Source organism: Hyperoodon ampullatus, assembly GCF_949752795.1.
Source record: "Hyperoodon ampullatus genome assembly, chromosome: 1".
Lineage (NCBI taxonomy): Eukaryota > Metazoa > Chordata > Mammalia > Artiodactyla > Ziphiidae > Hyperoodon > Hyperoodon ampullatus.
The window spans coordinates 183,244,579-183,311,782 of NC_136914.1; the positions used below are offsets into that span (position 1 = coordinate 183,244,579).

The following is a 67,204-nucleotide window of genomic DNA, read 5'->3' on the forward strand; positions in this document are numbered from 1 at the left end:
AGGGGCCTTCAGGGAAGTGTGAGGTGGAATAGGTAGATCACTGAGCGCTCGTGGGAAGGTGGGAAAGTTGAGGATGGATTCACATGCAGGGATGAGATTATAAATGGCTTTTGCCTGTCATATGAGAAGTTTGGACTTGAGTCTGAGAGCAATGCGGAGGAAGTAAAGGATGTTTAAGGAGGCCCTACACAGTGAGCTGAAACCGAGCATGTCGTTAAAGTACGGTGACAGCCAGATACATCAATCTCCAGAAAATCTGGGCTGACCCCCAGACAGGCAGAGGAGACTCAGCAAGGAAGAGGAGCAGCGGCGAGCTCTTCCTCCCTCCACATCGCCGGTTGTTTAAAGCCCCTCGGCTTGTTCTCCCACACCTCCTTTTGGCTCCTCTCTCTAAACACACCTGGCTGCCTGCGTGCTTCCGAGGCTAACCACGCGCCTCCACCTGCGACCTCCAGCTGAAGCGCAACCCGGCCGACCCACCCCTTCAGCGCCCCCTGGCGTCTGCACCCTTGCTCTCTTTTTTTTAGTGAAATAATTTTTTAAAAAATTTATTTTATTGAAGTATAGTTGATTTACAACGTTGTTTTAATTTCTTCTGTATGGCAAAGTGACTCAGTTATACATATATAAACTTTTTTCATATTCTTTTCCATTACGACTTACCACAGGATATTGAATATAGTTCCCTGTACTATACAGTAGGACCTTATTCATCCCAATCCATCCCTCCTCCACCCTCCCTTCCCCTTGGCAACCACAAGTCTGTTCTCTGTATCTGTTAGTCTGTTTCACAGGTAGTTCATTTGTGTCATATTTTAGATTCCAAATATGTGATATCATATGATATTTGCCTTTCTCTTTCTGACTTACTTCACTTAGTATGATAATCCGTAAGTCCACCCATGAGACTGCGGGGCTCTTCTAACTCGCGTACCTCAGAGAGCAGCCCGGCCTCCTTCCGCAGCGCCCCGCATCCGGTCACATGAGGCGCAGATCACCTGCTCTCTGGTCACGTGAGGCCGGTCACGTGCCAGGGCCGCACCGCTAGCTTCCGGAGACTTCGGGGCTCAGCGGGCGCGGTCTTGTGGCTCCCTGAGCCCACCGAACTGCACAGCCAGGATGGTGAGGGCGGGGGTTCGGGTGAGGGTTTGGCCCTGACCGCCGCCTCCCCGGAGCTCAACCCCTCTTCTCGTCCTTCCCGCTGCAGATGAACGGGACCACACCCGACCAGGAGCGGCCGCCGGGGTCCGAGCCCGTGTGGGAGCGGCCCTGGTCGGTGGAGGAGATCCGCAGGAGCAGCCAGAGCTGGTCGCTGGCAGCCGACGCCGGCGTGAGAGGCGGGCCCCAGGGACCGGAGGGGAGGGCGGGCCTTCTGGGGTGATGCGCGGCCTGCGAGCGGGACGACGGGAGCCCCCAGTCCCCCTCCACCCAGTCGATCCTGTTGCCTCTCATTGACTTGATAACGTCCCTTCTCGCCCTCGAAAACTCCCGGGTGGTAGTCCCCAGGCACTGGGGCGGAGGCGGGCTGGTTGACCTTAGCCCTCTCAGTGCTCCCACTCGGACTGCGGCCCTTCCTTGTTCGGGTTTTCTAGCCAGGCCCCCAACTCCACCCTGAGCGGGGATCGTCTTCGGCCACCCCTCAGGCTTACATGGCACTAGTTAGGCTATTCCATGTTGGGACCTGGACTGAGTGGAGCGGTAGACAAACCAGTATATGGATATCCTTGAGTGGGACCCTTTAGGCAGGGGGCCCAATAAGCTCAGAACTGTGATTCCAAAGTTCCATTTGAATAGGATTTTTGGTAAGAGTAGTGGTTTGTTATTTTTCCCTTTGTCTCTGATGCCTGTAGAATGACAACCAAACAGGGCTTTTAAATTCCTCCAAAAACGATATAGCAAATATCCATTGACTCATTGCCACTGTTCTGATGATCTTTCTTAATGTTTTTCGATGCTACTTAGTCTTGGTACTGTCAAAAGCAGCATCCCTTTTACATTCCAGCACACGGGTGCACACACACACAGGTGAAAGGAAATGGGTTCTTTTCTGTTTTGACACGCAGAATAGGTGCATATAATATTGATACTACTGTATGTTTTTTTTTAAATAGTTACTACAGTTTCTACAGGAATTCTCACAACAGACTATCTCTAGGACCCATGAAATCAAGAAACAAGTGGATGGACTAATTCGGGAAACTAAAGCCACAGATTGTCGACTACATAATGTCTTCAATGACTTCCTTATGCTGTCTAATACCCAGTTCATTGAGAACGTGAGTTACTTAGTTACATCGGACTTATAAAAAAATAATACTGTTAGAAGGAGCAAGAGTCACTGTGATACTAAGTGACCCATTATTAGGCTCTCTTAAATTTTGGTGAAGTAGTAGTTCTTGGTGATTGATGCCCCCCCTTTTTATTAGTAAAGTTTACTTTTTTTCAAGCTTTGAAAAAACCTAACAATAAAACTTCCTCATATTCCAGTGTTTTCATTGATTTTTAGTTTTTGTGTAGACTGCTGAATTGCATGGCACTCCAACAAGTTTTGTTATGAGCATGGTCTGTAAGGAAAGCCATACACCTGGTCTGATTCTCTGGACACCATCAGGTTATTGATTGTATCCATTATGTCTTGATAAATTACATAAAAGGCATGTGTGTGTCTACTTGGAATATTCTCAACTAACGTTTTGTTATGGTGGCTAAACCTATGCCATAGAATCAGCTCTAAACAGATTATTGAGCTTTAACCCAAGTGCTATTTTGTCTATGTATTTATCAAATTTCTGGGTGCTAGGTTCTAGGAATACATAGATAAATTAGACAGAGCCCCTCCTTAGAGAAGATAACGATCTTCCATAATAGTGTAATTCCAGAACAAAAAGGAAGCAAGTGTGGCTGGAGCCCAGTGACTGTAGGGGAGATTGTTAACAGAGGATGGAGAGGAAGCTTAGTTAAGCTGGTCTGTATTTCTCATAGGGCGGCTAACTTTCTGAGTATCAGTGTTAATTAATCTGTGAAAAGAGAATTAGTAAAGTAGGCTATCTCCCGAGATTGTTAGATGCAAAGTAATAAAAAAAGATTTCAAAACTTGCAAGATTATACAAAGCCCACGATCTAGGATTGTTAAGAAGAGACTAAATATTGTCATGCAGGTATCTTACGCAGCATGTTTGTACATTTTTAGTAGTTCAGGTTGAAATGCCACTACTAGGCTTTTTGGGGAAGCTGTGTGTAAAATAAAGATCTTAATAAAGGTCTTAAATATCTCTTTACCAGTAGGTTTAAAATGTAACAAATAGTCAACTCTGTAGTCATTTTCTGGTTGTCTACACAGAATGTCCATGCTTGGTCCTGAGCATCTTTCCCATTGGAAGAGGCAGTTTACAGGGACTCTCATCTGTACTTCACTGGTGTATGCAGCCCCATCACTTTTTCATCATGCTGAATTCTGTGTCCTTTTGAATATACCTGTTGCTCTCATTCTGTACCTTTCTTGCTGGATCAGGTGCTTAGCTCTTCTCTGCAGTCAGTGTTGCAGCCCTAGACTGGACAAGGAATAGAATTGGGAGGATTCTTTTGTACCTGATGTGCCTGTACCACATTGGTACTGGATTGGTACCCGACTGATACTTTGGGGGTGAGGGGCATCATAAGCTTTTGTTTCTGAATCATAACCTTCAGTTCTTTTTCTTTTCTCTAGCTCTTCTTTTCTGGCCAAGTTTTCTTAGCGTCTGAGTTTCCCATAATCTAGTTTTTGTGGGTGGTTTTGTTTGTTTGTTTGTTTTTATTGATTATTTTTTAGTAATAGTTCTTTATTTCTGTTCACTTCTTGGATTCCCTACTTTCCATCCATCTCTCCATCCCCTTAGTCCTTATGCCTCTTCCCCTTCCATTCTGCAGCCAATTCCCCTTTAGATGTGCCTGTTGCCACTGCCAAATCAAACTGCTTCCCAGACCTCCCTATAATGCCACATGTTACGTGTTTTTCCATTTGTGGTAGAGCATGATGATGTTGAGTATGGCTAATGCTTAATAAAACTCTGAAATAAACTACCTGCTGATAATACATTTGGCAGTGATTTGACTTTGCATGTGTTTTCTTCAAACCCTGGCCAGTTTGAATTCTGGCTTAAATGATGGTGCCATTTGGTTTCATGGTAGTTTATTGGAAAGTTACGCACAGTCATAGGTTTCTGGGTTTTAGTAATTGACCTAGAGGCAGCCAGTAGATTGCAAACTGCATTATAGTTAGTGAAACTGAAGAGCAATCAGGACTTTCCAGGGCAGGAGAAATTAGTGCCTTTAGTAAAGGCTCAAGAGGGGACTCTGAAGGAGGAGAAATGCTGATTAACAGTGGCCAGCGCATCAGTGTGTTATCCGGAGGGAGTACAGTTCTCGAAGCTTCATTAATCTGTTAATTTAGGAATTTTGTCCTGAAACATTAAGTGACCTAGTTAATGACTTCTTTAGTAGCACTTCCCTGATTGTAATTTTACATTTATTGATATGATTGGATGTGTTGAACTCCCCTACCAAATCAACCCCCATATTTTTGCTAAATGTTGTATTCCTTGGGCTCAGCGTGAGCCTGATATATAGGGACTCAGTGAATATTTGAATGAATTAATGAGAGATCACAAAAGTGAAAAGGACCAGGGCTGTTTATAACATGTTAAGAAATCTCAGCCCCTCGTCAGCATTTTCTCTAATTCCCCACCTTCATCTCTTACCTCATCTCCCCAAATGAGGAAAAGATGCTTTGAGGGGAAATATCAAAGATATTTAACAGTTCTGGGAATGGCTACCTGATTTTAAAATGATCAAAAAACCCATGAAGCTGTGAGTTGGGTGAAACTGGTAAGGGTGCAGGAAGTTAGCATTGATTTCCTGCTGTGTACTGAGTACTTGAGATGCATGGTCCTGGCCAGCCTCAAAAGATCCCATGGGTTTTTTGTATTTGCTGGTTGGTTTCTTAGATGTCATGTTTGGCTTTCCACAGGCTGCTGATCTCTTGTGAGGTAGTTTTTAATGACAAGCAGTAGAAAAAGTAGGGTGTTAATGCTGTTGAGACCTCAGCATGAAGCTCAACCTTTTAGGTTAAGTGGTCTCACTATTTAAAGTCTGAAGTGACCTTGTCTTAAAGTCTCCATTTTAAGATTTATTTACTTTATTTCTTCCTGCCTTTGAAAATTACTCCCCAAATTTCTGGGCTTTATAGAACAATTTTTTTTAAGTATGGAAAAAGAAGCATCATCTGAAATTTCAGATGCTAAAGGAGAGCCTCTTAACATTTTGACATGTATGTTCCAAGTCCATTTTCCATGCAGACATTGGGCTTTAAGTGTTTTCCTTTCTTGTTATAAAAGTAATGAACACTCACTGTAGGAGAGATTGGCATACATACAAAGTATTAAAGTGTGAAAAAATTAAAACTACAGAAATCAACTATAATTCCACCACCCCAAATTAACCAGCCACTGAACATTTTGGCATATTTCTTTCTAAGAGTATATATGTACGTATATAACTTTAACCTTTTCTATATATTGGCAGCCTGCATTTTTCTTAATGTTAGTGTATTATTTTATAAGCATTTTAACACATCTGTAAGATTTTGTGAACTTAATTTTTATTGTTTTTATTTCATTATGTGCCTATCATTTAACAATCTCCTAACATCAATTTTTTTAAATAAAATATTTCATGTGTCTAGAAAAGAACAGATAATAACCACAAATGCTAATAATATACACTACCTTGCATTAACAGATTTTAATATTTTGCCATATTTGCTTAAAAGGCACCAACTCCCATTTCTTCCCTTAACTCTAAATATTTTGGGTGTGGGCTCCTTTGTATCTCTGCCTTTTTACTCTTCTTACCTGGAGAGTATATCTGTGTGGATGTATATCGGTGCAGGTATACGTAATATGAGGTAGGGATCTCATTTGGTTCATTTCCATATGAGTAGCTTTTATTGTGTAGTTCTTTTAATTTATCTTTTGGCTGCGTTGGGTCTTCGTTGCTGCACACGGGCTTTCTCTAGTTGCGGCGAGTGGGGGCTCCTCTTTGTTGTGGTGCACGGGCTTTTCATCGTGGTGGCTTCTCTTGTTGCGGAGCACGGGCTCTAGGCGCGCAGGCTTCAGTAGTTGTGGCACGCGGGCTCTAGAGTGCAGGCTCAGTAGTTGTTGCGCCCGGGCTTAGTTGTTCCGTGGCATGTGGGTTCTTCCCGGACCAGGGCTCGAACCCGTGTCCCCTGCACTGGCAGGCGGATTCTTAACCACTGTGCCATCAGGGAAGCCCTATTGTGTAGTTCTTTTCCTCACTGACTTATGTGTATGATGCATATTTTTCCCCATATGGATAACTTTTATTTTGTAGTTCTTTTCCTCACTGACTTATGTGTATGAATGAATGCATATTTTTTCCCATATGGATAACTTTTATTGTGTAGTTCTTTTCTCAGTGACTTATATGTATGAATGTGTGTTTTTGTGAATATAAAATCAAGCTTACATGTAATTGTGGGTCTGTCTCTTGCCTCTGTCTTTTATTATGTTTATCTGCCGTAGTCAGTATCACAATCTTAAATACCAGAGATTTCTAGTAAGTCCTAATAGGGCAAATCCCTGTGACTTCTTTTTATTCAGAATTGTCATGGTTATCCTTGGATTTTTTCTTTCCTCTGTGAATTTGAGGATTATCTTGCTAAATTCCCCAGAAAATTCTACTAGCACTTTGATTGGAATTGCATAGAATTACAGATTTGGTGTTTGTGACTTTGCAGTATAAATCTGATGCCGTGAGCATCTTATTGTTTGTATTTATTTTTCTGGGTACTAAATTTCAAGAAGTAGAATTCTTGGGTTAGAAGATACGAATGTTTAAAAATAACATTGTCTAATCAGATTGGCAGATATTTTTAAAAGGTAGGTAACATGGTTCCACTGCTGGCAAAGGTCTGGAAGTGGGCACTTGAATATGTTGTGGGGACAGTGTGAGTTGCTCCACATTTGTCGCCAGAAATCTGGAGGTAGCTATTAAGTCTAAAAAACAGTTTTGTCCTGTGACTTGGCAATCCTATTTTTGGGAAGCCTATAGAAATAAAAGATCCAGGGCCTACGAATTTAGTATATGTGCATATGTTTACAGCAGTTTATTTACAACAGCAAAAACTGGAAATCTCCTTAATGTTTCCTAATAAAGAATTACTGAATTAATCATAGTCAAGTTCATACCATAGAATATTGTGCAGATATAAAAAAGATTGAATGAAATCTATTTGCATTGACCTAGAAAGTGGTTTATGTAAATATCAAGTGAAAAAGTGGGGCAGAGGAATGTGTATAGTATAAGTGCATTTTTATTTAAAAGCAGGAAGAGTGGGAGAACTCTGAATATGTGCATATGTCTGTATATATTTGTGTATGTTTCTATGTGGGAAACATAGAGGAGCACACACCAAGCTTAAATTGCTTATTCTGAGGGTTTGGTTGGAGGTAAGGATGGAACAATTTTTAAACACATCTCTTTCACTTATATCTTTATATTGACTTTTTAACTTTTAATTGACTTATAATTCACATACCATAAAGTTCACCCTTTTAAAAAGTGTACAAGTCAATAGGTGCTAGTGTATTCACAAAGTTTTGTAACCATCACCAATATCTAATTCCAGAACATTTTCATCATTGCACTATTTATAATGAGAATGTTTTACTTTGGAAGTTTAAACAACAATATATAGTTAAAAAGGAAATTACACAGTTGCCAGAGTGATAGATCTATTTTGGAAAAGAGAGGCTGCCTGCTCCAGCTGTATGGGTCAGTCCCATGCCTGGCCTTCTGGCAAATCATTGGTGGGCTTGGCCTATCTATTTTCTTATAAATGGGATAATAAAAATTTAGCAACCATTTTAAGCAACAGGATTAAAATAACTTACCTTTACCGTTTCCACTGTGCAAAATGTTAAAGCTCTTGCTACCTAGTAGGTAGGTTCTACCACTTGGTATTCTCATAGCTTCACATTTGAGTATCTGTATCATTGCTCTGTCAGCATTAAGTATTAGATTAAACAAGAAAGTGTGAACACCAGTTTATTATTGTTTTTGTGACTGTGGTCAACAATGAGATTGAAGGTTTTTTTCTCATGTTTCCTAGTCATTTGTGTCTTTTTTTTAAAACTTAATTTTGGGAGAGTTGACTACTGTTCTTTGCTTTTTGCCCTTGGCCAGCGGCCTCAGCCATTTGTTGAATAATCATTTCTTCCCCATCTTTGTCTTTTTTAAACTGTGTATTGAATTCTTACATTGTGATTGTTTCCAAATGCTGTTTTGACCATTCCAAACTGAATTTGCTTCCGTATTTAGCGTGTATATGATGAAGAAGTGGAGGAGCCGGTGCTCAAGCCTGAGGCAGAAAAACCAGAACAGGTACTTGCATTAAATCACTCTTCTGTTGCACTCCTTTCAAGAAGAAAAGTGGTGGAGATTTGTGATGTGGCTGGTGGAGGGATTGTGGGCAGGGAGATGGACACTGGGGGAAATGGGAGAAGCTGCTCCTGACAGCCCAACAATTGAACTCTTTAGTTTGTTTGTGAAATTTAGTGTATTAAGAAATGTATAGATTAAGTTCCTGAATTCTGGCTTAAGAATAGAGCAGAGGTATGCAGAGATTTTCTGTAAAGGACCAGATAATAAATATTTTGTTTGCTGGCCGCATTGACCTATGTCTCTTCTCTTCTTTTTCTTCTCTTCCTCCTTCCCTTCCCCTCCTCCGTTAAAAATGTAAAAACCTTTCTTACCTTGAGGGCTGTAAAAAAAAGTAGGCCATGCTGGGCTGTAGTTTGCGAGTTCTTTGAAGATTGTGCTTCCCTATCCTTTCATGGCTGCTTTGATTCTTATTCCTGCCAGTTTAAAAATGAAAGTAAGGTGAAAGCCATATTGCTTGTAACATATGAAGGTGTTAGACTAAGAAAGGATATTAGAAACCAGCTACAGTTCTGCCTATTTCTAGCCTTAAAAAATTTTTTTTTAAATCTTTATTTTTAATAGTACTCAGGGACTTGCTAACCATTTAAGTGCAATAGTATCTGGTTATACCAAGTCAGGGGTCAATTTTAAGGTGATAGCTATTTAGTGAATTATTTTTAAAACATCCATTATATATTTATTTCACAAGCATGTTTTTGCACACTTAGTACAATATTAGCTATTTAACTCAGAATCAAGCATACCAGAGTGCAGAAAAGATGCAGCCAAAACAAAAAAGCTAAATTAGAAAGACTTCCACACTTGAGGTAGTATAAAATACTCTTCAGATTTTCCCCTTTGACTGTCAAAACAACACTGTATGGTTTGGTTCTTTCTGTAATTATGTATCAACTTCTAGAATATTTGTGAGGAAGGGAAATGACACTAAATATATTTTGCAATATTTCTTGCAACTGATGACACAGTTGAGTGTATGAGAGCTGCTGTTATAGTAAGTGGAGACCTGTGGAATATTTTCAGCAGGTTAGTGATGTGTACAGAGTTTTGTCGGGGTCAGGGACATTGTTCTAGGGTGATGTACAGGATAGATTAGAGATGAAACTGACCCTCTCTTGGTTTGAAACAAGTTTATAGAATAATCGTAATTGTCCAGTTATTGTTTTTTTTAGCTGTAATTGAAAAATGACATCTCTGGCTGGGGTATTTTGTTCTAAGTCTTAACTCCTAAAATTGTCCAAAGGATCATTAAGCAAGGTTAGTGGAATACAGCCATGGCAAAGCTAAAAGTCTAGGCCCTTTGTTCCTCCAGTAGCAGGGAGGTGAAGTGCCCCTGGATGTCTTGTGATGTGCCATTCATTATTAAGATTCTTTTACATAGCCTATAAAAGCTGAACCATCACACCATAGTTGTGCTTTTGTTTTTGTAGATGATGAACCCGGAGCTCCAGAACCTTACGTAGTTCGATGTGTGTTCAATGCATAGACAAACTTGGGATTTACCACTCCAAAGTCTGTGTTGAGGCATTCAGCAGAATCTGACTTTTAATGTTTTTAATTGTTTAACATTTTAAATTGTTAAGAATTTAACATTTTTAATTAAAATTTGAGGGGTTTTTTTGGAGCATGAGTCTAGGCTTTAGCAAACATTCCCAGTGTTTTATTAGGGTGATATCAATATACTGGAGATCTTACTGAACAGTATTTTTTCCTAGGAGAAGACCCGGGAACAGAAAGAAGTAGATCTGATTCCTAAAGTCCAGGAGGCTGTGAACTACGGTTTACAAGTGTTGGACAGTGCATTTGAGCAACTAGATATAAAAGCAGGAAACTCAGACTCTGAAGAAGATGATGCTAATGAGCGGGTGGAATTGATCCTTGAGCCAAAGGTAAAGACATTCAGTTGAAATATTTATTGTCGCACCTGTTGGGTTTTGGGTACTTTACTTGGGCACAGAATTGGTAAGACATGGACTTCACTTCTAGGAAGTGAGGATGTCTCAGCAGTCTCATACTGACTCCATTGATCAGAAAGAGTTGCTGTACACAAGCATCGATTGAGCACTTACTAGGTACTAGCATGCCAAGTTGGGGGAGTACAAAGATGCAGGACATGGTTCCTACTCTCAGGATGCTTATTACAGCAGTACCAGATGGTGGGAGAGAGGAGGATTTACAAGAGTCACCATCATAAGTGCTCTGACTTCTGGCTGGGGAAATTAGGGCGAAGATGAGATTTGAACTGGGTTTTGAAGGATGAGGAGGCTCATGAGAGGTAGGGATTGTTGGGAACCTGACATTCTGCAGCTTGCACTAAGAGGGAACCTCCAAAGTGTTGAAAGACATGTGGGTTGTTCCCAGGTTTTGGCCAATATGAATAAAGCTGCTATGAGTGTTCACGAAGAAACTATTAGCCAATGTTTATTGCTTTACTGTTACTTTCTCTCAGGCTCAGTAGTAAACACAGGAGGTTGCCTTACTGATTTTGAGAGTCCTTGTGACACATAAGTGCCTTGTGAATCGAAACATGCTGCAAAATCAGTCTCTTCTAGTCCTTCATTTCACTGCACATTTCTCTTCTGATTTGAGCTTATAGTGCCAAATTGGGGCTGATCCTTTAACCGTGATATGCTCGCCGGCTTGCTTTTTCACTATAGGGATTTAGAAGTCAGCAGCAGACGCTGGGAAATGTATTGCCTGGGCCACGCTTGCTACTTCCAAGTCACACACCACTTTCTCTGTTACAGGAGGACTTTGGAAACAAGCCTCCTAAGTCAGCGAACAGTTAAGCTCAATTAGCACTTCCATTTCTTTGCACTAAATTGGTTGCTGTTGTATCTTTTACACTAACCTTCCCAAGCTTTCTGTCATTGGTGAAGCATCAGAATTGTTCTTCCCTGCACCCAGGTTCTTTTCTATAGGGAGGAGATATTAAGGCCAAAGGGCCATGCCTCACTGTGAAGATGGGAGGTTGCCCCAGGGTGGAGAGCTTTCTTTTCTTTTCTTTTTTCAGGTCTTTTACCTCCTTAGGTATGTTTATTCCTACGTATTTTATTCTTTTTGTTGCCATGGTGAATGGATTGTTTCCTTAATTTCTCTTTCTGATCTTTCGTTGTTAGTGTATAGGAATGCAAGAGATTTCTGTGCATTAGTTTCGTATCCTGCAACTTTACCAGATTCATTGGTTAGCACTAGTAGTTTTCTGGTGGCATCTTTAGGGTTATCTATGTATGGTATCATGTCATCTGCAAACAGTGACAGTTTTACTTCTTCCTTTTTTAAAAAATTAATTAATTTTATTTATTTATTTTTGGCTGTGTTGGGTCTTCGTTGCTGCGCACGGGCTTTCTCTAATTGTGGTGAGTGGGGGTTACTCTTCATTGCGGTGCGCGGGCTTCCCATTGTGGTGGCTCCTCTTGTTGTGGAGCACGGGCTCTAGGCATGCAGGCTCAGTAGTTGTGGCTCGCGGGCTCTAGAGCACAGGCTCAGTAGTTGTGACGCATGGGCTTAGTTGCTTCGTGGCATGTGGGATCTTCCCGGACCAGGGCTCAAACCTGTGTCCCCTGCATTGGCAGGCGGATTCTCAACCACTGTGCCACCAGGAAAGCCCTTTACTTCTTCTTTTGGAGTGCTTTCTTAACTCTAAAATTTTGATGTGTGTGATGGCCTGCAGTGGAAGGATCTCCAACATGTACTATTCTGTAGACAGTATCCTTCATTTTGTTTTGTTGTTTTATCATCTGGTCTTATTTTACCAATTTCACTTCTCTGAATTCTACGGTGTGAACCTCTGGGGCATATTATTATTCACTTCTTTGGGTTATTTTTTTCTGCTGGGTAGGTTCTCATCAGTCCGTTGGAGACATTCCTTTAGTTAATTATGTTCACTGTGAATATTCGCCCAGTTGCCACTCTGTTTCTTTTCATCTAGCCCATGCTTTATGTTCTGTGTTTCTGCGTCTCTGCCCTGATGAAGTGTGAAGGAGTCCTCCTCCATTCCCTTCCTTTGTGCCTTACTTGTATCCTGTTTGTACACATGTCCCCCTACCCACCTGCCTTCTCAAGTCATAAAACCATTTGGGTTATTTCCTCAGTGTGCTTCTCCAAATTTAGGACTTGGTTCTTGAGATTGATTGATTGGTTGATTTTTTGCTCACCAGAGTTGAATTTTAGGGGAGGAAGATAGGTTACCATCATCAAAGGTTGCCAGAATTTCCGGTTTCTTTACTTGGTCCTCCTCCTTTTGGACATATTACTATGAAGTTTTGCCCCTTTCCTTGTTCGGTTACTGCTAGTAAACTTTTTGCAAGCCTTTGCCATTTTTGTTAATAAGGCACTTGAGAAGGGAGATTCTGTGCAATTCGGCTTTACTTTGCCATCTTTACCTAGGATTTAACTTTTTTTTAATCAGTGATTTAAAGAAAAAAATCCTGCTGTGTTTCTTATTCTCCACTTTCATTATATAACTTTTGGGCGGTAGTCAGATGGAACAAGATGTCAAATGGAATACCTAATTTTATTTTCAACCTAAATATTTAATGGCTTATTCCCTTTCATTGTTTACAGGATCTATACATTGACCGTCCTTTACCTTATTTAATTGGGTCAAAGCTGTTCATGGAGCAGGAAGATGTAGGTCTTGGAGAGCTATCTAGTGAAGGTACTCTTTTGCACCAAATAGTTTTGTTACTTTTAACATTTATATCTTAACTTTTTATTTAAAAATAATTTCAAACTGTACATTAAAGTTGTAAGACTAGTAGAGAGAGCTCCCACATACTGTTTACCCAGGTTTACCACTTGTGAACATTTCACCACATTTGTTTTATCATTCTCTCTATATATACATAATATCTTTTTCTGAACCTGTTTGGGAGACATCATGCAGACGTCCTGCCCTCTTACTTCTCCATACTGTTGGCAGTCTGTATCCATGGGTTTTTGTGTCTTATGTATTCAACCAACCTGGATTGAAAATATTTGGGAATAAAAAATTCCAGAAAGTCCCAAAAGCAAAACTTAAATTTGCCATGCACAGACAACTATTTACATAACGTTTGTTTACATTGTATTTACAACTATTTATGTATCATTTACATTGTATGAGGTATTATAAGTAATCTGGAGATGATTTAAGGCTGTATACAGGAGAAGGATGTGCGTGTAGGTTATATGCAGGCTATGCCATCTTGGTGTGTGTGTGTGTGTGTGTGTGTGTGTGTGTGTGTGTGTGTGTGTGTGTGTGTGTGTGTGGGGAAAGGGGGTCCCGGAACCAATCCCTCGAGGGACAACTGTATTTTTGTGTGTGTTTTCTAAGAATAAGAACTTTCTCTTATAGCTACATATTCTGCATATTCATTTGCACATCTGTCATCTTGGTTGGACATGTCTATTGGGCTTTGATGTGAGGCTTTTAATATGTCTATCCTGTTTATTAATAGAAAATTTATCGAAGTGGTTGAATCCTGTGAGACTTGGCAAGTATGTGCAAATCAAGTATACTTGACTTTTCAACCTCTTCTTTCGATGTAACTTTTATATGAAATAAAGTCACCAATTGACTGTTCTCTGACAACAGCAACAAAAAGTATAATTATCAAAGTTAGGAAATTTTTTTTTTTTTTTTGCGGTACGCGGGCTTCTCACTGCTGTGGCCTCTCCCGTTGCGGAGCACAGGCTCCGGATGCGCAGGCTCAGCGGCCATGGCTCACGGGCCCAGCCGCTCCGCGGCATGCGGGATCTTCCCGGACCGGGGCACAAACCCGCGTTCCCTGCATCGGCAGGCGGACTCGCAACCACTGCACCACCAGGGAAGCCCGGAAATTTTAACTGGATGTAGTACTAGCTAATCCTCAGCCATATTCAAATTTTGCCAGTTGTCCCAATAATGTTCTTTACAGTCTCTCTTTTTCTCTGTTTCAGAATCCAATCCACTCACTGCATTTAGTTGTCAAATCTCTCTAGTCTTCTTTCAGTCTGATACCATTTCTCAGCCTTTTTTTGCTTTTTACAACCTCAGCATCTTCGAAGAGTGCAAACCAGTTTTTTTCTTTGTAACTAATATATATTTTTTGTAACTAATAAGTATCTTGTGGGGTGATACTTTGAGACTATGTAAATGTTCCATTCCTCACTATAGTGAAGATACTTTTAATTCCAGTTAATGGGTATAGATGGTTTTATCAGAATCTTTAGATGCTGATGTATGGTGGTTTGTGATCTTGAAAAGGAACTAAGGATCTTTTCTTATGAATATTGGCGCTAACCTTTATCTTTCTTCTCACCAGAAGGTTCAGTAGGCAGCGATCGTGGTAGTATTGCGGACAGTGAAGAAGAGAATGAAGAAGAGGTAAGGGCTTTCTGGTGTGTCCACGTCACGGTGGGCAGGAAACTTAGGGTGTGTTTAGTGGGCTAAATAAATAACGTATTTGTGAATTAGCAGTTTGTTTACATAAATCTTTTAAAAGTGACAGAAGCCATATTCTGAAGCTTTTCCCCTTGGGGTGGGAGTTCCTTTTTGTCGTGTATACAAAAACCAAGGAAAACTGCTTTAATCTCTTTTACCATTACCCTCTCACCTCCCCACCAAATTCTCTTCTTGCCAATATATTTTGAGGGCGGCAGCTTAGATATTTTGGTGGAATCTCTGCTTGAGATACAGTCTTTGAGTAAGTTCTATCTTTGAGTAATTCTAGGGAAAAAGTCCACATTTAAAACTTTCTTTTACTATAAAGACTTTCTAGACCAGAAGGATCCTGAAAGCATCCACTTACATGTTAGCTTTGCTGCTGCCTCTGGCATCTTCATACCCACAGAGCATGATCTGACTCCCTGTTCTATGGTCGCAGGGTCTGTGGGCCTTGGCCACTGTTGTATCTGGGGTTGTTCCTTTAAATGGAATACTCATTATTGCAAAGGGCAGAAACCCTTTGAAGGTTAGTCCCTGAGTGTTGATTTATAAACGGAGATAGCTTTGTATGTGTGCTCCTTTCTTCTCCTCTGTTTCCACAGTCTCCGTTTCCTGTCCCCCTCCCTCCAGCCCTCCCAACAAAAAAACCTAATAGTAGGAAATAAACTTTTCTAAAATAACCTTGCTGTATAACTGATTGTCTTTAGCTAAATCCTTTGCTTTTAGCCATTGAAGCAACTCTTTACCTCATTGCTCATATTAAATACTCATGTTCCCTTCTTGGGCCTGCTGAAGTAATTAACCTACTTAGAGGGAAAATAGAAAATGTAGTCCAAAATGTAAAATAATGCAAACCAACTTTTGATAATTTAGTTAATTAAATGTGCAACTCTTACTTTAAATCCAAAGGTTAGAGATGATAGGGCAGATCAATATGAACAAATAGAGAGGTTTAAATGAATCACAAAAATGGCATGTTAACTGGAATAGTCCTTGGCGACATTGCCAACTCTCCACCTTATCTGCATCTTGATACGTCAGGTGACCAGTAGTCGGTACAGAGAGACCCAGTGTTGGCTACCCCAGAGACTTAGACCCAAGATCATTTCTGTGCTTCCAAGTAAAGCCTGTGTTAACAAAAAAGCCTCTTTTTTTTTCTCCTAAAGGAGTCAGATGAAGATTTTGCCAATCATAGTGACAATGATCAAAACCGGGTAAGATGCGTATGTTGAAGTGACTTAAATTTTAATTGAAGCATAGCATTTATACTAAATCTATGCTAAAATTACTTTGAATGACTTAGGGGAAAGTGAGGATTTATTCATGTTTACAACTATTCATGTTTCCTTCAAATGTTTCATGTTTTTAGGCTAACTACCCTCTTGTATATTTTTTCTCATTTGCTTTATATTTTATCTTCATTTTTCTTAGACAACAAAGAAGTAAAAAACGAAATTGAGAAACGGAGCCTATAAAACAAGGCCTGATTACCGAAACTGAATTTTTCACGTGAACACACCTTTCCTATTTTAAAATTTGAGACAGTATAGCAGTAAGGCTAAGGAACACTCCAAAGATGGAAATCTTATTATCCTACTGTCTTAGCACTGTTGTCTTAATTTTTGTATATCCTTCTAAGGATATGTTCTTTTCATAACATGCATAGTTTATTTTCTGTTATTTTATATTAACATGTCACAAGTGTTTCCTTGACATTTTAAATAGTCTTTGTAATTTGCTTTGTAAACTTCTATATTTTTTTAACATACATATGTAATACTGTTGTAGTCTTTAAATGTGTATGGGAAATAGTTTATTTGTAAATTTTAATTTTTGACATAATGCTGCATTCAGTGTTTTCATACATAAAAATCCTTTCCTTCTGTGAGCTCTTTCCTTAGGAATTAGGTGGTGTAGAGTCACTTGATACTACTGTCTAATGGACATTCAGATTAACAGGTCATGCATAATGATTTTCCCAGAATCTCATCAGCACTGGGATTATGATTTTTGCTACCATAGTATATGTACAGTGGTATATTGAGATGATCCCAATTTGCATTTCACTTTCCTAATTCGGAAATATTTTTTCACAAAAATTTCCAATTATCAAGTGAAAGATTTAGCACTTTTTGGTTGTTACTTGTATTTTTTTCAGTTGTATTCACAAATGTGGCTCATCTTTATAATTTTAATAATCCTTCTGTATAGTGTATTTATTTCTATGGAATTTACTATTAGATCTGTAAATTCGGACAGTTTTTAAAAAATTAATTAATTTTGGTTGCACTGGGTCTTAGTTGCAGCACACAGGATCTTCGTAGCAGCATGTTTAGTTGCGGCATGCGGGCTTCTTATTTGCAGCATGCATGTGGGATCTAGTTCCCTGATTAGGGATTGAACCTGGGTCCGCTGCATTGGGAGCACGGAGTCTTACCCACTGGACCACCAGGGAAGTCCCTGGACAGTTTTTCAAATAATACCGTATGGGGATTAAAAGCATTGGTGGAAGGATTTGTTTGTATCGTTAAAGATAGATTTGTTGTGTGTGCCACTGCTAACCTCAGAGTTCTAAGAATTAAATTAGTTTAAAAGTGCTTTTAGCGTAGTGCCTGGCACAGTTTATTGATTTCCATGTTAAACAAATTTTTTTTAATTATATAATTTTTACATACCAGTGGTTGCCTTTGTAAAAAGTTAGAACTTAACACATAAGACTAAGTTTGAGTCATCCAATCCTCATCTCCTCATGGTCTCCAGAAGTAACTGGTGTTATCATCTGGGAGTGCATATTCCAAGTGTTGTTCTTTGCGTTCACAAATATGTCTGTGTTCATAGAAATGGTGTTGTGTATGTGTCAGGGCGTGGTCAGGATATCATTCGGGGTTTATCATTCACTGTTTTGTCACTTGATTGGTCTTGGATGTCTCTCCAATTGTTACAGCTTATTCCTTTTGACTATTAGTATTTTTATTAAGATAAGGCTATACTTATTTAGTCTATTCATTTCTCTAGTGATGGACTTTTTTTTTTTTTTTTTGTGGTACGCGGGCCTCTCACTGTTGTGGCCTCTTCCGTTGCGGAGCACAGGCTCCGGACGCGCAGGCTCAGCGGCCATGGCTCACGGGCCCAGCCGCTCTGCGGCATGTGGGATCTTCCTGGACCGGGGCATGAACCCGTGTCCCCTGCATCGTCAGGCGAACTCTCAACCACTGTGCCACCAGGGAAGCCTGGACATTTTTATTATTTCAATCTTTTGCTATTGCACTGAAAATAAATCTTGTGTGTTATTTGTTCTAGCACATTTACTGCTTCATAACTTTTGGTGCATTATTTGTTGTTCCCAATTTGAAAGGGAAGTCTGAAGGCTAAGTGGAAGTATCTCTTTTTCAGCTTGATGACTGTATCTAATAGTTTTAATCTGGTGGTTTATACTCTTAGCACACTGCACAAATGAGTGATGAAGAAGAGGATGATGATGGTTGTGACATTTTTGCTGACTCTGAGAAGGAGGAGGAAGATATTGAGGACATTGAAGAAAATTCCAGACCTGTAAGAAAGACTATAGTTGCTATCACTTGGCAAGGTTTTAGAAATGGTACCTAGTACTCATTCCTTTTATTGTCATTTATATTTGTAACTGTCTCATTTTGCATCCTATTTGTAATTTCATTTACACTTTTGAAAATAATGGTTGAGCATCCCAAGTTGCCTTACAAGTACCACTTTCTTCTCCAAATGTTAAGATTTTACAAGTTAGATCATTCAAAATATATTCAGTTTCAGAGTTTTAAGATCCTAATACTCCCCCCCCCCACCCAAGCACTTCATGGTAGTTTTCTTATCTAGATCTAGATAAGAAAACCACCATGTATTAAAGTGAAGTATAAAAAAATAAGGAAATAAAGAGATCTCCCTTTGAAGGAACGCTGAGTCTTCTTTCTCAGGTGATCTGTATAGGGTGCATGTGTTTACATTTATTTAGTTAAACCTTATTTTCTCACCAGTTCAATTTCTTTGCCATTGTTTACATAGTTTTGTTAGGTGTCCAAAAGTAAACTGTACTAGTTTGTTACAAAAAATGTTACAAAAAAGTGATTCTTTTGGTCTTCTCTGCCTGTAGAAAAAAAGTAGACCTACGTCATTTGCTGATGAGCTGGCAGCTCGGATCAAAGGGGATGCTGCAAGCCGGATGGAAGAGGAGCAAACAAGTATGTCACTGCCACTGAGATGAGCTAAAGGGGCAGTGGGGAAGTGTAGGGCCCTCTGCTGGGCTTCACTGAGTGTAGATTTCCTTGTTTAATTACTAAGGTGCAAGAGGCTTAAATTGTAGTTCTTATCTTTTTTGGCTTCTAGACTCTTTGATAACTGAACACTGTGGACCCCCACCCCCAGCCCATCTCCCAAAAAATGCACATATGTGCATCTATGTATGCAGTTTCATGGGATTACTGGGTACCACAGAGAACCATGGGCCCCAGATGAAGAATCCTTGGCTTAATATTTACTCCTATATTTTATTTTGACTAGATAAAAATGTACCATACACTATATTCTAGTGATTTAACAGAGTGGAAAGATGTCAGAAGTCTTTCAGCAAATGCAGTCCTGTCATGCACGTGACCCTGGTATGGTAGCTGAAGCTTTCTGCCTTAAAAAGAGGCACTTTTTGAGTATCTGCTCTGGGTAAGGCACTGAGAGGGGTGCTCAGGTGGAGCTGAGATACAAAGTTGAATGTCTTGCTCTTAGCTTAGGAGTTGTGAGGATGGCAGATGTGTGTGAAGAATCAGTAGGTAAATACTAAGGGTGGACTGAGTATTGTTCAAACTGTGAAATATTCTTCAAGGCTTATCCCCAGGGGAAGCAAAACCTCGGAAGACATTGAAAGAGAAGAAGGAAAGGAAAACTGCCTCAGATGGTAAGCCTTTCCCCTGAATTCTCTTGTTTTAGGAGGCTCTTGACCCAGGAATGGGAATATTGCTTATGTGATCTGTAAAAGTGCCTCTTTAAGTGCTGACACATGAGGTCTGTCTCTACACTTTTTGAAAGCACTTAAGAGCATGCTTTTGGGGTGTGGGGGGAAGTGAGTGTGGAGTTAAAATGCCTTGAAGATTTGAATTACTAGATTTTATAGGGATCATTAGCTGTCTTTCTAGACTTCTGTAGACGTTTAGAAACTAGGGAGCTCTAGCATTTGTTTTCAATAAGGAATATTATATCAGACCCTTTAACGTTCAGTGTTAATGTCCATTATGTTTCCACCTGGGACTGTGTCAATCTGCAGCTCTCTCTTCAGTCTACCTTTCTGTCCCTCAAATTCTGGTGGAATAGGTCTTGAATGGCAATCGAAGCATAGACTTGCTTCAGAAGAAATTTAGATGAAAGTAATTGCCTGCAGAGTTTACCTTGCCCCAGACATTTACAGACTTGAGAGTGGGGAAACCAAAGAGCATTTTAAGGGATTCAGTGAACTGTTTAATGAGTTTTTGTCTGAAGGTCCTGAGACTGCCAGCATTCAAGCAGTCCTTGTTACATATGGTTAGATAAACTCTATGCCAGTTTTGGAGGTGTTATAAAGGTTAATCCCCAGAACTGGGGTTCTAAATGCATCTTTAATTCTCCCTGCAAAACATTTCTTTCTGTTTGCTAGATGAAGAAGATAACTTATTTGCACCCCCCAAGCTGACAGATGAAGACTTCTCACCATTTGGTTCTAGAGGTGGCCTGTTCAGCGGAGGGAAGGGACTTTTTGATGATGAGGATGAGGAGGTAAGTCAGCGGGAATAGCGAAGCTCTCCATAGCTGTGTCACGTGTCCACAGGGAAGAAATACAGTTAGTTCCTTTAGTAAGGAAAGGATGGCTTCTTAGTTGGAAGTTGCTTCTACTTTCATATTTTAGGAGATTTTGAACTAAGAATCACAAAATGAGGAAATACTGTATCCTGATGCCCTTTGTTAAATAGAGAGAGGATGTGAGTGTTAGTAGTGGAAAATTTACTTGGTTAAGTGATTGTTTCTTACCTTGTGTTTTGTCTTTTTCCACATTTGTATTTAATTCCTGGGCAGACCTAAATTATTTCAGGGTCTGATTTTGGCATAGTCTTCACTTTGGAACTGATTTTCTGACAGGGTAACAGTAACTATGTAGCTTTAAACTTTACAAGGCACTTTTCTTTAGACATCTTTACTGCAGCTCCATTTTCCTCTGCTATTCTGAACTGTGTTGTATACTTTATTACAAGCAGAGTGACCTCTTCATGGATGCCCCTCAGGATCGGGGAGCTCGAGCCTCTGTTAATGAAGGTGAGCGTGGATTGATGATGCCTGTGCTTCTTCATGCACAGATTTCCAGAACTGGTTACTTCCCATCAGGAGTGGAACCCTTGAAGTTGTTCCCAAACCTTGTTTCTATGTTAGGCAGGAAGCTGTTGTGTTCGCCTTGATCTAGTTAAAAGCTGTTCCTTTACACTAATTCACGTCTTGGAAAAAAACAAAAAGTACCATCTGTAAACCCACATCACAATTTTGTCTCTTTCTTAGAGAATTCAAAGTCAACCAGCGAAAGCACTCCAGCAGTGTTGAGGATATTTTAATTTAATCAAGTTTAGTTCAAAGAAACATTTCTGAAATTCTGCACATAAGTTGGAGATAGTAATTCCTCAGCCCAGTGTGCATTAGAATAATTTGTGGAATTTTTAAAAAGCATCCATAAGCTATTTAAAAACTTAAAAATTTTATTCCATTAGGTCTGTGATAGTTCTTGGGAATTGGGAATGAGTTATTTTAAGTGACTTGGTCTCCCCAGGCCACAAGTTGTCAGATTTTAGACTTATTATGATGCTGGCTGACCTGATTGTCTTGAGGTTCCTGCTCTCCACTTTTTGGCATTGGTGACTTGCCTAGTTTCTTGATTTCCTGTTTTTGTCTTCATTTCTGTCACTGACATCTCCGATATTTTGCTGTTCTTTTTTTTTAAAAATAGATTTATTTATTTATTTATTTATGGCTGCGTTGGGTCTTCGTTGCTGCGCACGGGATTTCTCTAGTTGCGGCCAGCGGGGGCTACTCTTTGTTGTGGTGCACAGGCTTCTCATTTTGATGGCTTCTCTTGTTGCAGAGCACAGGCTGTAGGCACGTGGGCTTCAGTAGTTGTGGCTCGCAGGCTCTAGAGCACAGGCTCAGTAGTTGTGGCACACGGGCTTAGTTGCTCCACGGCATGCGGGATCTTCCCGGACCAGGGCTCAAACCCGTGTCCCCTGCATTGGCAGGCGGAGTCTTAACCACTGCGCCACCAGGGAAGCCCATTGCTGTTCTTTTTTTTTTTTTTTTTTTTTTTTTTTGGTGGTACGCGGGCTTCCCACTGCTGCGGCCTCTCCCGTTGCGGAGCACAGGCTCCGGACGCGCAGGCCCAGCGGCCATGGCTCACGGGCCCAGCCGCTCCGCGGCATGCGGGATCCTCCCAGACCGGGGCACGAGCCTGCGTCCCCTGCATCGGCAGGCGGACTCGCAACCACTGCGCCACCAGGGAAGCCCTTGCTGTTCTTTTTTACTTGCTTATTCTCATCAAACTGGACTGGATGGAGTCAGAACTGTTGAGCCCTGCTTGCTCTGCCCCTTGCCTCCCCCATTTGTGCTCTACATCTTCCTTGGCCTCCCCAGCCAACCCCAGTGTTATAGCCTGCCCAGAGTCAGTGATCTTCCGTGGGAGTCACAGCCTAGATTGATTTAATACCAAGAAAAAAAAGTCATGACATTGGTAGGGAAGATGATACTAAGGAATTTTAAAATGGCTCTTTTAGGAAAATCAGTTTAAAAAAATTTTTTTTATTGGGGTATAGTTGTTTTACAGTGTTGTGTTAGTTTCTACTATACAGCGAAGTGGATTTCCCTGTGCTATACAGCAGGTTCTCATTAGTTATCTATTTTATGTATATTAGTGTATATACGTCAGTCCCAATCTTCCAATTCATCCCACCCCTGCCTTTCCCCCCTTGGTGTCCATACGTTTGTTCTCTACATCTGTGTGTCTGTTTCTGCCTTGCACACGGGTTCATCTGTACCATTTTTCTAGATTCCACATATGTGCGTTAATACATGATATTTGTTTTTAGGAAAAATGAGTTTTAAAATTCTCCTATTAGCTGTATATTGTATTGCGCATATTTTAGGAAGGTGCATTTAACAAGGAAAGTTGTTTTCTCTGTTGAAATGTTATCTCTCTGTTTCTCATTTTAGCGTCTTCATCCTCCAAACCTGGAAAGAAAATCCCAGCAGGAGCTGTTTCTGTATTTTTAGGTATCATAACTTAGAGTTTGTTTTTAAAAAGTATGTACCTGTCGTTTTGTCATTTTTAAGATTGTCATCTTCAAAGGACTGACTGGGGAGGAGAGTATGAAGAACTACAGAGGCATCGAAGAGTGAGAGCTCACTTAACCTGTGTTAGCTCATATTACCTTAGAAATCAGTGGCCTTGGACTTTTTTCGGTCTGAGTGATCAGTTGATTCTGCACTGTGGGACATTCTATATCAGTAAAGGATGGAGGTTGTTGGGTCCTGTTAATGTGTTTTGTGGATGAACTGAAACTACAAGTTCTTGGTGGTGGTACTATTTTTTTCTTTTCCCCCTCCTGTAAAGTCAGGATGTGCACCCACCCTGGCTCACAGCTGGTTTGTCTTGTCCCTCCACCCACAGGGGACACTGATGTGTTTGGTGCCACCTGTGCTCCGTCACTGAAGGAGGCCCAGAAGCCCGAGCAGCCCACTCCAGGGAAAAGCTCGTACCTCCCAGCACCTGCTGGCCTCTTTGATGATGACGACGATGATGATGACTTTTTTGCAGCATCCCGTAGCAAACCTCCCAAGACAGGTACTGCTCCATCTTCCGTTTCTGGGAATTTAGCCAAATAAAGAATGTTGACCTAGGGGAGTTCCCTGGTGGTCTAGTGGTTGGGATTCCAGGCTTTCATTGCTGTGGCCCAGGTTCAATCCCTGGTCAGGGAACTGAGATCCTACAAGCCGTGTGGTGCAGACAAATAAAAAAAAAAAAAGAAAAAAAAATGTTGACCTAGAAAGGCATGAAGTTCATCTAGTTCCTTATCTCTTGCAGTGCCAGAATCCCTCCTCAAGCGTTCCTGTCAGAGTTGTCTCATCTCTACTTAGATAGTTATGGTGCCTTTTTGATGGGGACTTTTTTGAGGTCTTTTTGAGGTCTGACCTTTTTGAGGTCTGTATTTTATGGACCAATTTTTCCTGCTTTGGAAACTAATTACTAGGATTATCTTTCTTATTTAGAGAGAAATCTGTTCCCCTCTAATATCTGCCCAAGATGCTAGTTTTGACCTTTTCAATTAGAGAGAAAGTTTTAATCACACTTTCTTCCAGAGTCCTTAGGAAAATACATGAGCATGAGCAGAACGTTTGTGCTAGCTGTTTAGTTCCCAGCTTCTCCGTTCTGTACCAGAAAGCCCAGGTGACCTTGACTTCCCCTTCTGTAACAGGGTTTTTAGCTCCTTGGCCACTTCGGCACTCTCCTTTCTTCTCCCCTCAAATTTCAGCCAGCTTGTTCATGAAGTCACTCCTCTGAATCAGTTGTTATTTAATGAGCAGATGTCTCTCCCAGGACTCTTGTCAAAATGCATATTCTGATTCACTGGGTTTAGGGTGGGGCCTGCGATTCTGCATTTCTGACAGGCTCCCTGGTAGGCAGAGATTGCTTGTCCATGGGTTGCACTTGGAGTAGCAAAGGATTGGGTTTATTGGTTGTCTTTCTAGAAAAGAAGGGTAGACCACTGAGGTGCACACAACTTCCAGCAACAAAGGGCTTTTTCTCCTAAGGACTAGGTGGACCAGGAAGCATCGAGAAGCAGGGTCTCTGGACTTAGCTCCTTTTCCAGCAGTAGGTGTGAAAGTAAAGACAGCAGCAAAAATGCGAGGGAAGTAATAGCCGGGTTTTAGAAAGAGTGCAAACTGGACACATACTACGCTCACATCTAGGCCTACTGAAATGACAGTGAATAAGGGAGTAAGTGCCTCTCGTGGCTTGGAAGGGCTCTCACTTGGTGGGATTAACTGATTTGGAATCACAAGTAAGTTGGTGCCGCTTTCCTTGACAGCTGCTGTTCTCTTGGGACATGCGTGAGTCAGTGCCCTATTTCAGTGACACACAGCTCATTCAGAGCAGCCATGCTTGTGGTAGCGAAAGGTTGGAATCCCCCCAAATATTCATCTGTAGGGCAAATTATGGTCCTTCCATTTAGTGGAATTTTGTGAAGCTGTGAGAAAGAGTGAGTTTTATGTGTGTTGACATGGGAAGATACCCTAGGTACATTGAGTGAAAAATGCAAATCATAAGACACATTCTTCAAATTGTGTTATTTATTATTTAGCCATATTTGCGAATAACTAGAGTTAACATGTTAGTATATCTTTTGTGGAAATTAGAAGCATGTATATCAAACTGTTCCTGCTGGCCTTGTTTGGGTTGGCAGGTGGGATTATGTGGGAGGTTTCAGTTTTTGCTCTTATATGCCTCTGTATAGTTTGACTTTTTATTTTTCTAAATTTTAAAAAAAGATTATTTATTTTTATTTATTTACTTATTATTTTTTTTTGGTGCATTGGGTCTTAGTTGCGGCACGTGGGATCTTCATTGAGGCATGCGGGATCTTTTGTTGTGGCGCGTGGGCTTCTCTCTAGTTGTGGCATGCAGGTTTTCTCTTCTCTAGTTGTGGCACGCAGGCTCTGGGCCCTGTAGTTGTGGCGCGTGGGCTCCAGGGTGCGTTGGTTCTGTAATTTGCGGCTCTCTTGTTGAGGTGCGTGAGCTCAATAGTTGTGGCGTGCAGGCTCAGTTACCCCGCGGCGTGTAGGATCTTAGTTCCCTGATCAGGGATCGAACGCACGTCCCCTGCATTGTAAGGCGGATTCTTTACCACTGGACCACCAGGGAAGTCCCAGTTTAACTTTTTAAAAGCAGGAGCCAACTGTCACTTCTCAGATTCCTAGAGCGGTTGACTCTTAAATGATCTTTCTTTCTGTAGGTCTCTTTTTGCCCTTTATGCCAGTCCAAACTACTCCAAGCATAAGGTACTGCTGCTTGGATAAGGGTGTAAGCCAGATGGTTAAACTGTCTGTCCTGCGTTTCATTGGAGCAGCTGTTGTGTTCTTTGAAAAATTCCAGTCTAGGCCACTTAATATTTCTTTGTAACGAATCAAGCAATAACATACTTTTTCTGTTTATTCTTTGGGAGGAAAGAATTTTTTCTTTTTTTTTTTTTTTTGCGGTACGTGGGCCTCTCACTGTTGTGTCCCCTCCCGTTGCGGAGCACAGGCTCCGGACGCGCAGGCTCAGTGGCCATGGCTCACGGGCCTAGCCACTCCGCGGCACGTGGGATCTTCCCAGACTGGGGCACGAACCTGTGTCCCCTGCATTGGCAGGCGGACTCTCAACCACTGCGCCACCAGGGAAGCCCTGGGAGAAAAGAATTTTTAATCTGTGAATTTCGTGGTGGGATTTTTGACCTCCGTGTAATTTTATGCTGTGGTCTCTTTCTAAAGACAAAGTCAAATCCACTGCCATTATCTTTGACGATGAGGAAGGAGATTTGTTCAAAGAAAAAGCGGCAGCTTTGCCAGAGGCTACTGTAAGTCAGAGAGATGAAAATAAAGAAAGAGCAGAAAAAAAGGTGAGCAGGAGGGAAGACTAAACACGGGAGTGTAGATTTGGGGCATCTTGTTAATTCACTGGAACCCAGAGGGAAGTATTGTTCCTTTCAAGTGTATAGCAGACTTCAAACGTACAGAGAGTTGAAAGAATACAACAAACACCCAAATAGCTAGCACCTAGATTCAGCAGTTGTTGCATTTTGCCTTCCTCGGTGGTCTTAACCTCCACTGGTGATCTTTTCCTGAACCAGTTATCATGTTGGGTGGCGGGGAAAACAGAAGAATGTGGTTCTACTTCTACCATTTCTTCTATGTTAATTAGCTGGCATTCTTCTGAACAGAAGAGCTTTCTCTCCTCCTTCTTTCCTGCTTTTTTAGTATCACTATAGGATCATAGATTCGCTATTCGACATGTTATGATCCATTAACATCGTAATTCAAATTGATCTGTATTTGGCCAATAGGCTGCGTCTCCATCAGTCTTTAAGCTCTTCTGGCTGCTGTCCCCTCCTTGCTATCCTGAACAGCCTGAAACCCTGACCATCTCTGCCTCTGACCACCTAGGTGCCAGCATTCAGAACCCAGCAGGCTCCTAGGATGCCCACCTTAGGTTCCAGCTTAGGTACATGTCCCACTTGTGCACTGTATGAGGCAGGCAGTCTGTCCTACCCTGATCCCCCAGATGTGCCCTCTGCTTTATCTTGTTCTTCTCTTTTCTCATAGTTCCCTTTGCCTGGAGTGTTCTTGCTTCTACCATCTCCCATATCCAGGTCCTGTCTGTCCTGAGAAATTTACTTTACAAGGACTGTTTCTTCTTTCATTCCTAGCATATACCAATTTTTAAATTCTTTCCCATGGTACTTCTCTTTTTGCATTAATTCTTTATATGCACTTGATACATGTCCAAGGTCCATGATGTTTTTATTCCCCTGCTGCATGGCCTGGGACCTTATCCTAGCAGAGATTCAGGACATCTTTTGAATGAATAAGTGAATGAACCCTCATTTTCAGGTGTCTGGCTTGTTAACTCTCAATTTTTTTTTTTCCAACAAAGGTTACCCTCCCTTCCAGCAAAAATCTCAAGGCCTTGTCAGAAACAAAAACTCACAAAGGTTTATTTTCAGATGAGGATGACTCTGAGGTAAGGAATTCATTCTTTTTCTTAGTTCTGGGAAATAGTTCATGGATATGACGTTGGAAAGTATTTCTGATTCAGGGTGTTCTCAGTAGAGGTATAAGGCTTATTAAGTACTTTAGTTCTTTCGTTGAAAATAATGTTTTGAGAACACATGGTCTATAGAAAGCAACATGTATACAATACTTTCACTGTTGGGTTTGAATCCAGTGAATCTCCTGGGAGGAAAATTCAGGATACTTATATTTTAGGCTATTAATTGATCCATAATGTAATGAGGTGCTTGTACGAGAACAGAAATCAACACACTGCTTCCTCTTTCAGTAGTCTCACTAAACAGTGGGCATAGACTGTTAACAGTTTGTGGGCTGGCACTGCTTTGCAGACAGCCTCAGTCCTCCAGGGCCCTGCCTAGAAGCACCTTTCCAGTGACGCAGGGACAACTCTCAGAAGCGTTACTGCTTTTTCTGGCTTCCACAGGCCTTGATCCTTTTAGAGCTAACTTTAGGCCAGGCTTTTAAGGGATCGGAGACCTATCTGAGAATGTGTAATGGGCAGTAATCAATCCCCTTCACAGAGAAAGGTGGGAACAAGGCAGAAATTTATATGTAATTTCAAGAAATTACAAACTCTGGGTTAAGCTCTTGTGGTTATTTTGCACTTATAGCCAGGATGAGCATACAACTCTTTGGAGGTAGAGTGATCACTGTTGATGGAAATAAAATCTTGAGGCTTATATTTCATTGGTGGCCAGTGTGCAGAAGATTGGAATTAAGCGAAGTCCAGTTAAGCCAAACTCCTGACACATAAGTAGAGCATGATGGGGCCTCACACTCTGGTCTTATCCTACACTCTTCGCTTCTTCATCATCACACACCGAGGCACTTTGAGATCTTTGGGCTGGCTTTTGCCCCTCTGGGAGTGCTCTTCCCAGAATTGGATAGCCCACTTCCTCACTTTTTCCAGTTCCCTGCGAGGTCTCCTGCGACAGCCCTTTGCACAATAGCAAGCCCGCCAGCACACATCACACTGTGCTCCTTAGCCCCTCTTCTGTTTTATTGTCCCCACAGTATGTATTGCCATGTGACACTTCATGTCTGCTTGTTCACTGTCTATGTCCCAGCTAGAGTAAGCTCCATGAGGGCAGGACGGTGTGTTTCCTGCTTGTGTCCTTAACACCTAGACTAGTGTTTGGTATTGGGACAGTTGACTAAGTGAAAAAACCAAATGTGAGCAATTTCAGTGACTCAAAAGGTGTTCTGATTATTTATTACTATGAAACAGATCACTCCAAAACTTTGTGGCTTAAAACACCAATAAGTTTTATTACCTCTTATGGTTGTAGAAGTTGACTGGGCTCAGCCAGGCATTTTTCACTTAGGGTCTCTCATGTGGTTCCAGTCTGAAGGTGACCAGGCTGAGAGTCATCTCACTCATGTGTCTGGTGCCTGGGTGGGAAAGACTCGAACAGCTGGGAGCTCGGACCTCTTGGGAGGTCCCTCTCTGTCTCTGTGTGGTCTCCCAGCATGGCAGCTTCAGGGAAGCTGGACTTCTTAGGGTGTTGCCTCAAGGCTTCAAAGTGAGATCCCCAAGAGAGCTGCACAGAGGCTGTACAGGTGTACCTGGGAGATACCGCGGGTTTGGTTCCAGACACCATAATAAAACGAGTATCTCAGTAAAGTGAGTCACATGAATTTTTTGGTTTCCCAGTGTATATAAAAGCTACGTTTATACTATACTGTAGTCTATTAAGTGTGCAATAGCATTATGTCTAAAAAATGTATATACCTTAATTAAAAAATACTTTATTGCTAAAAAGTGCTAACCATCATCTGAGCCTTCAGCAAGTCATAATCTTTGCTGGTGGAGGGTTTGAAATAGTTCAAGAATTACCAAAATTTGACAGAGAAACAAAGTGAGCAAATGCTGTAGGAAAAATATCGTTGACAGACTTGCTTGAGACAGGGTTGCCACAAACTTTGAATCTGTGGAAAATGCAATATCTGCGAAGCACAATAAAGTGAAGCACCATAAAATGAGGTATGTCTGTACTGTTTTTTGTAACCTAGCCTCAGAAGTCAGCATTGTCACTTCTACCAAGTTCTGTTGGTTGAGGCAGTACAAAGGCCTGCCCAAGTTCAAGGGCAGGGGACACCAACTCCACTTCCTGATGGTAGGAGTGTAAATGAATTTGCAGACAGGTTTAAATCCACCACCACAGGCTTTGTCCCATGTGTACCATCACAGATTGTTTTTATTGGATATTGTCGAGGTTTTTAGGCAAGGAGAAGTAAAACAATGCAGTCTAGGAAGAGCTTTGGACCAAAAGGATTGAATATTTACTCCTCCCTTTATATCTCAAGTGTGGAGCTAAAGTTTACCTTGTGGAATCATTTTGGGGAGGTGTTTAAGGTAATGGAAAGCCTTTTTTTCCCCCTAACACCAAGGAAGATATTAGTCAAGGGTCCATGGAAAGTCTTTTTTTTTCCCTAATACCAAGGAAGATATTAGTCAAGGGTCCAAAACAGTGATGTTGAAATTTGTTTTTGTTCTTTGTTTTGGTTTACTACGACTTTTTTTTTTTTTTTTTAAACACAGTCCTTTCTTTAAGTGAAATGTTGCCAATGCTTAAAATGCAGGAGAGGCATGGGAAGCCTGGGACTCCCCCTGTGTGTCCCCTTCTACCCAAACAGACCATGGGGACTCCATGGGGCCTAGGCAAAAACCACTGGGCTGAGTGGAGCTCTTCTCAGTTAATGAAGTCATTAACTCCATATTTGAGTAGACATTGATTCCATGATAAAAAAAAAAATTATCCAGAGAGGTCTTAGAAACTATGTTCTTGTCCTATTTGCCTGTCTCTTGTGTACTGAAGTTTCTCATCCTGAGGGAATAGTTATCCTATTTCATGTTTCTGATTCATGCAACTCAGTTTGCAGATCTTTCTTTGCATTATAGGCTGGCATTTTATAACATTTTGGAAATTTCTTCAGAATCTACCAGATCTTTCTCTAATTTGCAACATTTCCTAGCTGCCGTTCAAGAACGCCAAACATTTTAAAGTTAAAATTGAATTTGTATTTATTTAAAAGAAATCATATCATACTCTTATTATAGGAAAGAGGATATAACTAAATAAAACAGAGTCGTAGATCCAGTAATTTGTTAATCTAGCTTCTATTTCCATTATTAAATCTGTTTAATCTCTCTGATTCTCTGGACAGAAAAAGGAAGTTATTTTTTTAAGCATGGTAGGAAGTTGATTGGAAAAATTTCCCCTGCCTTAATCATCCAGGTGAGAGTATCAAAACCTCTGGGTTCCAGTGATGCCACGTGGAGTTACATGTGGGTCTCTTCCTTCTCACCTGCACACAGTGAGGATGGACTGATGTGTGTTCCCCGAGGACTGTGTCAGCGAGCTTCCCTCTCTGACAAAGAGACCTGGATGCACGGCAGCCATCATGTCATAAACTTTAGTGTTTTATATCTGATACTTCAAAAACTGGTATATTTTATTAACCAGGAACTTTAATCTTGATCCAACAGGATTTGTTTTCTTCTCAAAGTGTGAGTAAGTCGAAAGATGCATCTCTCCTGCCTAACAAACTCCCCACCTCGGTCTCGCTTTTCGATGATGAAGATGAAGAGGTAAACATTGTTACTGCAACACAACATAATCAAGTTTTCCATTAGTAGAAAACCACTGCTGATGTAGCTTTATAACCAGAGGCTCATACAGTAGAACAAGGTGATAGGGAAGCAGTCAAGCTTTCTGAGGCTTATATAACAAAAACATTTCAGTTTTTATTTCAGTGACTCCTTTCTTAAGTTCTCTTAACTGTACAATGGGCAGGGCCTTAGATTTCTTGACCCAGCTCTATGCAAGGCTTTGTAGGTTTCATTTTTAAAATCTTCCTTTAAGAAATACTTTTTAGGGGATGGAACCCAATGATCTACAAGAACGTCTTGGATAAAGTGGGAGTGGAGGGGAGAAGGCAACCATGTCCTCATCTTGCTTCTCTTTCCCACGCTGGATGAGAGCAAAGTGGGAGAAAGAAATGAGAGGGAAGACCAACCAAACCTTTGCTCTTATGCAGTATTGTGTGGTGGCTGAGCTCATGGGCTTTGGCATCAGAGCCCTGTGTTCATATCCTAGTTCCACCACATGCAAATCAGGGACCTTGGGCAAGTAACTTAACGTTTCTGAATCTCATCTCACTTCATAGTATATAGGGTCATTGTGGCAGCTAAAACAGCTAATGCACAGCCATTGGCACAGTGCCTGGCACATAGTAAGTGCATAGTAAATGTTAGCTCTGTCATTCATATCCCCAGTGAGTGCCAGTTCATTAGTCTCACGGCCTTTCCTACCTTCCCACACTTTCCTTAAAGACTCCCTTTATCCAGTCTTTACACTTCAGGACTGTTCACCTGCTGTAGTATGTTGTTAAGAGTGTTTTTCTGTCTAACTTGGGCTCGGGCCAAGTTCTATGGTTTTGTTCCCTTTACCTAAATAAAAGTACCTTAATAGGTACTTTGGGAATGCCGTTGAACCTATAAGGATCAGCTCTTACTAGGCCAGTGATTTTATTTAGTAAATTATTTCTTAAGTTTGTATTGTCCCTTTGATATTAATCAGAAACTCAAGTCATTCTTTCCCTCTGTCCCAGGTGTGTGTCTTCCATAAATGTGAAAGAGTAGAGAAAGCTCCCTGTATCTTTCTCTTTATGCATTGGTCTGGTTTCTAATTCATAGAGAGAAAGGTGCAGGCTGCTGGCTGCCGCAGGGGGCTGTACTGCTCTCAGGACAATTGCAGGCTCTGGACCTTCCCTAATGAGCATAGCGGGCCCGCCCACAGCAGGACTGGGCGGGGCCAGGTTCCCTCTTATTTCTATGACTGTCCTCACATTATTCCCTTTCCTGCTTCCTCCCAGGTGTTCCGCCTTTGAATTTTATGGTATCTTTTTCCCTTCTATGGATGAATATAGTTAGAGAAGGTTGTAGGCTGTTGTTGTAGGATTTATACATAAGTGAGAAGTGGCATTTACTAGTATTGTGTGATTTTTTTTCCCCCAAAAGGTGTTATATATCTTCTTCACTTGACTGGAGACTTATTCTCTACTAATTTGACATGAGAGAATGTCTTCAGTTTTTTGTTTGATGTGTTCAAAGTTGTCATACTCTTCTGCCATTTGTTTTTCTAGGATAATCTTTTTGGGGCTACAGCTGCTAAGAAGCAGTCATCATCTCTACTAACTCAGAGCCAAGAGAAAACAAAACCCTCTGAGCTTTCCAAAAAGAAAGCATCTGCTTTATTGTTCAGCAGTGATGAGGAGGTGGGTTGAAAGTTATTTTCTAGAGAAGAGTAGGAGGTGGTTTGATGGATTTAAGAGTTACAGCTGTCCTAAACCTTTTCTTTTTCTGCCTATTTAGATCTAGTGAAGTTCGGTCACCAAAGACTATGTTCACAAGACTGTCTATTCTTGAAGAAAGATATTTATTGTAGTATATTAAAGATTAATCTTTTCAAAATGCTTAGGAATAAAATAAGTATCACCCTCAAATTATAATATATGCTAATTCAAATGAGTTAGGCCTTATTTTATTTTTTTTTAAACACCATTATTGGAGTATAATTGCTTTACGATGGTGTGTTAGTTTCTCCTGTACAACAAAGTGAATCAGCTGTATGTATACATATATCCCCATATCCCCTCCCTCTTGCATCTCCCTCCCACCCTCCTACCCCTCTAGGTGGACACAAAGCACCAAGCTGATCTCCCTGCGCCATGTGGCTGCTTCCCACTAGCTATCTATTTTACATTTGGTAGTGTATATATGTCCATGCCACTCTCTCACTTCATCCCAGCTTACCCTTCCCCCTCCCCATGTCCTCAAGTCCATTCTCTACATCTGCACCTTTATTCCTGTCCTGCCCTTAGGTTCGTCAGAACCAATATTATTTTTTTAGATTCCATATATATGTGTTAGCATACGGTATTTGTTTTTCTCTTTCTGACTTGCTTCATTCTGTATGACAGTCTGTAGGTCCATCCACCTCACAGCAAATAACTCAATTTCGTTCCTTTTTATGGTTGAGTAATATTCCATTGTATATATTTGCCACATCTTCTTTATCCATTCATCTGTTGATGGACACTTAGGTTGCTTCCATGTCCTGGCTATTGTAAATAGAGCTGCAATGAACACTGTGGTACATGTATCGTTTTGAATTATGGTTTTCTTAGGGTATATGCCCAGTAGTGACATTGCTGGGTCGTATGGTAGTTCTATTTTTAGTTTTTTAAGGAACCTCCACACTGTTCTCCATAGTGGCTGTATCAATATACATTCCCACCAACAGTGCAAGAGTGTTCCCTTTTCTCCACACCCTCTCTAGCATTTATTGTTTGTAGATATTTTGATGATGGCCACTCTGACTGGTGTGAGGTGATACCTCATTTTAGTTTTGATTTGCATTTCTCTAATGATTAGTGATGTTAAGCATCCTTTCATGTGTTTGTTGGCAATCTGTATATCTCCATTGGCGAAATGTCTATTTAGGTCTTCTGCCCATTTTTGGATTGGGTTGTTTGTTTTTTTGCTATTGAGCTGCATGAGCTGCTTGTATATTTTGGAGATTAATCCTTTGTCAGTTGCTTCATTTGCAAATATTTTCTCCCATTCTGAGGGTTGTCTTTTCGTCTTGTTTATGGTTTCCTTTGCTGTGCAAAAGCTTTTAAGTTTCATTGGGTCCCATTTGTTTATTTTTGTTTTTATTTCCATTTCTCTAGGAGGTGGGTCAAAAAGAATCTTGCTCTGATTTATGTCATAGAGTGTTCTGCTATGTTTTCCTCTAAGAGTTTTATAGTATCTGGCCTTACATTTAGGTCTTTAATCCATTTTGAGTTTATTTTTGTGTATGGTGTTAGGGAGTGTTCTAATTTCATTCTTTTACATGTAGCTGTCCAGTTTTCCCAGCACTTTACTTTGTTAAATGATTGCTGTGCTTCATTAATCAAGAACGGTAGCTAGACAAGGTAGGAGTGGTCTATGCTCCTTTAATTCCTTTTTTATAAGAGTCTTAACAATGTTTCCATTTGCTATTCGGATATATATTAGCAGAGCCAATTGAGAATATAATTTAGCAGCTGTTCAGATTTAGCTGTACAGAAAAAGACTAAATATAATGATACTAAAAACTGTGAGCATTAAAAATCTTCCTATTTTATAATACTCTAACATTGTAGGTAAGTTATGAGGGTATGATGTAGGCAGATAAATGATAGATGTGTTCATTTTTTTTAATTGAAAGCAACTTAAAATGACACAACATAATTTGCTTTTTCTACTCAAATCTGTGAATTTATAATGGATTTTCCTTTTTTTTTTCTTTCTAGCATTCTTAGTGGGTTGTTCTCCCTATAGTAATGGCCAACCATCAGTTGAATTTTTTCTTCTGTAGTATTACTGTGGTTCAGGGAAAATAAAAATATTAGCTAAAGCAGGGAGCAAAAGTACTTGCAGAGTAAAGATAACCAGGGTTCTAGAACAGTGACTCAGCTTTGACTGCCCAGTGGGATCACTTGGAGAACTTTAGAGAGTACTGATACTGGCTTCCACCACTGGAGGTTCTGAATTAATTGATTTGGGGTATGGCCTGTTACTGGAGGTTTCTAAGGCTCTTTTGGGGATTCTAGCATGTGGTCGCTGTTGAGCACCCCTGCTCTAGGGGAGCACTTCTCAAACTATAACGTGTGAAGAAATCACCTGGACATACTGTGACAAATGCAGGTTCTGATTCAGAAAGTGGGGTAGAAATTCTGTATAACAGAAGCTGCTGCTTGTGGAACCCACTTTGATTTGCAAAGCTCTAGACTCCAGGACCACTTAGCAAGTACTCAGGAGATCCTTGGTTTGAAGGGGTGAGCATAGCCAGGTGGGGTTTCCTTAACTGCTTTTAAAGTCCAGATTCAGAATTTTGTGGTAAAAGGGTCGCTAGCAGCTTTCATTGTGTCTTGTTTACATTGCATGAGCTTTTTATACATTTTTTCCCCAGCTTGCTTTGGGATTTTTAAATTCAAATATCATTTTCCTCCAAAGTTGAGAGTTCTCGACTTTCTTTTCTTTTAAACATTCCTGTATCTTCTCATCCCCCCGTATAACTAATTTTGATCTCTAAAGTAGAGAAGTTCCCTTTTCCTAACACAGAACAGGACCATAGAGAGAGAAACACTGTGGCAGGTAGTGATGGAGGGAAACACCATAACGTCTGGGAGGTCAAAGAACCCAGCTGTCTAGATTTGAGTTCAATGAAAAGCCTTGGACATAAGCTTTCCTCGAAAGTGATACACTTAGTTTAAATACAAGTTAGTTTAACAAATGTGAATTTTATTTTACTCCTCAGGTTTCTTTTTTTTTTTTTTTTTTTTGTGGTACGTGGGCCTCTCACTGTTGTGGCCTCTCCCGTTGCGGAGCACAGGCTCCGGACGCGCAGGCTCAGCGGCCATGGCTCACAGGCCCAGCCGCTCCACGGCATGTGGGATCCTCCTGGACCGGGGCACGAACCCGCGTCCCCTGCATCGGCAGGCGGACTCTCAACCACTGCACCACCAGGGAAGCCCAATTCCTCAGGTTTCTTAATCTAAATGGCCAGAGGATTTTAACATATATTTTATCTTTTAAGGACCAGTGGAATATTACTGACTCACAGACCAACTCGGCATCTGACAAGTCTAAAGGAGAACTTAGGGACTCTGGGACCACCCAAGACCAGGAGATTAAGGCCGTGAAAAAGACTGGCCTCTTTGAGGAGGACAATGAGGATGATCTGTTTGCTATTGCTAAGGACAGGTGAGACAATCATTGTAAGAAATCATTTCATCAGTGTCTATGGTAATAGGTGAAGGTATTTGATGTGCAAGATGTCAGCTGCTGGAGGTGACATGCCGATCATTCATCACCTGGTAATCATATAAACGAGAATGTCTTTGATTTTCACTTGCAAGTTATTCTCCCCTGGTACTGGGAAATGTTTTTCTTCATGGATCCTTACCTAATTTCTTCTACTTATCTTTTTTTTTTTAACCTTAAAATACTATTTTTCTTAGTTTGTTAGGGGTTTAAGTACAGTTTGTTGTCTCTTTTGTTTTTTCCCTGGGATACCCTAAAGAATGTAAAGTTTTGTCCAAGTTACTTAAGTTTGTCATTTGGATAGAAATCTGCTCAGCATTGAGAAACATCCTGTTTAGTAAGATGGTTCTCTGCAGAGCTGTGCTGTATCACACCAGTTGCTGGTAACCCCTAGCTGGTCTTAGGTGCTCCTGCACGTTAATGCTTGGACTAAAGGGTGGCAGGTTATGTAGAGCAGTGGTCCCCAACCTTTTTGGCACCAGGGACCGGTTTTGTGGAAGACAATTTTTCCACGGACCAGGGGTGGTGAGCCGCAGATGTAACTTCGCTCGCTCGCCTGCCACTCACCTCCTGCTGTGAGGCCTGGTTCCTAACAGGCCCAGGACTGGTACCAGTCTGCGGCCCGGGGGTGGGGACCCCTGATGTAGAGTGAGCGTGGGCTGTGGTTGGTATTGTAATGTGCTGCAGATTAGCTGTGTATTCAGAATAACTCCCTTGAAAATATATGTATTTTTCTCTTGAGATCCTTAAACGATTACTTTGAAATTTAACTGAATGGTAGTAACATAAAGAGGCAATTGATTGGATGTGTAAACCCTATGCATTGGTGTGGTTAAGCTTTAATACTGAAATGATAGATTAAAAAATGTCTCATATTTCTGTCTCTGAATATTATGATCTCTTCAAATGTCACCATTTCTACTTTGGGCTCCATGACTTCACCCCTGGGTGTATCTTGGGCCTCTGGTTAAGAATGTAAGCTCTGGAATCGCAATACCTGATACTAAATTCTGGCCCTGCCAGTTGCTCTCTGAATAGCCTTGGACAAGTTACCTAACCTCTCTGAGCCTGAGTTTTCTCATCTGTTAAACAAAAATGATAATAGTGCTTCTCTCATAGGATCATTGAGAGGATTAAATGAAATCCCAATACGAAATGCTTAGCACAATAGCTGGTACATTGTAAGCACGGAAATGTAATTTACTGTCATGAGTGTAGGGGAAATAACATTTCATTCCTTTATTTTTGTTGCTCTCTCTCTCTCCTGGGACTCTCTCCTTCCTTTCTTCCCTGTCCAGCTTCTTCTTCTTTTTTTTTTTAATGTTGTGCATTTTATTTATTTACTTATTTATTATTATTATTATTTTTGGCTGCGTTGGGTCTTCATTGCTGCGCCCGGGCTTTCTCAAGCTGCGGCGAGCGGGGGCTACTCTTTGTTGCGGTGCGTGGGCTTCTCATTGCAGTGGCTTCTCTTGTGGCGGAGCACGGGCTCTAGGTGTGTGGGCTTCAGTAGTTGTGGCGCACGGGCTCAGTAGTTGTGGCTCGCGTGCTCTAGAGCGCAGGCTCAGTAGTTGTGGCACATGGGGCTTAGTTGCTCCACAGCATGTGGGATCTTCCCGGACCAGGGCTCAAACCCATGTCCCCTGCATTGGCAGGTGGATTCCTAACCACCGCACCACCAGGGAAGCCCCTGGCCAGCTTCTTTTAAGACTCAGTTTAAGCCCTCTCTTTTGAGAAGCCTTCCTTAACCCAAACAGCTGAGAAAGATAAGAAATAGGGTTAGAGTCTAAAGCAAAAATGGCTCCATCTTCAACCCCCTGCCCCCAGCTCTGTTTCACTTGAGCATTTCCTACACTGCATAGTAGTTACCTATTTACGTGTGCAGCCCCACCCTTTGCCCCCACCACACACATATGGTCACAGGTCTAGAGATCAGGAAACATGTTTCATGTGTAGGTCGTAGTACCAATTACACACAATATCCAGCTTTCAGCAATGCTAGCTTCCATCAGGTTCTCAAAAAAATCTTTTACAGACAACAGCAAGTGCAGGAGAGGATGTGGAGGAATTGGAGCCCTCACACATTGCTGGTGGGAACATAAAATGGTGCAGCCACTTGGGAACACAGCCTAGCAGTTCCATGAAAAGTTAAACATGGAGTTGCCACATGACTCAATTCCAGTTTTTAGGACTATGCGTAAGAGAAATGTCCACCCAAAAACTTGCATGTGAATGTTTATCATAGCGTTATTCATAATAGCCAAAAAGCGGAAACAACTCAAAAGTTCATCCACTGTAGAACGGATAAACAAAATGTGCTATATCCACACGGTGGACTCTTATTCAGCAATTAGAAGGAATAAAGTACTGATACATGCTTCAATATAGATGAACCCTGAAAATATTGTGATAATTGAGAGAAGCCAGTCACAGAAGACCACATGTATGATTCTATTTGTGTGTAATGTCCAGAAGAGATAAATCCATAGAGACAGAAAGTAGATGAGTGTTTGTCTGGGGCTGAGGGGAAAGGAGAATTGGTAGTGACTGTGAACAGGTATGGGCTTTCACTTTAGGTTGATGGAAATATTGTCAACTTAGATTATGGTGATAGTTGCACAACTCTGTGAATATACTAACAGTCACTGAATTGTACACTACTAAAGGGTAAATCTTATGGTATGTAAATTGTAACTCAAACCCATTCTAAAAAAAGAAACAGAAGCTTTGTGACCCTAACAAAGTTGTGAAATACTGCCTTGTAAGCAGGGCACTCAAACATCCTTGCTTGTCTGGAGAGGCCTGCTTTGTGCCTGTCATTTCAGCCTGTTGATTAATAATTTTCCCTTTCACTCTCAAAAGTGTCCTGATGTAGGCCATAAACTCTATAGTCATCTTAATGTGTTTTGACATCTGTCCCTTTTAATAAATCAAAATACTTATTACCCCATTATTTATAATGAGAAATACTTCAGTTCACTGAGCTGCATATTTTTCTTCTGAGGACAGATCTCCATGGGATGTCCACATTTAACCAGCAGGTGCCGAGGGTGTGGAATGAGATCCAGGGTTAAGGACTCACTGTCGTTATCTATTGTACCTATGTCCAGAAAGCTAACTAGCTTTTCTCTAGCTTAGAACTTCAGAATCTGGCATCAGATTATTTTCTGTGGGTAGCTTGGTTTGGGTTTTGATTTTTAGAAATTTTTCAGAAAATCATGCATAAGATTTTTCTTCTGCTATAGCAGCTTAATAAGGTTTTTGCTTTTTAGGCATCTGTTGTAGTTATTTTTGTAATATTTTGTGATCATCACTTAGTAGTCATATATTTTGGTTATAATTTGTGTACATTTTTATCAGTGTATATCCTTAAAGGCATATTAGATTTTACCTGACTGTGTATGGCTCTTTGTTTTTATAATTTCTTCAGGGTGTAGACCTAATTTTTTACTGTCCTTTAGTGTAAGTGTCCAGTGTAAGTATGCTCAACTATTTGGTTAGTTGTGTTCCCTAGTCAGTGATCCTTAGGCAATTTTAAGATGTAGGCAGACATCCAATGTTAAACTAATGAATAACCTTATATTATGCTTTGTTAATAATTAAACTTAGAGAAAAGATTATGATACATATACTTATGGGTATATATGCTGATGATTTTTAGTGTAAGTAGATGGATACTGAAATGACTAGTATTATTTTTATCTAGCTAACATTGAATTTGGAGTTTTCATTCCTTTGATAACTCTCTAGTATGCTGCTAGTTGGGTGGTTCCTTATCACATAGTATAGAAACTAGAACACGACCCTTCTGTAATTAGAACACTTTCTATTTGGGACTGCCCACGTCCAGTGCTAGGCCTCCCTGTGTTTTTTTACTTTTATGATTCTGTTCCTTAAAAGGTCCTGATCAATATTTATTCTGGCAGACATTTATTGACTGCCCCTAGGGGCTGCTGTGGAAGCCTAGGTGAGGAGGTAGGTGAAGACAGGTGAGAGGAAGGTGGTGAGGAGAGCTGTGGCTGGATTTCAGCTGTGGTTGCCCAACATGGGGTAGAGATGGGTGAATATTGCTGTGGTGAACAGTGAAGATGAGCCGTCCCAGCTGCTTAGAGACTTTGTGTGGAGGGGATAGAATGGGATGGGTTTAGGGTTTGAAGGGAAGGCACAGAAGCCCACAGAGGCACTTGGAAAGACATGGTTAAGTGGCTGAGGTGGCACCAGGCCACAGGTCACAGCCTGAACCAGATTCTGGCCCTGCGATCTCTTGACAGCCGCCTTCCTGACCACTCTGGAAATAGGCATTGGTGCTCCCTGGTTCTTCCTCTGCCATAGGAAATGGTGAGAGAGAATGCTACGTTTGTGAATGCTAAGTGTGTTGTGTGCGTTGGCAAAGCCAACAGCTAGTGCACCTACCTTGAGCCAAAAGTAACTGACAAAGGGACAAGATGAGGAGGGCCCCGGGCTTTTACACAAGAATGCCAGACAGCGGGTGATGACTTGCTAGACACAAATTGCACCTACTTCAAAGGTTTTTCTTGCTGCAACTGTGTAAGGTCAATGGATGACTCGGGCGTTTTGGTGGTAGGTGGGTTCCTGTAGGTGTGGCCTGGAAAGAATATTGTATTTTGTAAATCACATTTGCCTTTAATTTGACTCTTTATTTGTTTGTATAGCCAAAAGAAGACCCAGAGAGCATCTCTCCTGTTTGAAGATGATGGTGACAGTGGAAGCTCTCTGTTTGGCTCTCCTCCCACATCTGCTTCTGCTCCTCCTGCAACAACGGTATTCTTAACCTCTTAGGCCCAGGAAGTAACCCTGAGGTGATGTTACGTGAATACTGATGCTTCCCTCAATCAGGTCCTAAAACCTGACCTTGGACACTGAGTCTTATGGAAAAACTCGTTTGCCTGGTTTTAGATAGACATCTTCTGGTTAGTGGTATTTTACAGACGAAGCACACGTGCAAAGCCTGGAGAAAAAGATTCCACATCATGCAGCCCCTTCAGTGTCAGTTGTAGGCATCTGAGTCTCAGGGGAGAGCAGGGGACAGTGCTGTTGCACTCCTTCTGGAGGAACTGCCGGGCTTAGCCCCGGTGGCATGGAATTCTGCTAACATTAGACCAGGCCAGTTAATGTACAGGTTATTCCTTACAGGAGCAAGTTTCCAGTACTAACGCTTTGGTCCTGGTTTATATTAATAGTGAATCAGTAAAAAGGAAGGAAGTTCTGACACAGGCTACGACATGGATGAAGCCTGAGGACATAATGCTGAGTGAAATAAGCCAGCAACAAAAAGACAAATACTGTATGATTCTACTTACACGAGGTACCTAGGGTAGTCAAATTCATAGAAACAGTAGAACTGTGATCACCAGGGGCTGAGGGGGGTGCTGGGGGATGGAGAGTTGTTTAATGGGTACAGAGTTTCAGTTTTGCAAGATGAAAAAATTCTGGAGATTGGTTGTACAGTAACGTGGATATACTTACTACTACTGAACTCTATACTTAGAAATGGTTAAGATAGTAAATGTTGTGTTTTTTATGACAAAGTTTTTTTAAAAAAATTTAAAGTATGTGATGAGGAAAAAAAAAGTCCATCAGTGCCTATCTAGTCTAAATAGTCTTCCAGCAATTACATCTAAATGGCATCACTAACCATGATTGCCTAAGCTAAAAGATTTAGCAAGTCTTCATGTTTTTTATATCAAAAGGAGTATTAAGAAGTGAGAGGAAGGTGGCATTATGATAATATTTGTCCTGGGAACCTAGGGATACTGGAATCCTGTCTTTGGCCTGTCATTCATCCCTCCCCAACACATTCCCTATGTGGATATATGTAAGTGTGTGCACACAGAACAAAGTGAGGCCAAGCAACATTTTATTGCCAACTGGCAATTGCCAACAGCCCCAAAGGAAAATTTAGAACTTCTCAGGCTAGACCCCATGGAGACCTCCTTTACCTGAGCTGGGTTATCCTCAAAGGCCAAGAATCAAGCAAAGTCACAGCCCGCTGTTGAGGGCCTTCAACCCCAACTTCAGACCACTCTAATTGGCACGTGTTAGAGACAGAAAGACATGTAAGACAGGGAAGGAGGGATGTACCCCCCGAGATTCCCCCCATGTGGGAGCAGCCACAGAATCTGAAAAGGCAGCTCCTCCACCCTTGCTTGATGAGGAAGACTCTCCTCTTCCCACTGTGGTCATGGGTGACCATGTGCAGTCCCCGATGCCTGCACATCCCGAGGGACATTGTACCCTAGGGGGTACAGTGAAGGAGAGAAATGGCAGTAAAGGAGCCTAGAACTTCCTCTTTTCTAGAGACCCGTACCTGGCTCTTCTTCCATATCTCCTAACTATTTTTTGTTTAAAGTTTATTTTAAATTATACAGTAATACATGGATGCCTTCTTAAGAAAGGGTTAAAACATGCATAGAGGGAGTTCCTTGGCCATCCAGTGGTTAGGACTTGGCGATTTCATTGCCATGACCCCGGGTTCAATCCCTGGTCAGGGAACTAAGATCCTGCAAACTGCATGGTGCAGCCCCCCACGCCCCAAAAAAGAAAGAAAGCAAAAAAAGGTAGTCAAGGTAAAAACAAATACAAACAAATGAAAAAACATGAGTAGAGAATACGAAGTCCCCATTTCATACTCCTCCCTAGTGTAATCATTGGTAACAATGTGTTGTCAATGCTTTTTTCATGCCTGTTTCTAGGCATTCTTGTCTTTTTTTCATTTAAATGGATCATGTTTTACAATTTTATGCATCTTTTTTTTTAATCCTGCAGCATGTTTTTCATTTCCATAAACTCCATCTTTTTTTTTTTAATCACTATACAGTATTCCACTGAATAACTACGCCAGGACATGTGTGAATATTTCTCCTCTGATGGGGTAGTCATCACTGTTTCCTAACAGTTTGTTAAGAATGTTTCTTCCCGTCCCTACAGTCTTGTCATCTTTAGCCTTGACTATTGAGATAATTTCTTAACTGGCCTGTGAATGCTCCTTCTCTTCATCTCTCCTTGCCGCTGCCCAAGTTATCTTCTCAAAGCCCACCCGGTCCTGTCATCCCTTTGTCAAGCTGAGCCTGTAGCTGAACCTACCACGCCACCTGTGATTTCATTCAAAGTAGCCTCAGCTTTTCCACCTTAACTCACCATGCGCTCTTGGTGACTCATCCTGTCCCATAATATTCCAGAGGAAGTTGTTGTCTCTTTTTTATGGAAATATTCTTCATATTTTCAGACCCAGTAAAGGTGTTAACTTGTCCTATTCCCAGACCAGGCCCATGTCAGTTACTGATTTAGGGACTCTTTCCTCACCACAGTCCCATTAAGTGCACAGCTTGTAGTAAAAGCTTGCAGCATTGCCGCTGCTTCTGAGTGCTCATAAGCTTTTCTTTGAATTACCTGTACTTGCATCTCCCTAAAGTGGCTTCATGGTTAAGAGAGTCAGAAGATCTGAGTGGCTTTTCTTTGTAAATTATAAATAATAACTTCTACCCTGGATAAATGAGCAGTAATCTAATGAATTTTGAAGGTTCTGGAAATGTAAAACTTCTTTGAAACTGTAGTAATTAGGGCTTCCCTGGTGGCGCAGTGGTTGAGAGTCCGCCTGCCGATGCAGGGGACACGGGTTCGTGCCCCGGTCGGGGAGGATCCCACATGCCGCGGAGCGGCTAGGCCCGTGAGCCATGGCCGCTGACCGTGCGCGTCTGGAGCCTGTGCTCCGCAACGGGAGAGGCCACAACAGGGAGAGGCCCGCGTACCACAAAAAAAAAAAAAAAAAAAAACTGTAGTAATTATGATTGTTAAATAAGACAAAAGGTCAAAGATATGCATCTTAAGTAGCAGAACAACCTGCACCCCTGAGTTTTACCATTTGTGGAATTTGATCACCTTTAGGCAACATATAAAATATACTTTTTGTTTAGAGATCCTAGAATATTTTAAAGTAAGTTAAATACAACTCAACTGTAAACGTATCAAGAAATTAATTTCAGAATGAAGATGAAGAGTCAGCTTATCTTTAGGAAGATTTAAAATCAGTAGTTTGGGTGGCATTTTCCTTGGTTTAAGGACCATAGTTATATGAAGGGAGAATTTGGTCCACCGTACATCAGTCTCGTTTTTTACCTTGATCCACTTGCATCGACATTACATATAGTTTTCAGTGAGTCCGGCACATCCCACAAAAATTTTTTCCTTTGATCACTTTGGTTTTGTTTTATTTCTTTTGAAACTCTTTTGTGGGTTTCCAGTCTTTTATTTCAAGTTGTAATGATGATGCACTTTAAGGACCATTTTCTAACAATAACTAAAAATTTGCTTACCTTATTCTTCTTATTTATTCATAGTTTTTTCTATCATAGTCAGTCATGTTCTTCTTTAGTTTCCCAAACTTGTCTACCTAACTCGATTTAGATATTGCTTCAAAGCTTACTTCCTCATATCATCTAGTCTAGTTAGTGGGATAGAGTTACTGCTTTTCTCTCAAGCTTTTTTTTTTTTTTTGCATTACACGGGCCTCTCACTGCTGTGGCCTATTCCGTTGTGGAGCACAGGCTCCAGACGCACAGGCTCAGCAGCCATAGCCCACAGCCCCAGCCGCTCCGCGGCATGTGGGATCCCCCCGGACCGGGGCACGAACCCGCATCGCCTTCATTGGCAGGTGGACTCTCAACCACTGCGCCACCAGGGAAGCCCCATCTCAAGCTTTTTTTTTTTTTTTTTTTTTTGGCTGTACACGTGCCTCTCACTGCTGTGGCCTCTCCCGTTGCAGAGCACAGGCTCCGGACGCGCAGGCTCAGCGGCCATGGCTCACGGGCCCAGCCGCTTCGCGGCATGTGGGATCTTCCCGGACCGGGGCACGAACCCGTATCCCCTGCATCGGCAGGTGGACTCTCAACCACTGTGCCACCAGGGAAGCCCCTCAAGCATTTTTGATAAGTCACTTGCCTCAAGGATGCCAATAACTCTGGGCAAGTCAGTGACCTCAGTTTCTTAATCTCTGAAGTCCCTGCCTCCCAGGTAAGGAACAGATGAGAGATGGGGCAAAGTGCTCACAAACTTGGGCTGAGCACCTGCTTGATATAAAACACCGTGACTGGCTGTGGAAATATACTGCAGGATCCTTTCAAATGAGTGGACAAAGAGATGTACAATAGCTATTAATGTAAATTAGGAGGAAAGTATAGTAAGGGCTAGGTATAGACATAAATATTCTTATCAATGAAGCACCTGATACTTACTGAAGAGAACAGGAAAACCTTCATGGGTGACATCAGAGCTGGGCCTTGCTTGAAAAATGAGGAGGATTTGTTTCTCTAGACAGTGCAGATCAAGCGTGGAAGTGTGGAAGTTTACAAAAGGTTTAAGGAATAGTGAAGGTTGATGAGGTGCAGATGGATGAGGGTCATAAAGAGGGGCCAGTTGATTGTCATGTTTAGCATTTGCTTAATGCACACAGCGCAGGTTTGGGGTGGGAGATGAAGTAATCTGGTGGGTGTTTTAGCAAGACAGCTCTGGATGATGTCATACAGCTGAAAGGTAAGGGGAGGGAGGCAGAGAGGTGAGACTAATGATTGGGTGGCAGAGGTTAGGATCTAAGCCATGGCGCACACAAGGAGTTAACAGATGCAAGGAGATAGGTGCAGACCTTGTGGTGGCAGAAACTGTCTGCAAGTCTGAGGTAGTGGTGGTATTGCTTCTCCCTGTTTGTGCCCCCTTCACTGTCCTGTCCTGTGTCTCCCGACCCCAAAGTTTAGCTAATGCCTTAAAGAGGACTGTGCTTCTGGCTTGTTCTATACATTGCCATGCTCGTCAGGCACACGTTTTGTTTGTTTGTTTTTGAGGATGTCATTTATTCTTCTTCTGATAGAAAAAAGAGACTGTCCCTGACATACCACCTCTGCTGTTCAGTGATGAAGAAGAGAAGGAGGCACGGTTGGAAGTGAAACCGGTGGCTAAGAAGGCTGAGAGTGCCAAAGAGTCGTCAGAATTTGGGAGAACTAGTGCGGCTGAGGAGTCAGGAAAGGTGGACTTTTTTTTTTCTTGTATAATCTGATATTTTTGTCTGTCACGTGTTCTTGTAAAACCCACACACGCACACACATACCCTTACATTTTTCTACCACAGAAAGCAAACGGCTCATTTGTTGAAATTTTTGAAAACACTGAAAAGTATGAAGAAGGAAATCTGTGATCCTGCCTTTCAGGGAGACCTTCAGCATTGCTCTTGCCTCTCCATCTCTTTTCTAGGCATATGTGCGCACACAGTGATGTGCATTTTTCCCATTTTACATTATTATGGTCATTGTGTCAGTGTCCATTTTGCCTTTCTCTGTCTCATCTCATTTTTCCTTTCGGTTTTCTCTCTGCACGTCTGTTCTTTCTGACTGGCTCTCTTCTCCGTAGTCTGTTTCCCCTTGCTCTCTTCTAGTCCCACCTGTACTTAAATTACAATGACAGCTTTAAGAAGATTTTAGTTTACCAATCTTTTACATTTAGTTGATGTTGGCTGTGAATTACAGAGTGAAGTGAAATTTGGCTTTCTTCTCCTGGGCGGGCTGTCCTCTTCTGCAGGAGGCCTGTGGATAAGGCTGCTGGCTGCATCTGGGAATCAGCAGTTCTTTCAGTCTCTGTCTACTTTTTCTTTTTTTCTAACTTTTCTCCTACTCCCGTACTTGTGTGTGTTCAGCTATCTAGGTTTACTCTCTCTTCTAGGGCCTACGTGAAGAATGTTGCATATACTTTTCCTGTCGAGGCTTCTTGGCACTACAGTGATGCAAACATTTTACCTATACCTGAATCACTGTGTGACATTCTCTTCCTGTTGTTTCAATGTGACCTTTTCTGTGTTGCTGTAGCCCATTTTCCCCTTGAACTCTAGCTGCTTGTTGTACTGCTGTCTCCCTTGCTTGAGGATAAGCTTTTTGAGGATTGGGTCCATGTTTGTTTTGCTTTCCATTGCATCTGTGGTGCTTAACTTATTACCTCGCACATAGTAGGCACTTTCAAAATTACATATTTTCTTTAAAGAAGTATATATTTCCTTCATAGTTTTACCACTTTGAAATTAGGATGCACCTCACAATCGATGGCATGTTTAATTGGGAGTTTGTTTGTTTGTTTCTTGGCAGTTCATACAGGAACAATGATTCTTACAGTCAATGGTATCTCGCCTGAAAGGTGGTGCTTGTTGAATGAATAAATGCTGCATTTTATGATTATTTTAGAGATTCTTCTAATTGCATAAGACAGTGTAAGCCTTCTACAAGTTGTGTCCAATTCTGTCAGTTAGGCCTCTCCCTTGGAGTTATGTGTTAGTTAAATACTAGGAAATATATGATCCATTTCCAGTGATTGGCATTTGTATCATACCTGTGACTTCAAAGTTATTTATAGCTCATGAGCAACCTATGTGGCTCAGGGTTATAACTGATATATATGTATCTTGGTTGGAAGGAGTTATAAATATAGGCTTTAAACTGATTGGAAAAAATCATCTTTGATTATGAATTATCTGTACTAGACTCTCCATTGGAGTGGCCAATCAAGAATTGGCCTGAGTGTTTTGTTACCTGGGAGTAGGTGTGATTAGCTGTCATGCCCTGAAACATGCAGGTGTGACAGTTACTGAATTAATGAGGAGCTTGGGAGGCCCCACAATAGAATTTTTGTTTCCAGGTGTTACTCATTTTTTTTTCCTTACTATTTCCATTTTCAGGAAGGATCTCTGAATGTATCTACTCAGGAAGCAGCCAAGCATTCTGATTTATTTTCTGCATCATCCCCATTGGACAGAGGAACTAAAACTAGAACCAAAACTGTTCTTAGCTTATTTGATGAGGAAGAGGATAAAACAGAAGATCAAAACAGCTTCCAAGCTCCGAAGAAAGAAGTAGGAAAGGTGAGCAAAAAGCTGTAAAGGTTCAAATCTTTAGAAGGATAAAAGAGTCTCATTTCACGGTGTCAGTTCTGTGATGTGAGTTGCTGAAGAATGGAGGGTTCCAGCTTCTTCACATTCTTACCATCACTTGTTGACTTTTTTTTTGATAATGGCCAAGTGTCGGTGACGATGTTAAGAAACTGGAGCCCTCATCCATTGCTGTTAGAAATGTAAAATGGTGCTGCCACTTCAGAACTCAATTTGGTGCTTCCTCAGATTCTTAAATATAAGAGTTACCACATGACCTAGCAATTCCACTCCTAGGTATATAACCAAGAGAAATTAAAACATAAGTTCACACAAAAACTTGAATGTAATGTTCCCAACAGGTATTATTCATAATAGCCAAAAGATGGAAACAACTTAGATGTCTATCAGCTGATGAATGGATAAACACAATGTGTTTTAGCCATACAATGGAATATTATTTGGCAATAAAAAGAGTGAATTACTGATACATGGTACAACATAGATGAACCTTGAAAACATGCTGAATGAAAGAAGCTAGTGACAAACACATTATGTATGAATTCATTTATTTGAAATGTCTTGAATAGGCAAATCCATAGAGAAAGTAGATCAGTGGTTGCCTGGGTCTGGGGAAAGAGGTGGACAGGAATGGAGAGTGACTGCTAGTAGGTTTGGAGGTTCTTTATGGCATGATGAGAATGTTCTAAATTTAGATTGTGGTGGTATTTGCACAGCTTTGTGAATATATTATAAACCATTGAGTTACACACTTTAAATAGGTGAATTTTATCTCAATAGAAGTATTAAAAAAGAGAAAACAGGCGATGGGCCATAGATTGCCAATAATTTTTTGTAAATCAAACTGAGGATATAGTCCATGTTGATATTTACAACAAACGTTTTATGAATTTTCTTATTATACCAGTAGGATAGCCCCATTTATAAATGAGAGCTACACACAGTGAATATGAATAATTTGCTATATTTTCTTCCAGTCTCTTACTGTGTTTGATTTTGTATATGATTTTCATGGTTGTAAAACTTTGAACCTTAGTTGCTATGTTACACTAATTTTTATGTGTAATCAATAATAATTATTAGTTAATTTTTAATGTGACACATTTTGTCAGAAGTGAGTTTTTTTGTTTCTGTCTGTGGTTGTGATACTAAAGAAAGGGAAGAATTTTAAAATGTCAAGTCTGGGGCATTATAGTATCAAACCGAGTAATGTGATAGTAACTTTCAAATGTCAGATACCCTAGCAAACAGAAAGAACTTGTTTGGAATCTGAAGGTAGTGGGGTGGAAGGTGGATGGGCATAGGGGAAGGTTGGCTGATGACACCCGTGCCAGCTCTTTGACCTAAGATGCTGGTAAGTAGAAGTTAGGGATATGTGCTTTGACCACTCTGTGTAGTTTCTGGTATTAAGTCAGCTGCTGTCTCATTCTTCCCTTTGGGCATGAGATGGAGAGAACTTGTTTAACTTTATGTGTTTTCACCCCTAAAATGTTTCTCAGTATGGAACTAAGGATTGTTTTTTAAATAAACAGTTCAGATTCAGTTACTACACAAAGTTTGAAAGATGATCTTTCCAGATTATGTATATGTTATCTGTTTTTGTAAATATATTCTCCACTGTTCTTAGTATCTCCCAAGTATTCCATTATGTGACACTGTCATTCCCCTTCTGATGGGCACTCAGGCTGTGTCCAACCTTTAGCCACTATAAACAGAGCCAGGAATATCTTTGTTGTTTCATCTTTGTAGCTGTATATTATTTCCTTGAGGTAAAACCCTAGGAGTCTAAAATACATGAACTTCCCTCTTTTTTTCCTAGAGTCCTGATCCTAATGCCCACCCCAAGAGCACAGGTGTCTTTCAGGATGAAGAGCTCCTTTTTAGTCGCAAGCTTCAGAAGGACAATGACCCAGACGTTGACCTTTTCTCCGGCACCAAAAAAAACAGGGTCAGTTCCAAATGGTTCTCCATGTCATAGCTTTGTTATTATGTTAAATATTGTCTCTGTAGCTCACCTGACTCTCTTTGTAAATTGTTTTTGTTTTGGATATTGAATTTAAGTTTTTTCTATTCTAGTTGTTAGAACCAAGTGTTGGGAGCCTGTTTGGGGATGATGAAGATGATGATCTTTTCAGCTCTGCCAAGTCGCATCCTTTGGTATCAGACTTTTGTTCTCAATACTGTGGTGTGTAGGAAGGCTTCTGGGAAAGGAAATGAATGTCCCCTTAATGTGACTAAGGAAAATGCTCACTAGTAAATGAACAGCAAATGACGTGCTCATGACAGTGTTCAGGTTGTCTCCATCTTATGTTTCCTAACGTTAAACTATTAACTAACCCAGGCTCTCTTACCGTTTTACAAACCTGTTTGATTTTTAAGTTGTTCATTGAAAGACCAGTACATATGATATGGTGACAAAATATTCATGCCTTTCAGGTGCAAAGCTGTAAATCTGAGTGTTAGGCCATGTGTGTCATTTCCCTCCCTTCCCCAGTAGACTTTTAAGTACTCTCTGTTTTCTCTTTATCACTGAGAGCACGCCTGGTCTTTAGAACTCTGTTTCTAAAATGCTGCCTTTAAATTTGTTTGTTCAACCCTCATTTATGAAATGACTTTTAAAAGTCAGAAGCTATTTTCTCTTTTTGCATTATGACTTTTCCTTAAAATTTCTAAGATACTTGACAGACTTTGGATATTCTTTGCTTTTGAAGATTCCAGAAAAGAAGAAGGTAGTGAAAAAAGACCACTCTGTTTCCTCTTTCAAGAACCAGAAACATCCTGAATCCACTCCAGGTATCAAAGAAAAAGGCATATGGAAATCGGAAACACCTCAGGTTAGAACTGATCTCTTTAAGGACTTTCAGCTCTTGTTTGCATTGTAGTATAGTTTAATTGGATCATGCAGACCCGGGGTCATTCAGAGTTCTCTTAATTAAGGAGGAAATAACAACTAGGACTACCTCCCTTTGTTTACTTTTTTTTTTAACCCCTGCTCAGTTCTCCTCTCCTCACTCCACACTGGTTCCATGAATCTATACTTATCATTATTACTTTTGGAATACCTGCAAATTCGATTCCAAGATAGAGTTAAGGCAGGATTAAGATCTTCCCACTAGAACTCCATTTCTCCCTTTGGGCTACCTTGGAGTAGGGTTCCATTAGAATTAAATATGAATTATATCCACTTTCTTGATTCCCTCTCTGTGTTATGTCTTCTGAGATCATTGCTATTAGGCCTCCATCCTCAGCAGTCTTCTCTGTGGCGCTCCTCCTGAAGGCAGAGCAGGGCTAGACAGTGAGTTCTGGTCCTGGCTTACAGCTGTCCCCGGATGTCTCATTGAGACCTCAGTGTTCTGAGCTGTGAAAATGAGGCACTAGGACTCACACATCTCCAGCGGCTCAAGTCTCAGCTTCTTTTGCTTCTAGAACTAGTGCATTAGGCTTGGGTGAATTTCTGTGTGCTCTGTAATATTTGCTGTGTGAGATAACCAACATTGTCATGTTTTCAGCTGGTCCAATTTTGGGGCCCTGATACAATATAATTCTTATGAATCTTATCCATATCTTTGTCTCCCTTTCCTCCATGTGTGGTCTTACAGCCTTCCACTTACACATCAGATAAGGAAGCACAAATGAAGTAATGTTAGTGAAATGTTTTGAGGCCCCAGGAGAGATTTTAATGCCTTTTCCATTATAGAATTATAGAAACCAACAGCTTTGTTCCATCACAGATTTATTTTCAGGCATATGTGTAATCCAAGAGACACTTTTCTATTTCCCCAATGGATTTTTAACTGAATGTAATTTCACACAGGACTCACCAGGTCCCGCTCCATTTAAAACCAAAGAGCCATCCCCTTGGATCTGGAAAATTCAAGTAATTATAACGTGTCTGGAACCTTCATTGCCTGCCTTGTGGCATCTGTAAACTTTCTTGGGTTTTCCTTTTGTCAGCTGCTGCCAGGCATTTTCTCATCTCTTCCCCACCCTCTGGTTGTTGCTTCCTGTGTGCTGCGTCTGTAACATCTCTTCTTTGGTCCTGTGGTGGGCACAGGGGTATAGCCCTCTGTTTTAATTCTAAGACTAGATCAGGAGACTTCCCTGCCTTTCTCTTTCTCCTCTCGTACTATATATTACATACACCAAGTCTTTCGTCATGTGTCACAGTAATAAGAGTAGACTGTTGTGTTTAAGAAAACATAGAGTAAGTTTCATTTTTCTTCTTTAGGCAAATTTAGCAATTAACCCAGCAGCCTTGCTGCCTACAGCGGCTCCCCAGATCTCTGGAATGAAGTCTGTTTTGCCAGAATTGGGTGTTCCTTCGTCTGAACCTGGGAGAATCCACAGTCTGGAAAGTATGCCCACTCTTCCCGGGAGTGGGGAGGCCGGCGTGAGTTTTGACCTTCCAGCTCAGGCAGACACCTTACACAGTGTGAACAAGGTGATGAAACCACCTTTGCTTGCTTGCCTGCTTTTTTTTTAAAACCAGAACAGTTTGTATGTTTCTTCCGAGTTCATCAGTTGCACACGATAGGCTGACCCCGATTCCTTATTTGAAGGAGGCGCCTCATCTTTCCTTGAGCCTCTCTGCCCTCCTTCCACCTCCCTAGTTCTGTGTCCACTCTTCCACTGCCTGCCTTTTGTTACATTTACATTCTGCTCAGTAGCTAGCTCACTAGCTCCTGGCTGCCACCTGGAGGCCTTCTGAACACTGAGCAGATCATGTCTTTACTGTTTGCTTCCTCTGCCGTCTCCTTACTGCTCAAAGGAGGATGTTCAAGCTCCTTGGTTTGGTATTAAAGTCATTTACAGTCTGTGCTAACTGAAGCTTCCAGCTTTCCCACCAGTCACCCCACACTGTCAGCCTAAGTCCAGTCACCAGGAACCATTCCCCAAACACACGTGCCCCAACGTGCTGCTGCCATCAGCTCGTGCTGCTTCCTCTGTCAGGAATGCTCTTCCTCATCGACAGCTCTGCACAAACTTCACAGTTTCTGTGACATTTCCCCTCCTGCCCCTGCCCTGGGCTCCCTCTCTGAGATCCCGTGGCAATTACGTCCTGTCACACTGTTGCATAGGACTGTGGACTTGTGCTGGATGGACCGTGACCTCTTTGAGGTTTTACTTTTATTTCAATTGGTTCTCTTCTATCCAGTCTTCCTTCTCTAAAAAAATCTTAGATGTTATCTGAGTAATCAACAGTACCGAGGATGACCCTGCAAATACATTCATTTCAAGTGTTTCCAAACCTGTTTTACTTATGAAAAATAAAACATCCCTCCTTTCTTTTTTTTCTGTTAGCTTATTTTGTTGTTGTTAAGTTTAAATTGTTCCTGAAATAATTCGTGAAATTTCCTCGACATAGGCAAAGTACAGTTAAGTACTTTGCCCAAAGTACAGTTAAGTACTTTGCCCAAAGTAGCTTGTGCCTTCTTAAAACTACTTGATGGTATATGTTGGAAAATATTACAAATACTGCATTATTGCTAATAAGTGACTCATATTTTGAGGTTATATTGAAAGTTCTGATTCCTAAGCCACATTTTTTTACGTGAAGTATTTAAAATTTGGATTTAGTGTTTGTTGACTTGAAGAAAAGAGCATCTGAGATTACCTTTCTGTCTTTATCATCTTATCTCCCTGTTTCTGGAGCCTGATTTTAGGCTATCCCCCAGTAAAGCTTATTGCCAGAATCCCCCTGATTCTTTCTCGTTTTGAAAGATACCCACATATAAACTTAGGGCAGAGAAGGAAGGGTCCAGGGAGTGCTGTGGGACACAAGACAGTGTGGCACAAGCAGTGTGGCTTCCAGTGGCAGATGAAGCCTTTTGTATCAAATTGAACAGAAATTGCCCTCAAAAGACTCAAAAATGGGGGACACTGAAGGATTAAGAGTGAGTCTTAGAGTACTAGGAGCTATTAAACGCCTTTGGAAATCTTTAAGAAATAACCTCTTCTGTCTTAGATGATATCTCGATTGAGGGGAACCTGACAACCTAACAGTATTTTGAGTTGCTGATGATTTGCTATGTTAGTTTTGAGCACCTTTTAAAAAACCATCAGGTCAGTGTGTGGTTTTTGCCATTGCAGACCCGGGTCAAAGTGAGAGGGAAGCGCAGACCACAGACACGCACAGCTCGACGGTTGGCTGCCCAGGAGTCCAGTGAGGCTGAGGACATGAGTATCCCCAGGGAATTTATTGCACAATTGGCAGATGGCGTCATTTCACCAGATGGTCATCAGCCACAGCCCAGGGCAGCTGGTGGAGAAGACAGCTCTGAGGAGCCCATGGCAGCTGCCATTCCAACTTGGGCAGGTGGTCCTGTGCTTGGGAAAGACAGAAACCCCTTTGTGAAATCTCGGGGTCAACCTCTTGAGGATGACCTTTTTGATTCTGGAGATATCTTTTCCAAGGGCATTGCATCTCAGTCCACGGGGAGAAGAAAAGCCAAGGTGAAGGCAGCAGACAGCCTGGCCAACCCGGCAGGGGGAAGTAAAGAAAAAAGCCCCATGTTTCCTGCTCTCAGTGAGGCAGGCAGTGATGATGATCTCTTTCAGTCTGTTAAACCAAAACCAGCAAAGAAAACAAATCCTTTCCCTCTCCTGGAAGATGAGGACGATCTCTTTACAGACCAGAAAGGCAAGAAGAATGAGTCAAAATCCAACAGTCAGCAGGATGTTATCTCAAAAGCACAAGATATTTTTGAGGTAGGTAATAGGACATAACAATACATTTTTGTGCGGGGTTCTTTGTTAAGGAAAATACCTGATTGATTCATTTGAGCCATAGATTGCTTTAAACCTGTTTGGTTGCTGCCCTGTATCTACTTGCTTAGTAATTATAATTAGGTTCTTTTATTAATAACTCTGAAACTTATTCAGAGTGGTTTTCTGTTTTGTTTCTGGCCATAACCATTGATGCAAGTCAATGGTTTTTATCTGGCTATTGCTGCAGTCAGCATAGATAAAGTAGCATCTCTACAGCTTGAGTGTTTAACCTCTGGTTCTTGGGGAAACAGGCCCTGGCTGGAGCTGATGATTTAACGCAAGCGGTAAGGCCTTCAGTGACGCTCTTCGGGCAGATGTTTGTTGAGCATCTGGGAAGTGGAAGCACAAGGTGAACTAGGACCAGTGCTTTGCTCCCCAGAGCTCTCAGGGAGGGGAATTGGATGTAGACAGAGCCGCATATAAATAATGTTTTCAGGTAATGTTAAGGGCCTTAAAGAAAACAACCCAGGGCAGTGGGGCAGAGTGATGGGTTGGGGTGGGAGGTGCTCCTTCAGGTAGGACTGGTAGAGAAGGGTTCTCTGTACGGCTCGAGGTTTAGCTGGGACTAGAAGAAAGAGAAGGACCATGCCAGGCAGAGATCTGGAGTAGCAATTCCAGATAGAGGGGCAGCTCACATGGCTGTTCCAGAACCCTGTGGCAGTTTGCATTTCTACAACTTGTTGAAATTAGCGTATGTAGTAAAGTAAAAACTTGATTTAAAATTGTTGTGCTTGTTTTTTGGCTTACAAGGATGATATATTTGCTACAGAAGCAATGAAGGCCTCACAAAAAACAAGAGAGAAGGAAAGAACATTTGACTCCAACTTGTTGGATGATAACATTGATATCTTTGCTGACCTAACTGTAAAACCAAAAGAAAAGTCCAAAAAGAAAGTGGAAGCTAAGTCTATATTTGACGATGATATGGGTAAGTTTAGTTTTCTACACATGACAGAGAGAGTCATTACCGTTCAGCGACTTGATATTTCTCCTGCTACCTTTGTCTTGACCCTTTCCTGGAAAATGTTCCCCAGTGGGTTTCCTTTGACTTGCTATATACTCCTGAGATAGACTGAGGGTGGATAAGTAAATGGCTTAGTCATTTTGGTGAAACAATGTTTTGTTATGATGGATATCAAGGAGGTTGAAGGAGCCCAGAGTTTGACTTTCAAGTATAATTTAGCTTTTTTCTTAGTGTGGCCCCTGCCAATCATCTATGACAGATCTGAACACTGATGTCATGAAAGGAGGATCAGAAACTACCCCACATGCTAAAGTAGGCTGAGGTGGCTGCCTCGGGTGTGATGCAGTTCTAGCTGGAGAGTGAATGTTAGTGGTTCGGAGAATGGAGGGGCAGTGCAGGAGGAGAGCAGGACTGTATAGGAAAGCAGGCTGTAACTCAGACTTTACCTCTCACCAAAGATCTTCTGTGTTTGTAAACATGTTCATTTTCTCTCCATAGTATAATGTCTACTTTATTACTGGGCAAACCAAATGCCCCATAACCCGAAATGTAGGGCTTCTGATATGTCCTGTGTTAGTGCATAGGACTCGGGCTGAGGCCATATACACTTCCTACTCCCCCACCTCCTCTCTCCCAGTCTGGACCTTGGAGTTAACTGGGAGAAAGCTGGTACTGCAAAGCCACACTTTTTCGACTCCCCAAGCAAGTGTGTTCTGCCTCTACCTGCTTCCCACTACAAGGTACAGAAGAGACTTTATTACAAAAAAAGTAATACATGTTATAATAGATGAATACTATTGGTAAAATGTAAAAAGTAAAAAGCTAGCCCTAGAGGTAACTATTATTGAGAGTTTGGTGTGTCCCCTTTCAGACATGGTGACAGTATTATAGGTTTGTATACATATAAACGTATACTTATTTTTTCAGTGTTTTCCCATGTCAGTACATAGAGATCTACTTCCTTGTTTTTAGTAGTTGTGTACTGTTGCTTTATATTTAGCCATTAGCCTATTGAGAGTGATCTAGATTGTTTCTCCATTTTCTCTGTTACAAATGATGCCATAATCTTTAACATTTGTACATACATATCTTTATGTACACATGCTAAAATCTCAGTAGAATAGAATCCTAGCAGTAACATTACTGGGTTACTATCATTACTGAGTAAAGTAAGTCATGGAGCATTAGAGTCAGTGAAACATTAAACACAAATGTAGTCATAAAGACTTACATGCTTAGCGTTTAGGTGCTGCAAACAGATGCATTTATTCTGAAAGAGGGTGACCTGTGTTGGATTTCCCTTTGCTTATTTTTAGTGCCTTTTCCTTTTAAAACCCAGTGGGAAAAGAATGTAGAAATAAGTATAATGCATAGATGGTAAAGTCAGGGGCTGGATTGGAGATTCAGTTATCTTTCCACTTTTCCTCTCCTGCATGTGCACACACACAGCTTTGTAGCTGAGAAAATTATGCTCAGAGAGAAAATGTGACTTGTATGTGATCATAAAACTTAGTAGCAGAACCAGGACCAGAATCTAAGAGGCTTGGCTCTATCTTAGTGTTTTTTGGTATCCCATACTGTTGTCAGACTCGAGTCTTTGGTTGTTTGCGTAGATGTATCTTAAAAGCACCCATTTTCTTGCCTATTCAGCAACTCTTTTTTCCTTTTTCTTTTTTTCCTTTTTAAAGATGATATCTTCTCCTCTGGTATCCAGGCTAAGACAACCAAACCAAAAAGTCGATCTTCACAGACAGTGCCTGAATCAAGATCTGAACAGAAGGTGTCCAACATATTTGATGATCCCTTGAACGCCTTTGGAGGCCAGTAGAGTGTACAGGTGTACACTCTACATCCTTGTACATCCAGTGTACAGCTACATCCTTGAGTTAATGATGCTGTCTTCTGTGCTCACTGTCTTAACTGAATTATAAAAAGCATATACTGAAACAGCTAGCTCACTTCTTACCCAACGTACTTAGTATTTTTCTGTACTGGTTTTAATCATGCTTAATACTGCCAAACAGAAATAAATGTTTCACTGTTTCGTTATTGTTTTTGCTTTTTTAACCATATTTTGATTAGCCTTGGTGGGGCCATGGTTTAGGGTCATTAGAAAAGAAACCTATTTGTGCCTTTCATGGGTGGACAGGGACTCCCAGAGGTAGCAAATGCCAGACAGATGACCAGGAGTCTTCCCTACATGTATGGGAGCCCTAACTTAGAACCAGGGCACTTGATAGAGGAAGAGGATGAGAGATTATATACTTCATGAGTCTTTGTAATAGGAGAGGAGGTTTTCTCTCATTCCACTGAATTCTGAAGATGCCTCTATAGGTCCACTAAAGCAAGATTTGGCAAACTGTAGTCCTCTACTGTCTGTTTTTGTAAATAAAGTTTTATTGGAAAGAACCATACCCATTCATTTATGTATTGTCTATGGCGGTTTTCACCCTACCTCCAATGCCAGAGTTGAGTGGTTGTGTCAGAGACTGGATGGCCTACAGAGTCTAAGATATTTTCTTTGTGGCCCTTTACAGAAACAGTTTGCTGACTCTTGCTCTAAGGCAACCATTTCCATTCCTTGGAGCTTTACATTATTTTTTGAAAGAGGCAGAATGAACCCAGATAATGGTAGGAAGAAGTGCTGAGGATGGAAATGTCAGCTTCTAGAGCACCACTGTTTCATAGAACTCTGCACTGATGGGAATGTTCTACAACTGTGTTGTCCATTTTGGATGGCTGATCACCACCACCCCCATCTCACCCCCTGCCCTTCTAGTCTGTTTTCCTGTGCTGTGCCATCTTGCTCATGAGTATTAAATCTGTAACCATGGCACAATCTTGTAAGCAGACCCAGTTGGCTTCACCAATTCTGAAGCCAGTAACTTCTTCCTTGGTTACTTTTAAGGTTAAATTGGGAATTGCTCATAGTCAGAGATTTTGTATAGCTCTCACACATCAACTGTTTGTCCAGCTCTGCTGTGAGAATGACCCAACAGCAGAAGAGGGTACATACTAGCTGCCTATTCCTTTTCCCTATCCCTTTAGTGCATCTTCCTTCTGTCCCTTACGTTACTTGTGTACAGTTTCCTGCTCTGAGCCCCATGTGGGATCTGACTCAGTAAGCATTTGTTAAACATGTTTTTCTTTTGGAATGATCAAATCTGCTGACCCATCATTAGGATTGATTCCAGGGAATCCAGGAGACAATAGAGTTAGAAAATAGGCAAATTGCTATTTTGAGAGGGTCGAAAGGGGGAGGGAACTTAACACTCACTCGTCCGATGGTAGGCACTTTTCATGTCAGTCTCCTTAACTCTACCAGATAGGTGTCCTCATTTCACAGATGAGGCTAAAATCTGGAAGCAGAATGGACTAGCGGAACAAGTTTGGATTTTTTTATTGAGACCTAGATTTAAATCTGCCACCTAGAGCTGTTTGAGTATAGGCAAATTGTTTTACCTTTCTTAGCTTCTGTTTCCTTCTTTGTCAAGTAGGGGTTTCAGTACCCACCTTGCAGGATTGTGATGGGACAGAATATGCAAAGATCCGTGTTAACTGCCTGGTACTTGAAACATGGTAGATGATGATGGCGAGAATGAATGAACTGGCCAAGGTAGCAGAGCTTCCAGTGTTGGAACCCAAGGCTTTAAGCGCATCCACCTGACTCCAAAGCTCCTTCTCTCAGTTCTCCCTGACTGAGAGGGGTGGCAGGTTTTAGAAACTAAGGTTTTGCTTCAGTAAGATTCATTTCATCACAGGCACTCATTTAAGAGTTTAGTATACAAAGATAATAATCATATCTCTGTCCTCACGGGGCTCCAGTCTACTCAGTATTAAAGAGTTTAAGAAGGAACCAGTGGCAAGAGAGCCTGAAGATGAGTGAAAGCACAGTCCCTTATCATATACCTCAGTGTATACTCAGTGGTTTGTTGAATTATGGAGATAATTTGGTGGGTGGGGTCTCAGAGGGAAGTAAGAAGGGACAGGCAATGGAGATTAGGCATTGGGGTTCATTTTAGACTGGTTCCTCTGAGTCACAAGATAAGTGAAGCTGCAGTGAGAGGGAGATTACTGTTCATTGTCAGTTAAGTAATCCACCTAGTAAAATAGTAGGCCAGGAGGGCTGGAAAATCCGTAAGCCTTGGATTTAGAACACCTACAGGAAATGAAGATAAAAAGAAGCAATGGGGGCCCATGTCAGGCTGGAAGGTTTGTGTTGTCTGTTATGTTGTGCACCTGAGCTCAACAGCTTGGTAATTAGAACTGGAGAAAAAAAAAAAAGGGTGGCTGGGCATAGCCGACGCTGCGATTTGACAACCCAAGGTACCCACTCAATTTCAACTCTACAATTCTCAGTAAATTGGATGAGGAATAAATGGATAAGATCTACAGAGCTTGTTTGCTTTCGCCCTTGCTTTCAACCAGGCATGGCAGTGTCCCCATGTTTCAGATGAGGTACGTGAGACCAGAAACGTTAGGGGTCAGTAAAGCGCAGGAAGAGTGATTTGTTTAAGGCAGGCCGGCCTGGACCTCACTAGAAGTGCACAGGCTCTGGAAAGGCCATCGACGGGGACTATCCCCATAGTACGTCGGGCACCTCTAAGAGCGCCTTAGGTTGGTCTCAGGGAGGGTGCTGTCCATACTCTCCTTAGGCCACAGGCCAACCCCACCGTTCCCGGAAGCCTGTGCGACTGGTCTCCAGCCCGCCCGCTTCGGCCCTAGTCAACAGGTCACTGTTAGTAATACAGAATTAACATCCGGGCCTCTCCTAATCAACAACCACCACCGAACGCAAAAGAAGCCCCGGCTCCCGCGCATCCGCAGGCGTCCGGCGGACAGGTCCCGCCCCCGCCCCCGCCTCGCTGATTGGAGGGCGACGCGAGCACCGGCGAGCGATTGGTACGCGGTGTCACAAAGGGGCGGGGGCGCGGCGACCACTGAGCGTTGCTCTTCGGTACCTGCCGCAGCGTCGCTCGCGGGGCCGCACCTCCTTACGGGCCTGCGGGCAGGCGAGGGAGTGGACGAGAGCCGGTGAGGGCAAGCGGGCCGGATGGGGAGGGTGCCTAGGGCCGCGGGCCGGTGAGCCGGGCCGCGCTGCCGTCGCTGGCCTCCTGGCCTCGCCCCCTCCGTCGCCGCCGCTGCCCCGATACCGGCGCGGCGGGCCGCCTTCGCGGAGGAGACAGCCTCCACTTTCCGTCCCTCTGCGAGCGCGACGCGGGGTGCCCCGCCCCGCCCGACAGGTGCTGCCCTCCGAGTCGCGGATTCTGACGCGGAGCCTGACTGCTGCCCTCCTGATCTGGCCCGTGCGCCTGGGTAGCCAGAGTTTATCCTGGGGGAACATGGGCTGCGCAGGTGACTCCGTTCTCTTCAAGTGTCTAACACTGAAGGATCGAGGAGGCGTTGACTCCGAAGGATTTCACAGTCCCGCTAGGAAATTGATTTCAGAGTTTAGGTACATGATGTGGTGGATACAAATCTGAAGCTTGTATTTAAAACTTAGGTATATTTCCAGGCTTTAGTAAAAACGGTTCATTAAGAGTTGGTATTTTTAAGGACTGCATAACATGCTGGCTCCCTTTAGGTCGGAGGAAGAGTTTAAAAGAAATGCTCTTATATGGCTGTTCTTTACAACAGAGGATAAAGCTGATTCCGAGTTACTGAAATTAGTTATTCAGCACTGTTATCGCATTACCTGTCTTTAACTTCCCTTTCATCTTTGATGGTTGTGTTTTAAGAACTTTTTCAGAAGGGAGGAGAGAAATGTTTTGGAAATTGATTTAGAAACGTTTTCTGATGCAATTACTCTTTTTTCCCCAAGATCTTTTTTTTTTTTAACATCTTTAGTGGAGTATAATTGCTTTACAATGGTGTGTTAGTTTCTGCTTTATAACAAAGTGAATCAGCTATACATATACATATATCGCCATACCCCCTCCCTCTTGCGTCTCCCTCCCACCCTCCCTGTCCCACCCCTCTAGGTGGTCACAAAGCACCGAGCTGATCTCCCTGTGCTATGCGGCTGCTTCCCACTAGCTATCTATTTTACATTTGGTAGTGTATATATGTCCATGCCACTCTCTCACTTCGTCCCAGCTTCCCCTTCCCCCTCTCCGTGTCCTCAAGTCCATTCTCTACATCTGCGTCTTTATTCCTGACATGTCCCTAGGTTCGTCAGAACCTTTTTTTTTAAAATTCCATATATATGTTTAGCATACGGTATTTGTTTTTCTTTCTGACTTACTTCACTCTGTATGACAGACTCTAGGTCCATCCACCTCACTACAAATAACTCAATATCGTTTCTTTTTATGGCTGAGTAATATTCCATTGTATATATGTGCCACATCTTTATCTATTCATCGGTTGATGGACACTTCGGTTGCTTCCATGTCCTGGCTATTGTAAATAGAGCTGCAGTGAACACTGTGGTACATGACTTTTTGAATTATGGTTTTCTCAGGGTATATGCCCAGTAGTGGGATTGTTGGGTTGTATGGTAGCTCGATTTTTAGTTTTTAAAGGAACCTCCATACTGTTCTCCATAGTGGCTGTATCAATTTACATTCCCACCAACAATGCAAGAGGGTTCCCTTTTCTCCACACCCTCTCCAGGATTTATTGTTTATAGATTTTTTGATGGTGGCCATTCTGACTGGTGTGAGGTGATACCTCATTGTAGTTTTGATTTGCATTTCTCTAATGATTAGTGATGTTGAGCATCCTTTCATGTGTTTGTTGGCAATCTGTATATCTTCTTTGGAGAAATGTCTACTTAGGTCTTCTGCCCAGTTTTGGATTGGGTTGTGTTTTTTTGATATTGAGCTGCATGAGTTGCTTGTAAATTTTGGAGATTAATCCTTTGTCTGTTGCTTCATTTGAAAATATTTTCTCCCATTCTGAGGGTTGTCTTTTCGTCTTGTTTATGGTTTCCTTTGCTGTGCAAAAGCTTTTAAGTCTCATTAGGTCCCATGTGTTTATTTTTGTTTTTATTTCCATTTCTCTAGGAGGTGGGTCAAAAAGGATCTTGCTGTGATTTATGTCATAGAGTGTTCTGCCTATGTTTTCCTCTAAGAGTTTTATAGTGTCTAGTTTTACATTTAGGTCTTTAATCCATTTTGAGTTTATTTTTGTGTATGGTGTTCTTCAGTGATCTCTTGGTTATTTAAGAGTGTATTGTTTAGCCTCCATGTGTTTGTATTTTTTACAGTTTTTTTTTCCTGTAGTAGACATCTAGTCTTATAGCATTGTGGTCAGAAAAGATACTTGATACAATTTCAATTTTCTTAAATTTACCAAGGCTTGATTTGTGACCCAAGATATGAGTCTTTCCTGGAGAATGTTCCATGAGCACTTGAGAAGAAAGTGTATTCTGTTGTTTTTGGATGGAATGTCCTATAAATATCAATTAAGTCCATCTTGTTTAATGTATCATTTAAAGCTTGTGTTTCCTTATTTATTTTCATTTTGGTTGATCTGTCCACTGGTGGAAGTGGGGTGTTAAAGTCCCCTACTATGATTGTGTTACTGTTGATATCCCCTTTTATGGCGGTTAACATTTGCCTTATGTATTGAGGTGCTCCTATCTATGTTGGGTGCATAAATATTTACAATTGTTATATCTTCTTCTTGGATTGATCCCTTGATCATTACGCAGTGTCCTTCTTTGTCTCTTGTAATAGTCTTTATTTTAAAGTCTATTTTGTCTGATATGAGAATTGCTACTCCAGCTTTCTTTTTTTTTTTTTTTTTTTTTGCGGTACATGGGCCTCTCACCGTTGTAGCCTCTCCCGTTGCGGAGCATAGGCTCCAGACGCGCAGGCTCAGCAGCCATGGCCCACGGGCCCAGCCACTCCGCGGCATGTGGTATCCTCCCGGACCGGGGCACGAACCCGTGTCCCCTGCATCGGCAGGTGGACTCTCAACCACAGTGCCGCCAGGGAAGCCCCTCCAGCTTTCTTTTGATTTCCATTTTCATGGAATATCTTTTTCCATCCCCTCACTTTCAGTCTGTATGTGTCCCTAGGTCTGAAGTGGGTCACTTGTAGACAGCATATATACCGGTCTTGTTTTTGTATCCATTCAGCCAGTCTATGTCTTTTGGTTGGAGCGTTTAATACATTTACATTTAAGGTAATTATCGATATGTATGTTCCTATTACCATTTTCTTAATTGTTTTGGGTTTGTTATTGTGGGTCTTTTTCTTCTCTTGTGTTTCCTGCCTAGAGAAGTTCCTTTAGCATTTGTTGTAAAGCTGGTTTGGTGGTGCTGATTTCTCTTAGCTTTTGCTTGTCTGTAAAGGTTTTAATTTCTCTGGCAAATCTGAATGAGATCCTTGCTGGGTAGAGTAATCTTGGTTGTAGGCTTTTCCCTTTCATCACTTTAAATATGTCCTGCCACTCCCTTCTGGCTTGCAGAGTTTCTGCTGAAAGATCAGCTGTTAACCTTATGGGGATTCCCTTTGTTGTTTTTCCCTTGCTGCTTTTAATATTTTTTCTTTTCTTTTTTTTTTTAACATCTTTATTGGAGTATAATTGCTTAACAATGGTGTGTTAGTTTCTGCTTTATAACAAAATGAATCAGTTATACTTATGTTCCCATATCCCCTCCCTCTTGCGTCTCCCTCCCACCCTCCCTATCCCACCCCTCCAGGCGGTCACAAAGCACAGAGCTGATCTCCCAGTGCTATGCGGCTGCTTCCCACTAGCTATCTACCTTACATTTGGTAGTGTATATATGTCCATGCCTCTCTTTCGCTTTGTCACAGCTTACCCTTCCCCCTCCCCATATCCTCAAGTCCATTTTCTAGTAGGTCTGTGTCTTTATTCCTGTCTTACCCCTATGTTCTTCAGGACATTTTTTAAATTAAATTCCATATATATGTGTCACCATACAGTATTTGTCTTTCTCTTTCTGACTTACTTCACTCTGTATGATAGACTCTAGGTCCATCCACCTCATTACAAATAGCTCAATTTCGTTTCTTTTTATGGCTGAGTAATATTCCATTGTATATATGTGCCACATCTTCTTAATCCATTCGTCCGATGATGGACACTTAGGTTGTTTCCATCTCCGGGCTATTGTAAATAGGGGTGCTATGAACATTTTGGTGCATGACCCTTTTTGAATTATGGTTTTCTCAGGGTATATGCCCAGTAGTGGGATTGCTGGGTCATATGGTAGTTCTATTTGTAGTTTTTTAAGGAACTTCCATACTGTTCTCCATAGTGGCTGTACCAATTCACATTCCCACCAGCAGTGCAAGAGTGTTCCCTTTTTTCCACACCCTCTCCAGCATTTATTGTTTCTAGATTTTTTGATGATGGCCATTCTGACTGGTGTGAGATGATATCTCATTGTAGTTTTGATTTGCATTTCTCTAATGATTAAAGATGTTGAGCATCTTTTCATGTGTTTGTTGGCAGTCTGTATATCTTCTGTGGAGAAATGTCTATTTAGGTCTTGTGCCCAGTTTTGGATTGGGTTGTTTGTTTTTTTTTGTTATTGAGCTGCATGAGCTGCTTATAAATTTTGGAGATTAATCCTTTGTCAGTTGCTTCATTTGCAAATATTTTCTCCCATTCTGAGGGTTGTCTTTTGGTCTTGTTTATGGTTTCCTTTGCTGTGCAAAAGCTTTTAAGTTTCATTAGGTCCCATGTGTTTATTTTTGTCTTTATTTCCATTTCTCTAGGAGGTGGGTCAAAAAGGATCTTGCTGTGATTTATGTCATAGAGTGTTCTGCCTATGTTTTCCTCTAAGAGTTTGATACTTCCTGGCCTTACATTTAGGTCTTTAATCCATTTTGAGCTTATTTTTGTGTGTGGTGTTAGGGAGTGATCTAATCTCATACTCTTACATGTCCCTGTCCAGTTTTCCCAGCACCACTTATTGAAGAGACTGTCCTTTCTCCACTGAACATTCCTGCCTCCTTTATCAAAGATAAGGTGACCATATGTCCGTGGGTTTACCTCTGGGCTTTCTATCCTGTTCCATTGACCTATCTTTCTGTTTTTGTGCCAGTACCATACTGTCTTGATTACTGTAGCTTTGTAGTAGAGTCTGAAGTCAGGGAGCCTGATTCCTCCAGCTCCATTTTTCGTTCTCAAGATTGCTTTGGCTATTCGGGGTCTTTTGTGTTTCCATACAAATTGTGAAAGTTTTTGCTCTAGTTCTGTGAAAAATGCCAGTGGTAGTTTGATAGGGATTGCATTGAATCTGTAGATTGCTTTGGGTAGTAGAGTCATTTTCACAATGTTGATTCTTCCAATCCAAGAACATGGTACATCTCTCCATCTATTTTTATCACCTTTAATTTCTTTCATCAGTGTCTTATAATTTTCTGCATACAGGTCTTTTGTCTCCTTAGGTAGGTTTATTCCTAGATATTTTATTCTTTTTGTTGCAATGGTAAATGGGAGTGTTTTCTTGATTTCACTTTCAGATTTTTCATCATTAGTATATAGGAATGCCAGAGATTTCTGTGCATTAATTTTGTATACAGCTACTTTACCAAATTCATTGATTAGCTCTAGTAGTTTTCTGGTAGCATCTTTAGGATTCTCTATGTATAGTATCATGTCATCTGCAAACAGTGACAGCTTTACTTCTTTTCCGATTTGGATTCCTTTTATTTCCTTTTCTTCTCTGATTGCTGTGGCTAAAACTTCAAAAACTATGTTGAATAAGAGTGGTGAGAGTGGGCAGCCTTGTCTTGTTCCTGATCTTAGTGGAAATGGTTTCAGTTTTTCACCATTGAGGACGATGTTGGCTGTGGGTTTGTCATATATGGCCTTTATTATGTTGAGGAAAGTTCCCTCTATGCCTACTTTCTGCAGGGTTTTTGTCATAAATGGGTGTTGAATTTTGTCGAAAGCTTTCTCTGCATCTATTGAGATGATCATATGGTTTTTCTCCTT

The 67,204-nt window shown here is 41.4% G+C and overlaps 1 protein-coding gene across 16 annotated transcripts; it reads left to right on the forward strand.

Annotated features, from left to right (window-relative positions):
• Positions 1-1,207: 1,207 nt before the first annotated feature.
• On the forward strand, positions 1,208-58,333 carry LOC307056054 (WASH complex subunit 2A-like; the record flags this gene model as incomplete). Of its 16 annotated transcripts, XM_079708497.1 has the most annotated exons (31): positions 1,208-1,330; positions 2,112-2,276; positions 8,377-8,439; positions 10,212-10,385; positions 13,063-13,156; positions 14,784-14,845; positions 16,072-16,119; positions 18,347-18,457; positions 19,029-19,116; positions 19,752-19,823; positions 20,556-20,674; positions 21,151-21,208; positions 23,141-23,200; positions 23,598-23,771; positions 26,459-26,586; positions 27,621-27,707; positions 31,248-31,349; positions 32,906-33,037; positions 36,388-36,554; positions 41,288-41,396; positions 46,495-46,650; positions 48,343-48,525; positions 50,372-50,500; positions 50,629-50,709; positions 51,264-51,386; positions 52,367-52,429; positions 52,781-52,993; positions 54,643-54,733; positions 54,953-55,260; positions 56,071-56,248; positions 57,973-58,333. In XM_079708497.1, 31 exons carry the CDS (start codon positions 1,208-1,210, stop codon positions 58,110-58,112), a joined length of 3,801 nt encoding a protein of 1,266 aa, XP_079564623.1. In that variant the 3' UTR covers positions 58,113-58,333. The 16 variants fall into 16 exon arrangements, with proteins under 16 accessions (XP_079564623.1, XP_079564621.1, XP_079564629.1 ...); XM_079708495.1 differs by having other exon boundaries at positions 54,643-55,260; XM_079708503.1 differs by lacking the exon at positions 52,367-52,429 and having other exon boundaries at positions 54,643-55,260.
• Between the last annotated feature and the right edge of the window lie 8,871 nt (positions 58,334-67,204).